This window comes from Synchiropus splendidus, chromosome 18 (genome assembly GCF_027744825.2).
Source record: "Synchiropus splendidus isolate RoL2022-P1 chromosome 18, RoL_Sspl_1.0, whole genome shotgun sequence".
NCBI lineage: Eukaryota > Metazoa > Chordata > Actinopteri > Syngnathiformes > Callionymidae > Synchiropus > Synchiropus splendidus.
This window is the reverse complement of record NC_071351.1, coordinates 145236-210954: the sequence shown is the minus strand read 5'-3', so window position 1 is coordinate 210954 and position 65719 is coordinate 145236. Positions and strand designations below refer to the sequence as shown.

The following is a 65719-nucleotide window of genomic DNA, read 5'->3' as shown; positions in this document are numbered from 1 at the left end:
CTCACACTCATCTTCATCCTCTCTCTCTCACCCTCACACTCATCTTCATCCTCTCTCTCACACTCATCTTCATCCTCTCTCTCACACTCATCTTCATCCTCTCTCTCTCACCCTCACCTTCATCCTCTCTCTCACCCTCACACTCATCTTCATCCTCTCCCTCACACTCATCTTCATCCTCTCTCTCTCGCCCTCATCTTCATCCTCTCTCTCTCTCACACTCATCTTCATCCTCTCTCTCACCCTCACACTCATCTTCATCCTCTCTCTCTCTCTCTCGCACACTCATCTTCATCCTCTCTCTCTCACACTCATCTTCATCCTCTCTCTCTCCCTCACACTCATCTTGATCCTCTCTCTCACACTCATCTTCATCCTCTCTCTCTCACCCTCACCTTCATCCTCTCTCTCACCCTCACACTCATCTTCATCCTCTCTCTCACCCTCACACTCATCTTCATCCTCTCTCTCACACTCATCATCATCCTCTCTCTCACACTCATCTTCATCCTCTCTCTCACACTCATCTTCATCCTCTCTCTCACACTCATCTTCATCCTCTCTCTCTCACCCTCACCTTCATCCTCTCTCTCACACTCATCTTCATCCTCTCTCTCTCACCCTCACACTCATCTTCATCCTCTCTCTCACCCTCACACTCATCTTCATCCTCTCTCTCTCTCTCGCACACTCATCTTCATCCTCTCTCTCTCCCTCACACTCATCTTCATCCTCTCTCTCACACTCATCTTCATCCTCTCTCTCTCACCCTCACCTTCATCCTCTCTCTCACCCTCACACTCATCTTCATCCTCTCTCTCACCCTCACACTCATCTTCATCCTCTCTCTCACCCTCACACTCATCTTCATCCTCTCTCTCACCCTCACACTCATCTTCATCCTCTCTCTCACCCTCACACTCATCTTCATCCTCTCTCTCTCTCGCCCTCACACTCTTCATCCTCTCTCTCTCACCCTCACACTCATCTTCATCCTCTCTCTCACCCTCACACTCATCTTCATCCTCTCTCTCTCACTCTCACACTCATCTTCATCCTCTCTCTCACCCTCACACTCATCTTCATCCTCTCTCTCTCGCCCTCACACTCATCTTCATCCTCTCTCTCTCACCCTCACACTCATCTTCATCCTCTCTCTCTCTCACACTCATCTTCATCCTCTCTCTCTCGCCCTCACACTCATCTTCATCCTCTCTCTCTCACTCTCACCCTCACCTTCATCCTCTCTCTCACCCTCACACTCATCTTCATCCTCTCTCTCTCACTCTCACACTCATCTTCATCCTCTCTCTCACCCTCACACTCATCTTCATCCTCTCTCTCTCACCCTCACACTCATCTTCATCCTCTCTCTCTCACCCTCACACTCATCTTCATCCTCTCTCTCACCCTCACACTCATCTTCATCCTCTCTCTCTCGCCCTCACACTCTTCATCCTCTCTCTCTCGCCCTCACACTCATCTTCATCCTCTCTCTCACCCTCACACTCATCTTCATCCTCTCTCTCTCACCCTCACACTCATCTTCATCCTCTCTCTCTCGCCCTCACACTCATCTTCATCCTCTCTCTCTCACTCTCACACTCATCTTCATCCTCTCTCTCTCACCCTCACACTCATCTTCATCCTCTCTCTCTCACCCTCACCTTCATCCTCTCTCTCACACTCATCTTCATCCTCTCTCTCTCACCCTCACACTCATCTTCATCCTCTCTCTCACCCTCACACTCATCTTCATCCTCTCTCTCTCACTCTCACACTCATCTTCATCCTCTCTCTCTCACTCTCACACTCATCTTCATCCTCTCTCTCTCACTCTCACACTCATCTTCATCCTCTCTCTCTCACCCTCACACTCATCTTCATCCTCTCTCTCACCCTCACACTCATCTTCATCCTCTCTCTCACACTCATCTTCATCCTCTCTGTCTCGTCCTGTCACTGTCTCTCTTCCAGTCACCCCCTCCCACATCGCCTCTTACCAGGTCACTCTGACATTGTGATGTTCAGAACCCAGTGAGACCCTCAAGGCCCACGTGGCTAGACAGGAGGCTGAGGCGACCCCTCCTCCATCAGCCCTGGGCGTTGGAGCGGTTACACCTGCCGTGTCTTCTGCTTCTCTGAGCAGCGACACGTCCGTCCTGGGCTCACCACACTCTGAGTACTAGAACCGCACGTCAACGTCAACCCTGGATCCCACTCAAACCTAGCTGCTCTTGTCCTTCCTTGGAAAATGTCCCTGTTTTGTCAAAGCTCTGCATGACAGGCTTTAACGTTTGGTGTTTCAGGCCCTGCTGTGAAGCTGACAAGGTGCTGGCTCAAAGACAGGTTGCCAGCTGGGCTTCTGGAGCGAGACACCAGCAGCACTCTGCACTGCGACATTGAAGGAACTCTCCTGATGACATCAGCGCCTTTCTTGTTGCACATGCTAGCACACACCCACCGCCGCACCTCGGCATGAGTCGGGTCAGAACACAAGTGGACCCAGCGTCTTCGATCACCTGATCTTCACTGCAATCTTTCTGTCATCAATGCATCCACGCGCACGCGTGTGTGTTTGTTTGCGCAGGGTTGTGTTTCCTCATTAGTTGTGTTCCATCAATAATTCAGAGCGAGTCCTTGTTGCTGCTCAATGGTCCGAGTGCTAATGTGCTGTCGGAGCCACAGGGGCCCAGAGTCACTGATGAGGGAGGAAACCGGAGCGGAGGGATCCAGTGACACCGACAAGGTTGCCAGGGTCGGATGCAGCTTCGCCACCAGAAAGATGTCCTCCTCAACAGTCAGTGAGTCTATTCTGTGTCCACGCGTGGTCACAGCGAGGGAGCTGCTCCACCGGTGACGGACCAAACAGAACCTGAGCTATGAAAGCCCAAACGGTCATCTGAAACAGGGCCATCGTGGACGACAGACCGCGGCACAGCGCGCCCGCTTTGCCTGTGTTTTTGTGGCCCTCATGAGGTCAGACTAAACAACTGTACAACTGGTAACTTTTCTGTCCATTTTTTCATCCTATTTCCGTTTCAGCCAGAACCAGTTCAACAGTCCGTACAACACAATCATGACTTGATTTTGGGGTCTTCTTTGCCTTCATCATTTTCGGATTTTCCTCAAAATTTAAATGATATTTTGAAATCAATTGCCTTTTCATCTTCGATGTTCGATGTCATTTCTATAGTTCATGTCGACACTTCTTGATGTCCCTCCATCCAACCTTTGATGGTTCATTTTGTCCCCGTGACCTTTTTCAGTCATGGCCGCCTCTCTCTTGGCACGGAGGCCCCTCACAGCAGTCACGCTTTGTGACGCGGCCCTGAAGCGCGCGTCATCAGTTATGGACGCTGGCGCCTGAGTGCCAGGCTGCAGCTCTGCCGCCCTCTGCTGGCCTCACGCTCACGTCACGGGTAGCTGCTGCCCTTCAGCGGGACAGACCGGACCGGGCCAGGCCAGGCCAGCCAGATGAGGAGACAGAGAGGCGTCGGCAGCGAGCTACATGAGGGAGCCACGGCTCAGACGCAGAATCAACAGCTAAAGGCCACGGCTGGCGCCAAGATGATGAGTCAGCGCCGCGTGAAAGAGCAGCTCCGAGTGCCGGCGATGAGGAGACGGCGTCCTCCGTGCAAAAATTTGACCCGGGTCGGACCTCTCCTGTGGTCACACTCCAAGGTCCTGACACACGGAGAGATTTCTGACACACCTGAGCTCAATGTAGAGAGTTGCTGTGAAGGTCAAAGGTCAGAGGGCAGTGGTGCAGACATTCAGACACACCTCCCTGTGAAGACGTGAAGAGGACGTTTGGCTGGAACCCACAAGGCTCAGCCTCAAGTTGAGGGTTAAAAGTGGGTCATGATACTGGGTTTGGTCCAGAGTCCTGGTTCAGGTTCGTCACATGTTTTGGGTGGTTCGCTTCAGGGGGTTGTGTGTGTGTGTGTGTGTGTGTGCGTTTGCTGAGAACACACACCTGCTGACGGAGAATGTGGATGTTGACCGTCACAGTCTCACGTCGGTGGCACTTTCACACGCGCACGTGAGAGAGCTGCACGTCTGTGTGCCTGACCTTCAGAACCCTCAGTTCCGATGGTTCTGAAGAAGATCGGCGACTGGCGCTGAAATCTGTGATGCCCTCTCAGAACTGACCGGAGTCCTGGTCCGGACCCGAGCGACCGGGCCAGACTTGAACTCCAGCGCCCATGAGGTGTCGGGTGTGGGATTCTCAGCAGAACCTTCAGACACCCGTGACGCAAGTGCTGACACGCTCGATAGGACCAGCGCGCGCCGTCTAAGTCTGAGAGTGTGTGAGTGATAGAGAGGGAGACAGCTGGACCTGTCAGGACCTGGAGCGCATCACATCATGCACCACAGCAGAATGCAGGAGAAGGCTCTGACCTGAATTCCACATCATTCCAGGTTCCGCCGCGTCTCCAGCTGGACGGCTTCTTCTTCTTCTGTTCTTCTTCGTGGCCTTCTGTGGATCCTAGAAGCAACTCATGGAAGCAGCCGGAGATTGTGAGGGAGCACAGACCTGCGGCCCGGATCATCCTCGAGCCCCACTCCCGCCTCAGCCAGAGCTCACTCCTCCTCCTCCTCCCTCCCTCCCTCCCTCACAGGCCTGTGTGAAGGTGCTCCTTACTCCTCTCTGAAGTGTCAGGATGGTCTCACTGGTGCCATGGCCGGACCCCAGCCTCGTGCCGTCGTGCTTCTTCATGGGAATTGTGCATTTATTCTACCGTATGGTTCATCGTTTGTGCTACTACTAGAGCAGTTATTTCCAGATGCAGGAATCCACGCACAGACACTTTGGCGTCCAGAGGGTCAGGAGCTCAGAGAGTCAGGCGAGGTTGCTGAGCCAGAGCTCTGCCCGTGTCTTCCACTCCTCTGTCAGGGAAGACGTTTCTTGGATGTAACGTGTTGGATTCTTGGTGGTCATTCTCAGGAGGGAGCTGTGCAGTGAAGCCAACAGCAGCAAACATGGCGCCGCAGGATGTGCTCCTGTTGTGTGTCCAGGCTCCTGGTGCAGGGTTCAAGTCCGCCTTCTTCACCGAAGCCAAAGTCAAAGACCTCAGCACTTCTGCCGCTGCCACCTTTGACCTCCGGCGCAGCAGAAAAACAGCTCACACTGTGATGGAAACTGGTGGATGTATGGAGGAATGTGGAGAGACGACAGTCACACCCACCTGCGGCACTTGGGACCTGGATGTGATCGAGTCGGTCTCCCTCGTGGCCCCCTCGGAAGTGCACCTGTATTTCTCAGGGTTTTGTTGGGTGGCTTTGCCATCATGCTGGGCGAGGCTTTGAAGACCAGGCACAGGGTGAGGGTCAAACTGCCAGCTCTCTCCCAAAGGTTCTGAGGGAGACAGACGAGTCTGAACAACCCATGAAGGTGCTGCGTGACCACGAGATGGCGCCCTGCTCTCATCGCCCCTCAAAAACCCTGCACGTCTTCCCGAGCGCACCCGAACGCACCATCGTCGCAGCGTCTTAAAACACGCCCCGTCGGGAAGATGGCGCGAGCCCACCTGCGCAGGTCTGGACACCATGAACAGAGAAGTGCTGAACGCGCGGTTCCTGTCCTACCAGCGGATGTACAGCCAGGACGCGCGCCTGCTCACCTTCGAGGACTGGCCCTTCCGGGAGGGGTGCCGCTGCACACCTGAGCAGGTGAGCAGATTTTCACCGCGTCTCCCCTTCACACGCAGGGCCCGAGGCTGAGGCTGTGCTTGTGTCGCAGATGTCCCGCGTGGGCTTCATCCACTGCCCCAGCGAGAACGAGCCGGACATCACCCGCTGCTTCTTCTGCCTGCTGGAGCTGGAGGGCTGGGAGCCCGACGACGACCCCTGGTGGGCAATCTCCTCCGTCTCGCTTCGGAGCTGGTGCAAAACCATGCGCGGGTTCACCTTTAACCGTCTGCTCCGTGGCTCAGTGGCGTCGCTCGTGACCTCTGAAGCGGGAGCAGATGGAGGCCTGGAGGTGACGTGCATGACTTTATGTCTGGAGATAGATTGATCCGCTGACATTCAGGCTGGCAGTCGTAAATGGCTTTCTCTTTGAGCTAAATCCACCTGGAACTGCGAGGTCTCCCGTGGGTTCGTTGTCAGCTGCCAGTCAGAATACGTTCATCTTGAGCTCACAATAGTGGGGTCACAAGACGAATCGCTTCTGAGTGATGATGAAGTCCTGCATGGCAGCGTGTCACTTGGCGTGCGCCGTACCGCAGTGATACAAGTGTTTGACGTTCCGCATCAACACGACTGTGAGACAAACGCCATCATGACTGAGCAGTGAGGGAGCGCCGGCTCGGCAGTGGCCAGTGGCTGCTTCGCTGCTGCTGCCTGAGCAAGTGTGACATGTGGATCCCCTCCACCCACTCAGGCAGGAGCACAACAAGCGCTCGCCCGACTGCGGCTTCCTGAGGAACCCCAAGAACCTGGACCAGCTGAGCGTGCGCGAGTTGTTCCTGATGGAGAAGGAGCGACTGAAGAACTACATCGTGAGTGGCCGCCGTCGAAGCGCACTTGGACAGTGGTGGCGCTGCCCTCACCCATGCGTCTTGTCTGCAGAGGAAGGTGTCGCGGGCTCACCTGGCCCGGCTGCGTGACCGAGTGGACCAGACCAGGGAGACGCTGCAGTGCATGCTGGACAACTGACCCGGCCCGGAGGCGTCCTGGCAGCTCGTGTAGGATTCAACTCGCCAATAAAGTTCTCAGCCTTTTCGTCACGTTGTCTGACTCGCGGGTTGCAGCTGCATGGAAAGCCTGGTTTAGTCACTTAAGTCAGTGGCGTGTTGCAAGAGAAATGTTGCTCTTCCAAAAAGCGCCTTGCAGTTCTTGTTGCCAGGCCGCACTTCATCTGAGAGGACAGCAAACCCTTGTCATTCACACGTTCTGACACAGGCCTACGACTGAACTGGCTGCACAACACAGTCCGTCGACTGAGGTGACCACGTTTGCATAAATACGCTTCAATGTCCTCGAAGCCTCTTGGAATATTCGGAAGATGTTGGTGCCAAAGACGTCCGTGGAATGAAGTGATCACCACCACTGGAGGGCAGCTCTCACCCTCTCATTGAGACGTCTCTCCTGCCCCCTCCCTGCCTCCTCCTCCTCCGCTGACGGGCCTCCGTCCAGCACCCTCTTTCAGAGACGTTGACCCGGACAGATGGTGCACCCCCCCACCCCCCATCCCCTCCCGCCCAACTGTTGCTGCAGTCACATCTGCTTCTGTGTGTGTGTGTGTGTGTGTGAGAGACGAGATGAAGACTCATCATCTGATTGTAATCAAATTCACAACAAAGTTCCTCAGGCGTCCGTGAGCTTCTGATCTGAAGGCCAGGTCCCGCTCGTGTTGGAGTCACTTCCGATGCTTCCAATGGCAGAAAGTGAGTCTTCAGAAGCTGCGACAGCTGAGTGGTGGAGCCTCTACACGCGATGATGATGTTCGTCTCAGCGAGGTCAAAGGTCAGGCGCCCGTGATGGCCGTGGGGATCACACTCTCCGTCACTGATCCCACATCAGCCCTTTATCTGCCTGTTGCCGGGCGACAGAGGACGACTTCCTTTCCATCAGCTCCACGTGTGTGGCCGGCGGGATGAGGGCAGGTCTGACCTGCTCTCGCCCCAAATATCCATCTCCAGCTGACTCCTCACCAGTCAGTCCACTCGTAAGTCACAGCTCAGGTTTATCAACCAAATGACTCAGTTTCTCCATGACTCACTGTGTACTTGACTCTACGCAGATGGATTATTTTTGAGTCATTTCAGATGTGACTCAATGTGGTGGTGAATGGAGTCACAGATTTCCTTCATTGGTTTGCTCAGGAGTCTGTTTTCTCATGAGTCTGTTTGCTCTGCAGAATGGTTGGTTGTGAATTGCTTGGCTTCATATCAATTCAGTCATGACTCATGCTCATGACTCGGTGTGCTCATGACTTGGTTATGCTTGTGTGCTTGTGACTCGTCCTTGTGACTGGCTTTGCTCGCGACTCTCTGCGCTTGTGACTCGTCCTTGTGACTGGCTTTGCTCGCGACTCTCTGCGCTTGTGACTCGTCCTCGTGACTGGCTTTGCTCGCGACTCTCTGCGCTTGTTACTCGTCCTCGTGACTGGCTTTGCTCGCGACTCTCTGCGCTTGTGACTCGTCCTCGTGACTGGCTTTGCTCGCGACTCTCTGCGCTTGTGACTCGTCCTTGTGACTGGCTTTGCTCGCGACTCTCTGCGCTTGTGACTCGTCCTCGTGACTGGCTTTGCTCGCGACTCTCTGCGCTTGTGACTCGTCCTCGTGACTGGCTTTGCTCGCGACTCTCTGCGCTTGTGACTCGTCCTCGTGACTGGCTTTGCTCGCGACTCTCTGCGCTTGTGACTCGCCCTCGTGACTGGCTTTGCTCGCGACTCTCTGCGCTTGTGACTCGTCCTCGTGACTGGCTTTGCTCGCGACTCTCTGCGCTTGTGACTCGTCCTCGTGACTGGCTTTGCTCGCGACTCTCTGCGCTTGTGACTCGCCCTCGTGACTGGCTTTGCTCGCGACTCTCTGCGCTTGTGACTCGTCCTCGTGACTGGCTTTGCTCGCGACTCTCTGCGCTTGTGACTCGCCCTCGTGACTGGCTTTGCTCGCGACTCTCTGCGCTTGTGACTCGTCCTCGTGACTGGCTTTGCTCGCGACTCTCTGCGCTTGTGACTCGTCCTCGTGACTGGCTTTGCTCGCGACTCTCTGCGCTTGTGACTCGTCCTCGTGACTGGCTTTGCTCGCGACTCTCTGCGCTTGTGACTCGTCCTTGTGACTGGCTTTGCTCGCGACTCTCTGCGCTTGTTGTGCTTTGCTCATGACTCTGTGTCTCAGAGTCATTTGGCTCCCTAAGACTCACTCTCTTCCTGGGAGTCGTGAAGGTTCCTGGGTGCAGCAGACGGATGAACACTCAGATGTGAGTTTACAACCTGAACCTCCATCTGTTGCCGCTCCCCTGGCCTCCCCCCCCCCCTCTCTGGTGAATGAACAACATCACCGTTTGACCTCCAGTGCGACCTTTACACAAAGACTCAATTCCACGTGTGTTAGCGGCTAGCGTTAACTCTGACGTGCTCCAGTCTGCCTCAGCTCACTGTGGAAGCAGCGTTTTGGGCGAGTGAACCCTGTGCTCTCTGGTGTCGGAACGTGTCTTCCTGTTCTGGCTGTTGGTTCTGCCCTCCACACCTGGGTCAGGTCGCTCCTTGTCATCTTCTTTCTCTGTGTCTTCAGACGGCAGAGTGGGAGGTGTGCGGCTCGTCTGTCGGGTTCTCACGTGCCGAGTCAGCCGACTCTTGGGGAGGACTTTTCTGGGCTGAATGAACGGACAGATTGCTTGCTCGCTCGCTCGCTCGCACACGTTCCTGTCCCGGCAGTCACTCACACTCTCACTCCTTCACAGACCCCCCCTGGGTAAGAGACCTCCATCTGTCGCTGTGCTCGGCCCATTGTGGACCCTGGAAGCCCACAAAGTTTCACAAAGCAGTAGGCGTGCAGGGGGGCGGGGGGCCGGGTAAACAGCGCAGCACCTCCATCCCATTAGAAGCTCTTTAACTCTGACACTCGGGAGGACTCGGGCAGGACGGGTCCGGCCCCCCGTCCTCAGGCACAATGTGGCCTCACATGCTGGCGTGGAGGTAATGAGTCTGGGATGGCGGCGCGGCCCTGCCCTCACTTGTCCGTCCAAGGAAGAGCAAGCTGCTGGGTGTCGGGTCGCCACGTGAATCTTGTGGACCTCAGCTGAAGAAAGTCACATTTCAGCTCTGATCTTCCTCACAACTCGCCTCCACCACGACCCTTCCTGTTTCGGCCTCCTGCCCTCTTCGATCGAGTCGGTGGGTCGGTGGGTCGAGTGTGTGAGTGTGAGACCTTCACTCCGTGAACACTCCCTCAACCACAAGCTTTCGTCCTCCACCTGTTGTTGTTGTTGTTGTTGTAGATGCTCCAGGAGCTCCACTCCTGCCCTGACCTGTGGTGATCACAGCCACACATTAGGAGGACCCCACTGAAGAACCCCTCCATGAGTGTTCGTGCTTCCGCCTCCTCTAACGTGAGGTCAGTGGGGGGGCACCTCACCACTCCAGGAGACAGACCAGGAGGAGGTCCTCCTCTGGAGAGGTTCTCCTCTGAGTTTGTCCTGGACGACTCAGCCTCTCACTCCTGGAGACTGGTGACCGCAGGTGAGAGGAGAGCCCCACCGGCCAGTGGAGAGCCTTGTCTTCTGTCTCTCCAGCACTGAAGATCTCCCTCCTGTCCACCTCACGCAGGAGACGGGTCACTGGAGGGTTCTGCTGGTGTTCAGGGTCTGGAGGTGGGACGTGACCGAGGTGAACCCCTGCAGCGACAGGTGTTGACGCTCTCAGGTGAACACGGGTGCTTCGTTCCTCGCCACTGAGCCGCTTCCTGGTTTTGACTGACAGCACTTGCGGTCGTGGTCCGGAGGGTTCGAGGTTCACCGACACCCTGGGTGTGTGTGTAGGGCAGGTCGTTTCCGATCACTGCCTCGGAGTCCCTGGTGCTCCAGTGCCAGTGGTCAAAACTCAAACGCTCTGACCGCAGCTGAATGCACCTTCACTGAACTGCCAGAGTCTTGGGTCCTGCCGAGGTCACAAGAGGTCACCACCTCTTGCTCTGCCTCTTCTCTCTTTCCCTCCTCACAGGGATCTCCTTCCTTCCGTCCGCCCGCATGCTCTCACTCTTTCTCCCTTCCCTAATGTGGCCCAGCTGTCCGTCAGCCCGCCCCCCCTCGCCCCCCGCGGCTCCCCAGCTGTCCCCCCTCCCGTCGCAGCCGCGGCAACAATGGGGGGTCACAGGTCAAGAGAAAGAACAGGCTGCGCTCACAAAGGAGTTGTGGCGCCCGCTGCAACAATCGCTGGCTGTTTCCCCTGCAGGACTGGAAAAGACAAACCTTTGGAGAAGTGGTGGCCCCACCTTCCACCCAGACACTCCAGCTCGCCACTCTCCCACTCCCTTCTCTTTGTTGCTCTCAAGAGCCATCAAGTTCCTGGGCGCGGCGTGGAAAGTCAAAAGCAAAGCTCTTGTGGTGGTGGAGTGATATGGGGCCGGGGAGCGGGGCGAAGGAGCCATGTCCGGCCTGTGGGGCGTCCCTGTAGGGGCAGGGGCCCTGCAGTGTGTTGGCATCAGCTCGCTGGGAAAGTGTGTCACGATGGCGCGCGGAGGAGCAGAGCGCCGACAAAAGCTGCTGCCACATTCACCTGCTGCGTCCGGGATTTTCCCACGTCCGCAGATGTTGGCCTCGGAACTCGCGCAGTCAGTGAGGAGAGTCTCAGAGTGTGGTGCAGGTTTTCTCTCAGCCTCCTGGGTGATCCAGGCACCGAGACTTTCCGCACGTTCACCTCTTGCTTGCTGTGACCCGGAGAGGTCCCCGCCAGGATAGAGGGAGTGAGCGTGAACACTGACTCCACAAAGGCGCCTCGTCCAGCCAGCGGTTCAGCGCGCCCCGGCTTTGCCTGCTTGTGATCATGTGACCTGGTTCGGCATGAGAACATGGGCGACACAGTTTCCCACCGTTCTTAATGCCACAACAGATGCTGCTGATGGTGAGGATGGATATTTAGATCGTACTGTCGGCACCATGTTGGCGTCACGTTTCTCCTGGCCTTGGTTCCCCTCCAGATGTTGGCCATTGCTGTTCCAACTGTGGAATGACTGAGCTGATCCTGAGATGTCTCCCACTGCATGAAGGTGAAGGCCTAACACCCTCAATGATGTGTGCTCCTATGAAGATGGAAATGGGTCCTGCTGAGAGGTGAGCGACAGAAGAAGACTGAGCCTCACGGTTATGGAAATATCATATATATAAGAATATTTATTCACATTTAAGTGCAGCAGGACAGCCAAATATTTACAGGCGGACGTGAAGAAGTGAAGTAACCTGGACAAACAAAGAAATAAATAAAATAAATAGCTGTCATGGACGACAACAAACCGGGAGAAAAAGAACTACAAAATAAATATTAAATACAGAAATAAATAAGGTATTGCTTCTGGGTGGCGTCGCGAGCGCTGGGATGGCTTGGTGAAGGTCATGTGACGGCGGCCCGGGGCTGCGGACACGCCAGAGGACACGCCCAGTTCTGAGGGAGCGGTGGAGTTCTGCGCCCTCTTGAGTCCGGAGCTGCTTATGGGACGTAAATATGGCAGAGGTAGAGGCTGCTTTCTTGAGTCAGTGTTCACCCGGACTCCACCCGGCACAAGTGTCTCGGGCAGCTCCTGGCAACTCCGATGGGGCGCCGCATTCACTCGTCTGAATGTCTCATGCATCAGACGCTAAGAACAAAATGGCGGTCTGGTGCCTGGTGGTGGTCACCAAGTCGCTCAGATGCCGCTCATCTGAGCGCTGATGAGGTGCGAGGCGCCGAAGGAGTCGAAGGCCACGTCCAGGGGCAGCTCGTAGCGGGATGCCTGGAACAGGGGGTGGCCCCCCGATAGACCTGCAGCCGCCGATGAGGTGTAGTGGTGGGCCGAGAGGTAGTGGCCCTGGTGGGACGGGTAGCTCCTCTCTGAGTCGTGGGGGGACGGTTCTTGCTTCAGGGCAAAGTTGCTGCTGATGCTGAGGGGGGGCGTGAGCGGCCCCTCATATGGCGGAGTCCCGCCGCCGCAGTTGTGCGGGGAGGGGTCGTCGTAGGCCGGACCCTTGAAAGCCTTCACGTGCAGGAGGTGGGGTGCCTCCATGGAGCCGTAAGGCGGGCTCGGCAGGCCCGGGGACGGGTAGCTGAGCGAGTGAGCGACCTGACTCCCCGCCAGGACCGGGCCCCCGCACTTGTCCTCCAGCTTGTTGAGCAGCACGGGTGAGGGTCCGAGCTGCAGGCAGCCGGCCACCAGGTTACTGGTTGGCTGCGAAAGCCCCTTACACAGCATCTCCATGAAGCCGTGGCTCTCAGGCGACTGGCCGCTCTCCAGGACCTCGGACAGGGCCCAGATGTAGTTCCGAGCCAGCCGCAGGGTCTCGATCTTGGACAGCTTCTGGGTCTTGGAGTAGCAAGGCATCACGCGGCGCAGGTTGTCCAGGGCGTCGTTCAGGCCGTGCATGCGTGAGCGCTCGCGGGCGTTGGCCTTCATGCGCCGGGCGCGGAAGCGCTCCTGTCTGGCTTTGGTCATCTTCTTCTTCTTGGGCCCTCGCCGTTTGGGAGCCGCAGCGCCGTCCGGGCCCGTCTCCTCCTCCTCCTCCTCCTCATCCTCCTCCACGTCCTCGCTGCCCATCTCGGTGCAGGAGTGGATCCGGGCCGCCGCCAGCCCGGCGTGCCGCCTGGCCTCGGGGCTCTCCTCGCCGTCCTGCGAGCTGGCGTCCTCTTCCTCCTCCAGCCAGCCCAGCGAGTTCACCAGCTCGCTGACATCGGCGCTCTTCCCAAACGATTTGGTCATCATGTCTGTGTGGAGGGAGCCAGAAGTCAGAGGTCAGTGAAGCTTTCGGAACACAAGTGGGAGTCTGCGGCGTAAGTCACTTCTGCTGTTTCATCGTCATATTTTCCCCTATTCACCTTCGTATTTCATTTTTTAAAATATTTTGTCCACTGCTGGGTTAGAAGCGCTGTGGTTTTGGTTGGAAAGTTAGTTCATAGCTTGAAGTTTGGTTGAGTTGCCTGATCATTTGTGTCTGTGTTTTCCTCGTCGTTTATGAAGTGCACATGAGGCTTTAATCCCTATTGTCCCTTGAGTTCCATCCTGGTCTGCTGCCCCTCCTGCATCCACGGGTTCGAAGCGCCCCGAGCTCTTCGCTTCAGCACCGCAGACAGCGCTCCGTCAACATTTTAATTCCTGCGGCGGAGACGCGTCAATCTAGGACACGGGCGGATTTGCTGCGCACAAACTCCCAGATTAAATCTACAAACACCAAACCAAGCGTCCGTTTTCCGCTCCTGCCGTCGCAGGGACTGACTTCATTCCACCGGACCGCCTTGAGTTGGCAGTCATCGGCGCGGCTTCTGTTCTGAGCGCGGATGAAGGCGGTCGTGGCGCGCGAGAGCGGCGGAACTCACCTGTGCGGAGTGGGGAGCGAGAGAAGTGACGGTGCTGTCCTCGGGGTGCCTCTGCGCATGTGCCGAGCTCGCGCGCTCCTCAGGCTTCCATGGATGAAAGTTCCCAAATGAACCGGACCGCACCGATCTGCAGCTTTTTGGCCTGAAGAGGCCCCGCCCACGGCCCCCACGAGCCCCCCGCGCGCCGCTCGTGTCAGTCTCGTGGACACAAGTTCCAGCAAACAAATGAAGGAACCCCCTCACGCCGCCCCCCAACCCCCCCGGAACACTGATTTATTCCTAAATCCGGACCCGAAGCGGCGGCGGGGGATGGGGTTGATGAGACGCTTCCACCGCCCGTGACGTCACTCTGAATGAAAACAGCAAATCTGCAGCATGAAGCGTCTGTTTCGAGTTCATGCTGACCTCAGCCGAAATCCGGCTACTGTCCGGTTCGGCCAGTAATATGAGGTCAGGACGGAACTTGGCACCCGGTCACTTGGTGTGAGAACAACTCTGTCCTCCATCTTTCGTCCTGTTTATTGACCACTTCGAATGTTGACATGTCTTCTGTGTGTGGCTTCTTCTTCCTCGGCTGCTGGCGGCCCCTGGCCGCAGGTTATAATGTGGCCCCTGGCTGCAGGTTATAATGTGGCCCCTCGCTGCAGGTTATAATGTGGCCCCTGGCTGCAGGTTATAATGTGGCCCCTGGCTGCAGGTTATAATGTGGCCCCTGGCTGCAGGTTATAATGTGGCCCCTGGCTGCAGGTTATAATGTGGCCCCTCGCTGCAGGTTATAATGTGGCCCCTGGCCGCAGGTTATCATGTGGCCCCTCGCTGCAGGTTATAATGTGGCCCCTGGCTGCAGGTTATAATGTGGCCCCTGGCCCCAGGTTATCATGTGGCCCCTCGCTGCAGGTTATAATGTGGCCCCTGGCTGCAGGTTATAATGTGACCCCTGGCTGCAGGTTATAATGTGGCCCCTGGCCGCAGGTTATAATGTGGCCCCTCGCTGCATGTTATAATGTGGCCCCTCGCTGCAGGTTATAATGTGGCCCCTGGCCGCAGGTTATAATGTGGCCCCTCGCTGCATGTTATAATGTGGCCCCTGGCCGCAGGTTATAATGTGGCCCCTGGCAAACGCTTCTGGCCTGCCCTGGTCTATGAGAGGTTCCGCGGGCCGGAGTTCAGGTGCCGCTCAGGACGGGGTTGCTTTCTGCAGTGTAGCCATGCGCTCCGTGTTGAGTGGGGCTTGACTCATTCATCTGGGGAGTGAGAGGGAGGCCGGGGACAGTGTTGGGCGCCCGTGTCATCGATCGATGTCTTCATTAGACGGTTGGATGAGAGATTTTCTGCTTCATTACACTCCGATTTGGGCCCAGAGCAGGGACGCGGCTCAGCTAGCGCCGCCTAAGCGACTGTGACAGCTCGTGTGCGGACAGCAGGTGCGTGCCCGCCACTTGTTGCTGTGCGCCTTAGTTCTCCGAGTGTGGCCGGTGGGACCTTCCCGCGCGCCACTCTGCCTCGGTCAACACAGCAACAAACGTCTGGCCTCATCACGTGACGCTGGCGCGAGCAGGTTGAAGCCGCGCTCCACGGGGGTCAGTGGTGGTCAGAGGGGGTCGCGCGACTCGCACGTGCCCCCGCACTGATCCCATTGAGCGCGCGAGCGCGCCAACGGCGAGCAAAGGAGCTCGCGCGCGGTCGGGGCGGACGCCGCGTCACGTGAACAGATGTAGGATCTTGTCCAACGATTTATGGAGGGGTGACAGATGGCGGGGGGAGGGACGCGTGGGAAGGGGGAGGAGGGGGCGTGTCATCTGTTGCTTGGACGCTCCAGCGTCACTCGAGGTGAAGTCTCGTGCAGAAACAGCCTTGATCTGGGACTAACGGACCCAGGGTCCACTGCGTGCGTGTGTCCTGAACGAGCGCGTCTTAAAGCGTCACGCATCTGATCTAATGTACTGATCAAGAGAAGAAAGCGTCGATGCTGAAGGGCCATTCAAAAATCGATGAAAAATATGTTTTTATGACTCAGAATCGCAACACTATCATCATTGATTCATATCACATTTCCTCTGTATTTTTAATCGGTGCTCGGCGTTCATCAACATCCTGAACATTCTAATAATGAGCAGGCGTCATTCAATACACACGTTTGTTCTTCATTATTTTGGGATTCTTTTCGGAACTTTGCAGTGGCTTTATGTTGGTGGGCAACATTTCCGTGTGTGTGTGTGTGTGTGTGTGTGTGTGTGTGTGTGTGTGTGTGCGTGTCAGACCTTGGGAGTGTGCATTATGACCCATGCGGCGCCCGTCCCTCCCTCCCCCCAACATAGGCGCCAGACGTCCCAGGAGTGACCTGGGCTTCCTCCACACCTGCAGCCTACACTGGGAATTGAACCTCTCGCTCGACTCCCCTCGCTGTCCCCAAAGAAGAGGGAGTCCTGTTATGTGTGACGCCAGCCTCGTCTGGTTTTGTTCAAGACTGCTCCTCAACCCTGACTAGCTGGGATGTTGGAAACCTCCTCTCCCTGTGTATGCTTTGATTGTTGTGGTCAGTCTAAGCGCCGGTTGTTATTGCGGCAGTCCTCTCAGAGGACCGCTGTGGCTGTCGGGGTCCAAGAATGTCTGGTTGGGGTTGAGCCTGTGAGAGTGGATCGAGTGTCCAGTCCGTCCGGGCCCCATGGACGGGCCGCTCACAGTGATTTGTTTGACCCCTCTGGGCCGTGAGACGCTCAGTTTGAACCCATGAGCCACGTGTGGTGGCAGTAGTGAGTCAGTGAACTGACTTGACAGCTGCACATCTGTGATAGTCACCAACTATGGAGAAGTTCTTGGAAAGAAACAATGAAGAAGAAAGTTCTGGTGCTCCCCCAACAGTAAAAACTGTTTGTGACAGCACCTGTTGAAGCAGTTTTGAAAATGAATTTGAACATTTTATGGCGGTATTTCCATTTACACTTTACTTATATCTTATTTGGAGTTGAAATCAAATATATTATTTTTATTTCATGATATTTAGTCACGGTTTTTATTTTATTCAGAAATGTATCCACTTTTTCCACTTTTCTCAACAGTTTGCATCAGGTGTACTTTTTTCTTCCGTTCATTTGATGAACATGACTGGCACCTGCTGCTGCTGCTGCTGCTGCTTGGACTTTTCCATGACAAACATCTTGGCGATGACCACATGGTTTCGTGTCATTTCAGGGTTTTTCAAGGTGTTGCTTTGTTAACCTCTCAGTAGACTAAACACGGTGGTTGTTGAACACAACTGAAATCAAGAGTCATGAATCCGTTCTACTGAATGGGTCCCGGGGCCATGTGTTCCAGGAGAGGTGGCCCCGAGATCAAAAAGGTGAAGAACCCCCCTCACACCTGCGTGTCCTTAGTGGTGGGACTGGTGCAGAGGGTGGAGAGTGATGGCGTCGTCCTCAGTTGAAACCAGAGCGAGTTGGAAAGACGAGGGATGGTTTTTGGACGGTGGCGTGTTGATGCTTCACAGCAGCTGATATCATGTGGCTCTGCTGTGTCCGAGTCCTCTCCAGCACGTGGGTGTTGCGGCTCCAGATGTGAGCTCCGGTTTCACCTGCGAGGTGGTCATTCTCCGGACCACCGCGGCCCACATGGACTGGGCTCAGCTCCCCGCCTCCCCCGTCCCATCCTGCCACAAGTGAGTTGTCTCCTGGTGAGCTCCCTGGGGACGCGGCGGAACTGGGGAGGGATGGCTGCTCGGAGCTGACAGATGGGTCCTTGTTCCCGTCTTTCTTCTTCCTCGCCGTCTTGTGCCGGGGCAGAGACACACCAAGACTGCACCAACACAATGGGAATTAGAGCCCGGGCACACATGCTCCCTGAAAGCTGAGACCCCTTTGGTGATCATGAAAGCTGCGGCGTGGATTTGTGGGCGTGCTGGGGGGGCGAGGTGGCCTCCACCAGGGTATTGTGTTGTTCACCAGCTTAATCACAAGTTTGCTCGTGTGAGGACCGACTGAAGACAGAAGACATCGGCCCACAAACCAAGGCTGCCTGACGAGACACGTGTGTGCATTTGTACTTCTATCTTGGTGAGAAGAGTTTTTAACCAACAGAGTGAGGACATTTTGGCTTTCACTTCCTTAAGCCTCATTTTGAGGGTTAAAGTGTCAGACTCACTGGGGTTCAGTTTGGTTCCGAGTCCTGGCGAGGGTTGGCCACGTGTTTTGGATGGTTAGGTTTGGGGAGAGAGGCTGGGGAAAGGGCTATGGCCATGTGCGGTCCTCTGTGGGAATCATGATATTTTACTTATGATCATATTTATCAAGTATCTGCTATTGAATAAATGCTTTGTCTAATGAAAAACTGAATCCAACAGACGCAGTGATAATGGGTAAGGTAACCTCAGTTTGATACAGTATGAGAGGTGTGTATGATAAGGATAGTGGGGAGAGATGCGTGTATGGAAGAGTGAGTTATGAAAGGCAGGAACCATTTGGTACCAGGACCATTGAGGAACCCAGGAGACATCTAACCCAGAACCGGTCCAAACAGCTTGAGCTGAGTCTGAGTTTGTGGGGACAAACATCTACCTTCCCCCAAGTGAAGGAATGTGGAAGATAAGGAACCTCTGGCACAGCGATGGGTCAGGAGGATGAATTATGGACCCAGGCAGAGCCAGGCAGAGATGGGACCAGCCAGTCCACCAGCAGAAGCAAGCCAATCAGAGGAGGGGACTGGATTATCTGTTTACAGCTTTCCACCCAAAAAAGGCCAGGAAATGGGCAACAACAAGAGGATTCATCAACGTCGCTCCAAACCAAGGGGTGTCGAAACCAGATCAGGAATGTGGCGCCATGGCAACGGGGACCCCAAGAGCCCAGGACCAATCAGTGGAGACTACACCCCAAGATGAACTGAAATGTGTCATAAAAGGGTCAGGGCCAGAGATAGTCTTTGTCACTCTACACCACTGGAGCTAAGGCTAAGTCAGGCGTAGTTGTGGACCCAGAGCTCTGTTAGGGTCATTAGACTCCTCTGTCAGGGAATAAATTCTTTTGGATTTTAAGTTGTGGGTTTTTGGTAGTCATTCTCACGAGTAAACGAACACGCGGAAGATACATTAAAGGTGTAGATTCCTACACCTCACAAAAATAGCCAAACACGACTCTGTGTGAGTGGCAGAGAGTGTCAATACTCCCTTGGCTCGGCTCTCTCAATTTGCTGCTCAGTGAAGCTGACTCTGGTCAGCAGAACGTCCTGTGTGACAACTGAGGGCTGGAGTGACTCTGCTGCACGCAGGGGAACCAGAGTGTGTGTCGCGCTCAGACACACACCGATATCTCACACGTCGTCCAGACCAGTGGTCCCCGACCTTTCTATCGCCGCGGACCGGTCTACGCTTGACCATATGAAGGTGGCCACGACGTCGCCCGGTGCTCGGCACGTGGGAATCACCGACCGTGATCAATCCACATTTCAAGTCCAACTTTCTTCTTCATGGAAGTCGCTTTTCTTCACTGGGTCTTCTCCTCTTGGCAGAGCTACTCTACAGAGCCTGCAGTTTCTGGCTCATTTTGGAAACTTGTGGCTCACATTTTGGCTCTCAAGTGACTTAACCAAGAGAATCTGGTCCTTTTTCAAAATCAAAGGTTTTTCAAAATGAAAGATCATTGAAACTCAGATAATGCATCAAAGGGAAATCATTCATCATTTCTTGTGCTCCACGGACCGGTACCAGTGACGACACACCTCTCTTTCTTCCTGCAGAAGAAATGGTTCTTGTGCTTTCAAACCGAATGAAGAACTGGCGGGATTTCACTGGAATCAGCAGGGAGTTTGTTCTGTATTCAGTTTGGTCGACTGCTCGACCCACTCAACGACAGCATCAGCTTAAACAGCCCTGAAAGTCCTATTATTTTGGACACGTCAGTGCTGTGTTTCTGGTCCAGCTTAGCTCCGGACCTGAAGATCCAGATGATGGCTCCGAAGCCATCAGCATGTTCGGGAACAAGATGGCGGACGTGTCTGACTGATCCACACTTTCACTGGAGCAACAAGGTTTGTGACTCAGCAGCAGACAGCTGTGTGGAAGACTTCAGAGAGACAGAACTTGACTCCACTGCTGCCGCGACTCATTGAGGCTGTCAGTCCTTCCTCACCAGAGCCCGTCACACATCTGGGCCTGACCTGACTCCAGTCTGTGGAGAATGAACCTGTCATTCTCCACCAAGTGGATGATGTTGACTCTTCTGGAGCTGGTTCCAGATCTGCTCCGGAGGTCGGAGCGAGTTCCGCTCCGTCTCTCGGGGCAACCTGAGCAGATTGTTTGAAGCTTCTCCTCGGGGGCTAATGGACCTGGAACACATTCCAGTCGGGCAGGAGTGGAGCCCCAGAATGGGAATCTGGCCCGGGGCGATTCTCACTAAGTGGGGAGAGAGCTGTCAGACAAAGGTGCCTGTGGTTTCACATTCAGGATACTTTACAGTCTCGTCCCAGGACAGCAACACTGTTTTTAGCTCGGCTGATCAGGAGGGAGGCCGGGGTGAGGAGGGGCGGGGGGGATCCATCTGCCACGCTGGCGGTCCTCAGGGAGACGGTGCCGGGGACGGAGGGTGGGTGGGTGGGGGGCTGATGCTGAAAGGATTTCACCCGACCACTAATCAACGATGATAATCTGCAGCCCCCGACAAAACCTCGGCGTCAGCCACACAGCGGCTCTGTGGGCCGGGCCGGGGCTGCAGGTGAACGCTTCACTGGAGGAGGAAAAGGTGCGACTGGCCGAGCGCCAGGCGGTGCTCAGGTGTGAGCGCCGCCGCGCAAGTGTCCCTGAGCGAGCATTATGCAAATCCAGCCGGCGACAGAGAGCACCACTCACACTGGCAGCTTTCAAATGAAGGAACATGGCGACTCAGTCGTGAGCATCAGCCTCACGCCCGCCTCCGCCAGGGAGACTCTCTCACGACGGAAGAAGAAGTCGGGCTATGTCGTCGGAGAAGCGTCTGACTGTCCTCCAGGTTGTCGTGTCACATCTATTCTCTGTCGCACAAGAAAACCCGGCCCCTCGGCCTCAGCTGGGATCTGTGACGGTGTGTTGTGTGAGCGCGGCCTCGGCCGATCGATAAGCCTAACTGGGGATCAGTTTCACCAGCGTTGGGTCCTGTTGCGCCTGAGCCTCTGCTGAACTATAGAAATCCTGCCTAATGATGTCCCAGTCCTCCAGGGCGTCGGGCACCGCAGCACCCCGGCCCGCAGCCTCCTGGCCTGCACCCTTGCGAAGGCAGCCCATTGGCCGACCCGCCGCTAAGCCCCCCGAATCCCGCCGCTCCATTGTTGGAGGCCCTGGCAGCTAAGCCGAGCTAATGTGATCTGGAGGCAGCTGGAGCCGCCCTGGTTATTACCATGACACAGCCGAGCCAGCCACTAATATCATTAAAAATAAATCAGCTGGCTTGGAGGTTTGAGGGCGGGGCCGGGGCCGTCATTTCACGAGCAGACGTGCTAGCTGATGCGGAGAGGTCAAACTGCCCGCTACATCAGGATTTGACCTCATGCGCTCAGATATGTGGCCGTTGGACCGTGAACGGAGATGACGTCCTCATGACTGGGGCTGCAGAGGGGACGCCCGGTGAGAGCGGCCGGGACGCTCCTCGTGTGCTGGACTACAGTTCTGCCATGAGAGGAACACGAGGCCTGCCGTGAGAGCAGCAGCTCCACATTCAGGCTCTTGTGAGACGCCACGCAGTGACGTCATCAATGAACCTGCAACTTCAGGGGCTCCACCGTCGCTGTCAGTCACGTGCTGGCGTCCAGGTCGGATCCGCCGCCCGCGGAGGGCGGTTGCTCTCGCAGCGAGGGTCTTTGTTCCAGAGCACGGTCGCAGACGAGCCGATTTCAAGGGCCATTGCTTCCGAGACGGATGGTGTTGGTGCCTGTTGAGCCTCCTCACTGGACCGGCACCTGATGTTTGAGCAACACTCGGGCGCGCGGACGATGACCCTTGACCTTTGCCATGTTTGTTGACATGCGCGCTGACAACAGCAGAGAAAATGCACGTCGATCGACTTCTGTTGAACGAAACATGTGGAAGAACCGATACTGTGCTGACATCTAGCGGACGTGTGCGGAACAGCATCCGCCAAGTTGAAACGTTGAAAAGAAATGAACTGATGTTTGTGAGTGGTGTGTTAGGCCTCATGCAACACCTCTTCCAAGCGTCATGTTCATGACTACACATGGAAATATGTCACACACATGAATGATGGATGAGTTCCCAGTGCGTTGTCTCTGCCAAACCATGGACGGCAGACACGTCCGTGCTCGACATGACGTCATGGAGCGGCGTCGGAGTGGATGGCGCTCACGAGCAGCTCCGAACTGTGTGGTCCAATTGATGAGTGAGGCGACAGCGCCCTCTGCCGACATGCAGGGGAATTGAAGTTACCTGGTGTGGCGTGGACGCTGTCAATCGATTGCAGAACACAGGTTTCTGAATTGAATCACAACGGGTTCGATAGTACTCAACCGTGTTTATTCCTCTCTTCAGACCATCACATACCCCTCGGTTTCCCGCTTACATCCGGGTTCCTTTCTTTTCTTTCCATCAGGTGACATACACATTCAATACACGACATTAAGCACAAGATGAGTTCGCCAAACATTCTTTCAAAAGTCCGACTCTCTGACTGTGATGTGACCAGGACACCTCCTCTTTCTCTCAACCTACAATGACTCCACTTCATCCACCACTCTTCCTCCGGTGCAGCAGCAGCAGCAGCAGCAGCAGCAGCAGCGACCCACTTGCAGCTCTGCAGCTCCTGCTTCGTTTGTTAGTTCGTCTCCACCTCCTCCACCGTCATCTGGCTAGTTAGGGTGTTCAAACGGCGACTGTTTATTCTGGTTGGCCTCATCATCCTCACCCTGCTGCTGCTTCTGGAACTCATGTGATCAGGAGGGAATGTGCTGGGGATGCTGCTGGCACGGGCCGCAGGGTGCAGCACGGTGGGGCGCGCTGGCCACCCTCAGAGCTGTTGTTCTTGAACAACAACATGAAGGCCTTCCCTTCTTCACAGGAAACCTACTGAGTGACTATCTCTGCCACTGTTCTATCTCTGTGACTGTTCTATCTCTGCGACTGTTCTATCTCTGTGACTGTTCTATCTCTGTGACTGTTCTATCTCTGTGACTGTTCTATTCAAGTGACTGTTCTATTGAAGAAAAATGCTGCTTCCTTCACTTCAGAACATTGTTTTCCAAAGGCCCAGCTTTGTTTTCCGGTGTAAAAGCTTAGCGACTGGCTTCTGTAGAGCTGCAGCAGAAGAAGGCGGTTCAGTGGAACGAGCGTATCAAGAGTGTTCATCTCGCGTCCCACTGTTGTTCGGACGCACTGTCCGGGGCCCAACAGTCCCCGGGCTCCAGCTGGACCCGGGTCAGACGGTGGCGCCTCGGGTCGGGAGCCTGTCCATATATGGAGCGTTGGCGGCCTGAAGCCACGCCCCGCAGCGCGTGGCCCTCCGTGACGTCATGACGCACGCGCCTCTCCCTCGTCCTGTCGCGAGTGCGCCGTCACACATTCTTGGGCTCGAGACACCGGGACACACCTCGTACACCTCCGCCATGGTGGGTTGTTTTTCCTTCTCTCCCGAGCTCAGTGTTTAACTTTGGACGCGTGAGAATGCGACTCTGCGTGACACGGCCTCGTTCGTCGGCGGAAGCAGCAACACAGTTGGCCGCGGAATGCTAGCGGAAGTGCAGCACAGCCCGAGCTAACGTTAGCTCAGCCCTTTGACTTTTCAAGCCGCCTCTCGCGGTGGTTGTCGGACTGAGGCGCCCGGTGGAACTGCGCTTGTCAGATGTGTGTGCGGACTCGCGCTGTGAAGTTACCGTCGAGCTAAATGTGCTGGAGCGAGTGTCGGAGAACGTTGTCCTGAGCTAGCTTGGCACCGTCTTCACCCAGCTTCCTGTCTCTCTCTCTCTCTCCACAGTCTGACTTCTCGGAAGACCAGATCTTAGGTGAGTGGCCTTCTCCAGCCCTGCATGCTGTCACCCCGTCCTCGTCTTGTGGTGACTGGAGGCCAGGTTTGCCTCGCTCTCCTCCTCTCTTTCACTTCTTTTCCCTGCCAATGTTTCCAGATTGAATGTAGCCTGCCACTGTTTCAAGGTAAGTCTTGGACCCTTCACCACCTCTCTGGTGCTCTGAACCCATGGTTGGGTGGCTGTGCTGGGGGGGAGGGGGGCGCGTGAGCTGCATGGACTAACGCAGGTTGAGGACTAACGAGAGACGGAGGGCTTTGGCTCCCTCCGGGGTCGCTGCTGCTGTGTTGCCCTGCCGTTTCGTTCTTGTTGCCTGCACAGCAGTTCATCCCTGACACTTGTCCTTTTTTGGTCTTGGAAGCTGCCGTCTGGCAAGTGTCTCCGGGCCGTTTGTTTAATTTGTGTTGACTTTATAGGCCGTGGCCAATCTCTCCCTTTCCTCCTCCTCCCGCTCCTCCTCCTCCTCTCTGACCAAATATGGTGATGAGGAAAAGTTCTCTCTTGCCAGAAGGGAAGAGGCGCATTCCTCAGAACAGGAAAAACTCCACAACATCGCCTGGGCTTTTAGGGAAATGACCCACCCCGACACACCAGCGCCCCTCACAACGGCATAAATTTAAATTTGGTGATAAGATTTCTCTGCTGGAGCGTCAGATATGAAGCATCAGCAGCTTGGTTTTATGAGATGGGACAGACTGCCAATATAGCTCGGCTCCAAACACTGACACTTCATGGAGGCCTGGATGCCTTGTTGGGTCTTTGTTTCTCTTATAGACATTCACTTGAGACTGTTTTTGAGGGTATTGGTGGCAGCTCATTCGTCCTGATGACTTTCTTGATTGTCCCGTCTAAACATGTGCAGAAACCTACGTTTGAAAGGAGACATTGTTAAATGCATTTTCCCTGCAACCTCAGCCGGTGCTCCACCCACAGACATGAGAGAGGACTGAAATGTGCGTAGAATGGAGCAGCCTCTGGCGACTGACTGTTGCCTGCAGGTTTTGGAGGCTCAAGTCCCGCCTTCGTTCCTCCGCAGCTCCGCTGCATGTTCAGACGTGGGACACCGCCTTCCGTCTCTTTGTCTCCCTGTTGAAGTCAAGAGCTTGATGTTTGAGACGAACAGAGCTGCAGATTTGGGAAGCCCAAGTTCTGAAACAGAGTTGACACTGACACATGGGTGTGTGTTTGTGCTGTCACTCGAAAGGTCAGACAAGCAAGAGTTGCTGTGTTGTGTTTGAGAGGACTTGAGGTGGGGGGGGGGCGTGCGCAGGCGAGTCACTGCTGCTCGTGTTTTGGTGAGTGGTTGTGCAGTTTCTGTGTGTGTCATCGCCTGTGTCCCGACTCCATCTCGATGTCATGAGTGGATGTCAGAACATGTCCTCAGAATCCTTGCGAGGAGATTCTTATGTTGACAGCTCTTCATCTTCGTCCTTCATGTTGACGTTGGCTGTGCGTGTGTGCTTTAGAGTTCAAGGAGGCCTTCCTGCTGTTCGACAGAACAGGCGATGGAAAGATCAGCTACAGCCAGTGTGGCGACGTCATGCGGGCTTTGAGCCAGAACCCCATCAACGCGGACGTGCTCAAAGTGCTGGGAAACCCGAAAGCGGAAGGTTTGTTTGTTTGTTTGTTTGTTTTTGATCTTCGGACTGTGCTCACATTTACGATCCTGTTCACAGAGATGAACCACAAGATGCTGGACTTTGAGCAGTTCTTGCCCATGTTCCAAGCCATCGCCAAGAACAAGGACCAGGGCTCTATGGAGGACTTTGTGGAGGGTCTGCGCGTTTTCGACAAGGAGGGCAACGGCACGGTCATGGGAGCAGAGCTGCGTCACGTCCTCACCACGCTCGGCAAGTCGACCCTTCAGCTGGAGATGGATGCTGCAGTCAGATCGGAGGGTCGTCACGAATGAGTTTGACATGACAACTGTGCAGGTGAGAAGATGACGGAGGAGGAGGTGGAGACACTGCTGGCCGGACACGAAGACGCCAATGGCTGCATCAACTACGAAGGTGAGGAGCGGCGGTCCGTCTGAAGCCTGTTCTGTCGTTGTGGCGTGAAGTCGCTGCGGTTGTTGGGCCCAACCGACGGGAACCCGACCAGTGTTCCGTCAGCTGCTCCGTTATTCAGGGAGGATTGTCTCAAAGTCTTCTCCTTCCTCCACAGCGTTTGTCCGCCACATCATGTCTGCCTGAGGTTGGGTACGGGCGTTGGATTTGTCTGACCTCCCTCTTGTAGCTGCTCAGTCACGTGGCCGCACTAATCACCAGCACGGTGTTTAGAGGGGACCCTTCTGCTCTTAGTCCGGAGGTTCTGACCCGAGAGTAGCCTCCTGCTCTTCTGCCGCTCCTCCTGCAGCATGTGTCTGAGGCCTCCCTCCTCCAGCGGCCTCTGCAGGGCTCGGCCTGGTCCAGACCGGCGATGCCTGTGCCCTGACTCTCTGCATGTAGACGTTTCAAGTATCTGCGTTGTTGCTTCTGCTGGTCAGAGGCGAGAGCGTGGGACAGTGGGCCCCTGATACTAACCCAGACCTGCAAGGCAGCGCTAACCTTTCTCATCCGCTCTGACGGAGCCGCCACTGATGAGCCTCTTCTTCTCTCTGGCTTCTAGAGGACAGCAAACCCCGGCGGCTTCGCTAACATCCTCTTGGATCGTAGACCTGGCTCAGCAGCTGGCTAGAAGACTGACGCGACCATGTCACCCCTTCTGCTCAGACTACGTCCACACCACTGCCTTGTTTTGACAAGCTTTATTGTCCACGGGAAGGTGGTTCACTTGTCAGTCGAGAAATTGGCCTTTTATTTTCGTGTTGTTGAACTTCACTATTTGATGTGAAGCGATTGTAATTCATCTCCTCCTCATGGCCACCGCCTGTCACTGCGCCTCTGCCAGACCTTCATGTGGGCAAATGCTGCGGCAGTTGGAACACCAGTGGTGTGGATGTAGCCTTCTCCCAGAGCAAGATCAGCCCTGCTGTTCTCAGGCGGTATCTGACCCTGCCTTCTTTCTTCTCTTGTTGCAGAGCTGGTGAGGATGGTGATGAACGGGTGAAGATGAAGAGTGACGCTCCGACACACGCAGCTCCTCCAGACTTGCATTTGTTTTCTCTCACGGTTAATTTAAGAAGTGCCTTTTCCTCTCTTTCCCGGTACAGACCACACACGCACACGCACACACACACACGCATCTCTTGAGTCCTCAGCTCCTGTAGATGTACATTCCATGATCGAGTATGAGGGATCCTGAAGTCTCTTGACTGTCGGCTCCTGCATCGTTTGCTGAGGTGTTGCAGGGAAGCAGGCGGATGTAAAAAAAAAAAAAAAGCCATAAATCATGGGAGAGCGTTTTCAAAAGGATGTCCTGTTTTCAGAGCTCCCTCTTCCACCCGGCTCTTGTTGATGCTTCAATAAAGTCTTTCCTGAGAACCTGGTTTGCACATCTGCCTGGTGGTGAACCACAAGAACCAACCATCATGTTGAATTACTGCGCAAGAGTCTGCTGTGTCACCTGCAGGTTTCGGGTTCTGTCCAGTCGTGCTTTGGTTTTACTTCTGCAGTCGGAGTTTTGATGGTCTGCTTTGTCTACTGTTTCACCACAAGGTGGCGGTGTCGCTGCGTCATGGGAGATGCAGGCCGACAAAATGACTACTGCACCTGTACTCTTTTTTTCATGGTTTTCAGAACACGTCTTCAGTCTCATGCGACTCTAAAATGGACAGAACTATCGAATTGGGGTTCAGAATCGTATCCACTTCCGGTTCCAGCTGCTGACTTCCGGTGAGTCCTTGTGGCAGCAGGTTGTTGGGTAGATCTCTTCTTGTGCCGACCCGTGATGTTGCTGCACAGAGCTGGCATTTAAAGCGCCCAACACCCCTGCGAACACCTGGCCTTCGGGAGCAGCCCTGTTTGCAGACTGCACCTGTGTGAGGGCCGCGTGGCTCCTCAGAGGAAACCTCATGACCTTCTCATGGCTTTGACCTCCGACATGCTCCTCATGAGGAGACGCTCAGCTGCTGGGTTCTGGGGAGAGTCGCGGTCCTGCCAGGAAAAAGGCCTCCGCTAACTGATGTGTGCGCGCGTGTGGTCGATGTCAGGCTTATTGACCGTTATAATCCTGCTATTTGTGAGTCTGTGATCCTGGTGTCAGTGCACTCGACAGGGGAATCACTCATGGGACTTCCAAGTCACTTTCTCCAGGAGCCTGCAGGAGAGGCGACGCTGGGGGCCCACCCCTCTTCTCCTCGGGCCCTTCATGCACAAGCCACAGGTCCAAAAGAACACACCCAGATGGGACACTTGTGGAAGCACCAGATTCACTCTGTGTGTGTGTGTCAACACCCCACAATTCCATACACACTCGGACTCAGGTGTCTGTCTGTCTGTCTGGTGAGGCAAAGCTTGAAAATGAGAGAGTCAAGGTCAGCCGCAGTTACAAACGTCTAAAAAGCAGGTTCTGGTGGGTTTTTTTTTCTGTGGCTTATTCAAAGCCGATCGCCACGATCAGACTTCCAGGGTCTTGTTTCCCACAGTTGCAACAAAGAGTGAAAGGTTCATGAAGCGGAGCCAATACTGACCAAGCTCTCGTCATTGCTCACGCTCGTATGACGAAACAATCAAAGAAAGCTCTGAAGGAAGGTGTCTTCTATTCGCTGGCTCACACATGAACCGGGCCACTTTCAGGCTTTGTACTTAATTCACTTCAACGTTTCTCTTTCAGGAGTGGATACCTGCTGGTCTTGGTGGCGAGTCCGCCTGTTTCGTGCAGCTTGAAGGCAGGTTGTTGTCTGATCTCCTTGAATCCCGCATCAGTCCCTCGGTCAACACTAGGTTGTCGTTCGTGAGAGACTCTGGGTAGAGCTGCTCCATGGTCCGTGAGGGGCGAGCCAAGCCTTCCTCGAACACGTGGAGATTCATTGGCTTCTCAGCTCAAGACATGAGGGCAGGCCAACCCAGCCCCTCATCGTCCAGAAGGAGCTCCTCAGAGAGAGCATGAGAGTCAGAGCAAGAGGAACTTGACCACCTGACTCTCAGCCTGGTCGACCCCACGTTCCTGGACCTGTCCTAGAAGCAGAGCTGCCAATCCTCAGACGGGACAACTCATCCGGTCACATGGTGAGTGAGCATTTGGTTTGTGACCGATGACGCGGCTGGTCCAGGTCACGGGTGCACCGGTGTTGAGTCGAGTCGAGTCGAGTCACAGAACTGCACCGTCCTCTTAGTGTTTGTGTGTACCCTGGAAGTGATACGGTTCCTCCTTGAGCGCATACTTGGCCATGGAGAAATTCAAATCCACCCCTGCTGTTGGCTCCCGCCCACGACACTCCCACCCTCACTTCAAAGGTTCCCGGTGCCAGAGCGCAAGCATCGCAGCAGGACAAGCGTGTACTCGCTCACTTTTATTGAGTGTGCCATAGTGAACAGTGGGAGATGAGTTACCTCGCATCCATGAGTAACTGCGCAAATGTGTTGGTCCTGTGTGATGGCCCTTTGTGGGGCCCCTGGGCAGAAGAACATTGTCTTCTCCAGGTGAGCCTCAGAGCGGGGCGTTCACATGATGAGGTGAGACTTGGGGTAGGCGGTTTCTCATGCGATGCCTCTTGGACGGCACCTTCAGTTCTTCACCGGAGGGTTCTCGCCTGCATGCTGCTGGGTAGCTACCGGACCCGCTGGTTGGTTCACTTCTGCGTCGTCTCTTGAGTTGATGCTGCTTTGTTGTGGTGTGGTTCCTCTGCGATGCGGTGGCTCCGGGGTCAGTCCGGGTAGATGAGGAACCCGGAAAAGGTGCTGTACTTGTTGGTGTTCCCGCCGTGGACTTTCCCTCCGTCCAGCTGCACGCACACCTCGTCGCCGACGTCCAGGTGAAGGATCACGCTGTTGGAGGCGTAGTCGTAGTTCTGGTCGGCGTCCTGAGCGATGGCGCTGGCTCGGACCTGCAAGAGGAGAGGACCGTGAGGAAAACAGCGGGGAAATCGTGGACCCCCCCCCAACCCCCTTCCTGTCTGAAAGACGTCAGATATGTGATCGTAGCTGCTCCTGATCTCACTTCTCCCAGCTGGATAAACAGATGTCACCTCTGACCCCCGGAGGAGTCCAACACACTCACTCTTCCTCGTATTGATGGGGGGTGGGAGGGTGCGTCAGGGAATGAGGATCTGATTGGGTCGTGGAGATTAGTGCTCGCCGGGGAGACGTCTGCAGCCGGAGTCGGCGTTGCCGGCCGTGGCAGCTATTGACCTGTTGCGTATGATCCGGGCCCGGCTCGATGTGAAGAATATTGAGTGGCGGCACAGAACACGGACGGCAGTGCATTTGCATGCCGCGTGTGACGGCTGCTATCGACCGGCACAACTGGATCTTTACTTGTTTGTTGACACGTTTAATTGCATTTACTCTCTGTTGGCTTGTAAACACACATCCAGCTGAGCGGGAGCAGCCTTCGCCACCATCGTCACACTTGCCGTCTCGCTGGCGGCACCAAAGTACTGGCTAATGTTGAGCAGCGGAGAGTCTGGCTCCAGTCGGCCTTCAGCCTCCCAGCTCGCTGGTGTCCGGACAAGAGGCGCAACGGTATGTGGCTCCTCTCAAGTCCGAACATTGGTGAAACGTGGAGCCGGAGCTGTGCGGTCTTAACTGGAACATCCCTCCGAAACCAAGCATGGACGCAGTTCCGTGCTTCTTTGAGCGACGCAGCCTGTGTTATTGTCACAACCTGACGTCTGTGTTTGCAGTCCGTGTGTTTTCACACACTCCTAGGTTTGGTTGCTGTTGTTCCCCCCGTGTGGTCTGAGCACAGGATGGTCTGGGTTCAGGTCCACGTCCCGCCGCAACCTGGGACCCTCAGCTTTGGTGACATGGCCTGAGCACAGGATGCCAAGCTCTGGGTTCAGGTCCATGTAGAGCTTTGCTGCGGTTAGGAAGGAAAACATGGCATCAGTAGATTTCCTTCCGCCGTCGCCTGCAAAGGTTAAACTGTTGTTCTGCTTGTCGTGCTCGGTGACGGCCGATATCACATTTGCATCCGTGGCTGCTTCTGACAGTTGAGTCGTTCCAATCGACACCCGCTCCTTTGCGCCGGCTCATTATTTTGACCAAACAGTGTCGCGGGGCTCGCCCTCCCCCTCCCCCTGGTGACTTCAGCCAGACCGAGCCCCGACCCGGATCCTCCAGAGACTGATCCTCTGAGCCCGGTGGCTGTCTCCCCCCTTCATTATCCAGCCTCCAGTAAACAGGCCTGAGAGTGAGGGGGGAGGGGGCTGCAACTGTCTTGTCGTTTGTGCAAACCCACATGGACGGTCACCTCGTAGCCAGAGGTTTCTCAGACCACTGGCATCTCTCCTCCCGATGTCATGTGTGGAAAATCGTTAGAACAAGCCCATGTTGCTCAGGGGCTGTGGGAGTTGTGGAGTGGAATATTTATTGCAGGTTTTCCGTCTCTCCCGGGACTTACACTGAGACAAGGGTCCGCGGCGCTGAGCCGTGTCGGAGCAGCGATTAGATGCCACTCAGCATTAGCGCGACAGTGTCTGTCTTCCCACTCTGTTGAAGGGGTTGGGGTTCTGGCTGGTGCTCCGGCTGGTTGGTCTAACAAGTGACTGGAGGAGTCCTGTAGGGCCAGGAGGAGCTCAGGAGAAGGTCCAGCTCTGTCGTTATGAGAGAGACAAGGCTCCTCTTGACCTCTATTCAGCAGCTCCACTGACGGCCACCTGTGGAGAGGCTCCCATCAAAGAAATATTAAGACCCAACTTTGCTCTGACCAATGTCCTGCCTTTATTTCGTCTAGCGTTGTGGAATGATTGGAATATCACTGGCACACTGCAGGTTTCCACCGCGCTGTCGTCTGTCTGAGTGGTTTCAGTGAAACTGTTGGTGAACACTGTGTTAACAGACTCCTGCTGCTGCCCAGCCGATCCTGGTGCTTTCTCAGCTCTGGCTCGGCTGGATGCCCTCGACCCGCTGGGACCTGACGTCGAGGCATTTGGCTGAGTATTAGCAGTCGGATCATCAGGGAGAGCCAGGAGTCAAGGAGAGCAGACGAGGGGCAGCCGCGTGGTCCCAGGCTCTGCAGTTATCTGCCGTCCTGGTATCCTGCAGCACCTCCCTCTTCAAACCTGCTGGGCATCACTTCATTTGCCACGCATGCTCGGTCCTCTCAGAGGACAGGGCTCGGCCTGGAACAGGTGACGGGGCAGACGGCGTGCATGGCGCTCGCGCTGAGGCCACACCAAGGCTTTCCCCGACACCTTAGTTCAGTCGGCTGTTTCTCTGCCGGCCTTGAGACTTAGTGAAACAGAGAGGAGTGGACGCGGCGTCCATCGGTCATCTGGCCCGATCTGCCCTCTGCCTTCGCCGACACGCTCCCGGGGGCCTCGTGGAGCCACCCACGGTCTGTATGCGTGCCTGAAGTCATCCATCTTCTCTGACCGCCCTCCTCTCACTTGTCTCACTTTCCTCTTCACAAGTCAGGCCCATGATCTTGTCCACAGCTGCTGATCCGGCTCCTGGCTCCTTTGAGTGCCCTCCACTATGAAGTGCCCTCCGACGACTAAGTGAACATTTCATGATGTCACGCGTAAAGACGGTGTGTCATTGGCTGACGTGCTGTGTTTTGGTTCCTCCATATCCAGTGTTGGAGACAAGGTTTTGGAAATGACAGCTCCAACGTTTCTGCAACCTCTTGCATCGGCGCTGATCATCTCACTTGGTTTGGTGAACCAGCAGAGAAGAAATGGGCGGAGCCTATGTTGCGGTGACAGATGTGTCAGAGGTGTGAGGATGCTAACGTTAGCCTGGATGCTAGCCCACTGTTGAACACCCATGTTGTATTGTTCATGTTGTGGGACACGGTGGAGCATTTGGCTGGCTGACGTGTGACACCAGAGAAAGTCAACAAACATGTCCCTGTTGTCCTGTCCAACACTGTTGTGAAATCAAGTCCTTTGGTCTCCTGGACATCTCTCTACACTTCCTCTTCCCACTTGGTTTCAAGTCAGCTCCGGAGCTCCCTGGGTTTGAAGGGGTCATGTGATCAAGTGGTGAACGGCCAGTGAGGAGACACGCCACACTGAGCCCAGTGTCGGGGGAGAGATGGGACACAGCCTTAGTATCACCCTCTGGCCTTTGATCTTGCAGCTTTCTGGTGACTCCAAGACTCACCAGCACCTGACGTCTGTCAGGAACCAAAGCGCTCGCATCTGGATACACAAGTCGCTCTCATGACGACGGCTCACTGATGCGGTCAGACAGCTCTTCCTCAGCAGCTTCTGCTGCGATCTGGACGGCACCTGCGGCCATGATAAACCAGACTGCTTGGTTCAACAATCAGGAACTGAACTGAACACCAGCCGCTTAGTGAGCCAGCGCCGCAGGCGGAGAGCCGGCCGCCTCGGGCCATCCGTCACTCCTCTCACGCTCAGGAGAGTCGACAGCTAACACAGACGTTACGTCCCGTCAGCGCGGAGGTGTGGCTGAGTAATTGAGTCGAGGAATCAATGAAGGCGAAGTGGGCGCCTCATGCAGCTGGTGGCCTCTTCCAAGACAGTTAAATAATGGATCAGGCTCTGATGAGCTGAACGACAGGACATTAGCAGGCAGATTTAAAGTCTCATTCACCTCCACGCGCTCGACCCCCAGTCAGACGCTTCTCCTCTGAAGCACAGTCCATTTTCAAGTGTTGCACTGGGCTCACATGAAGGACGGACCGGGACTCTGCGCTCAGAGCGTCCGTCTGCCTTGCTCGCCTGATGGAGGAGGTCTTTCTAATGAGCGCGGCCGCCGCGCACACAACCAGCCCCAATGCAAAGCCTCGGAGCATTTCTTTGCCCACTGTGAGAACTCCCTCCTAATGAGCGGAAGGATTCCCATTCCATTTGTTGCCTGACGTGACTGTGCTCTGAATCCCAAACACCGCATGTTGCCGAGGTGAGCGTGCAGGCGAGACGCTGCTGGACCGCCGTCGTGCTGCTGCATAAGTGTTAGGCACAACCAGAGCTGGGTCTTCAGGGAACCTGGGCGACAGGTAGAGGGAAGAACCGCGCAAACTCACTGGTACCTGTTGAGCAGCAGAACCAAGGGAGCCACCGAGAACTTGTCCAGACCCCCCCAAAAAACCGTTGTCACCAGGTGGTTTCTCACCAACCCAGTTACTCCAGCCAGATGTTGGGCACAGACTCTGACACCCACCGAGCACCTTTTGAAATTCTGCTGTCTCCATCGAGTGGCGGGATGAGCATCACCACCTGAGAACCACCCTAACTCGTGGCACACTGCCGCCTCCACACGCACTTCAGGACATTCACTTGTACTCACCAGTCCGTTCTTCTTCAGGTCGGCCCACATGCTGGTCCCATCGCCGCCCCTCATGAGGACATGGTAGGTGAAGAAGTAGATTCCCGGCAGTGGGCAGGTGAACTTGCCCGTGCTGGGCTCGTAGTAGTTCCCCACGTTGGTGACTACGTCGTCAAACTTCAAGACCTCATTTCCTTCGTGCTGCTTCCGTAGACCTGCATAGAATGCTATTTTGGGAGTGTAGATGGACGGGGAGTAGCCGCCTGGTCCGGGTCCAGGGGGGCCTTGTGGCCCAGGTTTGCCTGGCTCTCCAGGAGGTCCCCGTGCACCTGGAGGGCCTGGCATCCCTGGAGGTCCGCGAACTCCAGACTTCATCTTCCTCCCAGAGTAATCTTGAGGCGGAGGGGAAACTGCGCTCACCGCCTGGCCTGGCTGAGAGGTCATGTAGGGGTCACACACCATCCTGCAACTCCCCAGCATCTCGTAGTGGCCCGTGCTTCCACCAGCGCCGCCCTTGGTGGTGTGGACCAGCAGCGGGATGGCCACCAGCAGAATCAGAACCATGGCTACCCCCACAGCCGCGCCGATCACGCGTTTCCTGCGACTGAAACGCGCGGCGGCCAGCGTGAGGAAGTCCTCCTCCACCTTGGCTGGAATGGTGCCGGCCAGAATGAGACCTGGGGGTTGAGTCTCAAGGGGTTAACGGCTCGGCCTGAGGGGGCTGCGAAACACAGGCGGGAGCTGAAGCTGGACCCACACTACCGAGGTTCTCCTCAGACGGTGAAGGTGTGGAGCTCAAACGTGTGGTTCTGGACCCACAGAACCATTCCTGATCATCCTCCCACTGCACCTGCTTCAAGAGTCTTCACTGAGCCACTGCAAGCCACACCATCCTCAGCATCGAATTCATCAGTCCAGAGAGAGAGGGTGACCGAGTGGATCTGCACACACACAAACAGCAGTCACACCGTTGATAACAAAACAAAAAACAGCAAGCACCAGTCACTTTCATTTCACTTCAGCCTAACTGATTTGAAATCGCCTCTCCATCGTGCACGAAAAGCACAACAAACTCGAGCGTCCCCGCGTGAAAGTGCTCCACATCCACATTCTACACGCACGAGCACGGTGCTTTAGTCATCGAGCGCGCGCTCCACCATCAGTCGTCCGCGATTCCGCTTCACTTGGAGTGTTACTTTTGGAGACCGAAGTGGAACCCGGACGACGTCACGACCAAAGAGTGAAAATCAGAAATCATTTACCGTTGTGACGGAGAAGTGGCTGTGCGCCAGGTCCCGGTGTCCGTGCAGCCTTCACGCTCTGGCTGCGCTGACGCGCGCACCTGTTGGAGCCCGGCTCCCCTCCTCCCTCCCTCTCTCTCTCCCTCCCTCTCTCTATCCCTCTCTCTCTCTATCCCTCTCTCTCTCCCCTCTCTCTCTCCCTCCCTCTCTCTATCCCTCTCTCTCTCCCTCCCTCTCTCTCTCCCTCCCTCCCTCTCTCCCTCCTCTCTCTCTCCCTCCCTCTCTCTCTCCCTCCCTCTCTCTATCCCTCTCTCTCTCCCCTCTCTCTCTCCCTCCCTCCCTCTCTCCCTCCTCTCTCTCTCTCCCTCCCTCCCTCTCTCCCTCCTCTCTCTCTCCCTCTCTCTCTCCCTCCCTCTCTCTCTCCCTCCCTCTCTCTATCCCTCTCTCTCTCCCCTCTCTCTCTCCCTCCCTCTCTCTATCCCTCTCTCTCTCCCTCCCTCTCTCTCTCTCCTCTCTCTCTCTATCCCTCTCTCTCTCCCTCCCTCTCTCTCTCTCTCTCTCCTCTCTCTCTCTATCCCTCTCTCTCTCTCCTCTCTCTATCCCTCTCTCTCTCCCTCCCTCTCTCTCCCTCTCTCTCCCTCCCTCTGTCTATCCCTCCCTCTCTCCTCCTCTCTCTTTCCCTCTCTCTCCCTCTCTCCTCCCTCTCTCCTCTCTCTCCCTCCCTCTCTCCTCCCTCTTTTCATGCGCTCACACTCTCACTTATCAGGATGACTTTACGGTGATTTCTGTCCAGAGTTGAACTAGATCAGTAGTTCTCGAGGCACCGAACCCTTATTAGGTGAAGAATTATATATATATATATATATATATATATATATATATATATATATATATTTTAATCAAATTCCAGACATATGTTTGTGTTTTTACTCGTGCACAAAATGAACCATGCATGAACATCACCTTGTTCAAAGAGCAAAACCAACGCAGTGTAACTTCTGCTTTGAGAGACTAGATTTGCAGATTTGCTTCACCTTGGCATTTTCACAGCAACGTCTGCTCCTTTTCTTCATTTCGTGATGTCCAGCATCCGACCACGACAGTCACACGTTACTGCTACTGAGCCACTAAATGATCATGTGTAGCCAGTGATGGTCAAGTGGGCGTGTCATCGACACGATGAGTTAGTTGGGTGCGTTTCAACCTCCGCCGAACCCCTGGGGTTAAGAGGCACTGATCTCAATGCTGAGAAACAAGGAGGATTGGACGGCTTTTCTTTCGGACTCTTCCGAAACATTTCTGACAGCCTCCTGTTTCGATCTGTTGTGGTGAACTCGCCGGGTTAGCAACAGCAGGAATGTACAGTGCAGATGAGGCTTGAGAGAGATGCAGAGAGTTTGGTGTTGGACCGAAGTGAAGGTGCTCAGACGGGAGAGTCACAGGGCATCACACGATGAAACCTGCGTCGCTCTCTGACGTCAACACCGAAGCGGCCGCGGCAGATGTTTGAGCAGACCGTCCACTGAAGTTAGGTGTCACTGATCCCTCCCAGCCTGTCCTGTCCAGATCGATGAGTTTGAACGTAACTCCACGGCCTTGTTGACCGCAGGCTGTGCTGACTTATTAGCCTGTGAATATTTGATTTCCTAAACTCTCGTAAATCTCTCGGGCTGATTCTCCCGTCTGTTCACCTCCTCTTCCCCCTGAGCCATGGCAGATGACCAGGCGGCGGGGCTCCCCGCTCTTCCTTGTCCCTCCTCCACCGCTGGTCATTAGCCGGCAGGGATGGTGACGGATGGTCCTCCAGGGACGGCTGCAGGGTCCCTCCCTCCCTGGAGGACCAGCGGCTGCTGACAGGTCCCTCTATGAAGAGCTCCTCCGTCACCATGCAGATCACCGCCTTCAGTTCAGGGGTCGTTAGAGACCAGCTCATAAATTAGGAAATGAAGAGAAGACGTTTCAACGATGCTAATGGATGAAGACAGAAGAACCACAGCCCATGTATCGTTCGGAGATTTGTCTCTGGAAGTGAGCTGTATCGTCGGCGGGGGAGGAAAGCAGCCTGAGAGAGAGAGAGAGACGGGAAGTACGGAAGGGTCCAGTGTTGGGGTTCCTGTGTGGGATTCAGATGATGGCTGACGTCCCCCCTGTGAGCTCACGTGACGGTGGAGCGCAGCTCCAGACTGAGCCATACACTCGCTCTGAGTCTCCCTGTTAATAACACCAGGCCTGGACCACATTTATTAATCACCGTTTGTCATCATCCCACCCAGCGCCAGACGTGCTCCCGCATACAGACCGAATCCTGTCTCGCCTCGGACGGAGCGATTCACCCAAGCCAAGCCACACACCAGCAAGTGAGGTGATGAACAATCCCTGTTCTGTTCTGAGATCTGCCCCGCCTGCAGTCTCCTACGGCGTGAGTTGCTTTGACAAACGGAGGAACGTAAATCTGCAGCTTTTGAAGGAGGAAGTTGCTTCATGTCCCTTGTGTTTGACACTCTCTCCTTATTCTCTGTGAAATGCAGTGGCTCCCAGCAGCAGTTCACTTCTGTCTCAGCTGAGGCCGATCAGAGCGGTGCTCTGTCTTTGTTTCGTTGTCTGGTGCTGTGTCGGCCTGCACCACGAATCGTGAAAAAAAGAAATCGCGATTTCGATTCACCCTTGTGTCAGAGAGTTTTCCAGGCTCATGAAAGTGAGACCGCTGGTTCCTCCGCCGCAGGCTGTTAGCACAGCCAACGCAAATCATCATTCATTTCAGCGAGCGAGGTGAGCAGCCTTTCTCAGGTGTCGTTTACGCCGAGACGGAAACAGAAACAAATCACCTGAATCTGAAAAACAACCGGAGTCTCTGAGTCCCGCTACAGTATGTAAATATTTCACGGACATAGCACAGTCTCTAGAGACTCACCAAATTGCAACGACTCACATCGAATGAAATGCTTTTCCGTTTGTTTTGACACATTAGTTGCTGCATTCTGCAAGTTATTTTTTCGAGGTTGTTTTTTGCCTCCTTGAAGAGGGACATTAAAAGGTGTCTGAATGAATTTCATTGTTAATCCGTGTGGTCAGTATCAGTGATCGGCAGCAAAAACCCTGATCGGAGCCTCCCGACCACAAATCTTGATGAGCACCGAGCTGCAACTTTGTTTGTGGTGGTTTATGTGTGCAATAAACTTCAGATTTCGTGAGGAAAGAAAATTGTGGCAGAGAATCCTGATACCAATTGTTAGCTGAAAAATGGTGATTCATATTTTCCCCCGAATCGTGCAGGCCTAGTGCTGAGTCTTGACTCTGACTCGGGATCAATGACTCGTGTGAATCTGAGCGAGTCATCCTCCCAGACCACATGATGGACAGAGGAATCTGGATTGGTCGTTCACCACATCCCTCCGTCACGGTCTGAAGCAGAAATAACCAGTTCAAGTCACGACTCTGCTGAAAGATCCGAGTCAGTAAGACGGCGCACCTCAGGAAGGATCTTCTGACCCACCCTGATGGTCCAGCCCAAGTTTGTCACATCTGCTCCCGGGCCACATCTGAGGCCAACAAGTCTCCAGACCCGAGTCCTTGGACTGTTTCCTTCAGGGAGGACGAGTGTTTGGGGGAGACGGATGATTTTCATGTGCAAATGTCAGTCAGTTGTCTCCCTGCCATCATGTCCAGAGATCGCGGCTCCAGACAGACGCTGAATAATTGAACAGCTCTGGGCCGCCGCGCTTTCGGAGTCGCAACCTTCCAGAGCGTCGGCAGCTCAGCCACGGATCCCGTCGTCCGGCCGAGCGTCATTACCACTTATTTACCGTCCTGCCCTGCAGACGCAGAGAAAAGGCCTCGGGGAGAGTGGCCGTGTGTGGACGCACATCTGCGGCATTGTGGGAGGACCAGTCATCCTTGGGAGTGCACGCACGTGTCTGCTGGCAGACACACATGCTTGGGAAAGGTCACCAAAGACACGCACCCAGCCTGAGGTGGGAGCCAGATCACAGAGGGCCCAATTTACCTGAATCACATCTGCCAGCGCTGTCAGACAGGGAAGCTCTGACTTGTTCCTCTTAACTTTGTGATGAGTGGAGGACCCAGATGGAGAAGTCCTGACGCCATCGCGGCCCGATCCACGCTCGGAAGATGGCGGGACCGCCACACAGGTGATGGTCCAGGACCTTTCCATCAACAGAGTCCTGCGATTGAAGCCTGTTTGTATATTTTGGACTCCGGCCTGGAGTCGAGGAGGGAAGACGGCAAAGCTCTTCTGAGTGATCGTCCAGTGACTGATGGTCCATGGCTGCCAGGACCTGGGTGACAAACTGCTCAGAAAGAATGACACCTTCTCACTAGTCTGTGCCTGTCTATCCGTCACTCCGCCCTCGTCCCTCCTCCGTCCTTCCGGGAGGTCATCTGAGCCACCAAAACCCTGCTGGTATCTGGACAGTGGGCAGGTTTTTTGTCCTTCGTGGTGTGAAGGTTGTCAGAACATGATCGCTCTCCGTCAGTGGCTGTTGCTTCATGATGAACCAGCAAGTCACACAAGTGGATATGAGTCTGACCACTGCCCGTCTTGTCAGAATGGCAAGTCAGAAGAGATCTACACCGGTCAACGCTCTGAACTGGAGGTCCATTCGTCGCCCTGGCCGCAGTCGAGCGATGAGCTGCTTGTCAGCTGCGGGATGTTGGAGATGTGAGATGGAGCAGAGGCCCATCCTTTTTGTCCCTGCTGCTGCTGCTGGGTTTGTCTTGGCAAGGAAACTGGGGTTATGTCACAGATATGATATATGATGGCAGAAACCTCCTGGTTGCTCATCATCTGAGTGGTCAGCTGGTGGCGCGGATCCCTTTTTCCTGCAGAGAAGAAATTCTCAGATGCTTTGAGGTTCCTGCGAGTTTCTGCGCACGCGAGTTCTTTGTGTAAATGCAGCATGAATTATTCATAAGCGTCTGTCAGAGAGAGGGGCGAGTGGAGACGAGCTCGCCGGCCCCTGACCATGAATAATTGATCTGAGCTGATTCAAGTTAGCAGTGATTACCTCTCACCTCGTGCAGATAAATAGCCACGCCTCTGTTTGCCGTCGCGTTGAGACTCCTGGGGTCACGTGGGCTGGAGCAGGCAGCGAAGTCTGGAGGCCCGAGCCAGCTGACTGAAGGAGAGCTTCATCCATCAGAGGAAGCTGAACTCTCTGCCCACGCTGCCCCCTCGACCTGCGCCTCCGTGTGGACAGTGAGACGTCCCAGGGACGTATGTATTCACGCCCCCCCACCCCCCCCACCCCCCCACTCCTTGCACTTTCATTGTTAGCGCTCTCATTGGTAAGTTGACACTTTTTGTTGTTGTCTGTCTTTTGCTGCTCATGTTGTTGCTGTTATTTATGTTGGAATTTGTACATCGTTCAGTGTTATAAGTCACTGCATGGGCCGCCGAGTAATGGCATTTCTATCCTCGATGTGCACAGTGCATATGGCAGAATTGACCATAAATCTACCTTACCTTACCTTAGCGTCCTGTAGGTACTTGACCTTACCTTAGCTTAGCTTAGCTTAGCTTACCTTAGCTTAGCTTAGCTTAGCTTAGCACAGCAGCTCAGTCCTGGATCGTGATTTCAACCTTCAAAGCCCAAGTGAAGGCTGAAGGCAGGTGTCGCTTGACCTCAGCGTGGCATACGGCCATGAAGGCGTGGTGGGCCAGGTTGTTGGCGACGAGGCCAATCTTGGTCAAGAATGTGACGATGTGGATCTGGAAGCTTCAGTACAACAACAACAAGACTAAACTTTGTCAACCAAGCTCCTCGTCCCTAATACGGTGGCTCAGCTGACTGTCCTCCAGGTGTAGGACGTTGTGATTGGCCTGGCGTCCCTATTGGCTGATCCCACTCCTGGCTGAGCCGGGCCAGGATGGGGCCTGTGGGCAGCTCGTTCACGGGAGACTGGAGGAATACTCCAGTGAGGGCAGGCATGGATTCTCTGCTTGAGGGGGAGACCACATCAAATCCCCTCCACTCTTCTGGCCCGCTCGCTGTGGAGGGACCCGGTGTTGGTCAGCCAGGCACTGGCACGTCGCACTCCAACCTCAGCGCTTTTCCTCTTCTGGGCTGCTGTCAGAAGCGCCAATGGATCAGTCCAGTACGGTCTGTGACGACAGGCTGGTGGGAGTTGTACTGTTGTGTAATCAGTTACACCCTGTCTCCCAGGCTCATTTTCACTTTCCCCTGATGCTTTCCGGTCCACAGGCTGGCCATCCTATGACTCCTGCTTTGACCTGTCACCAGGAGCTGATGGGGCCCTGGATCAACGTTGTCCGGTGGACTCAGGAGGCAGCGTCGTCATGACCTGACTTCACCTGTCGACAAATCTTCTCTCCACCACTGCGAGGATGAGATGAAGAATGTTGAGCTTTGATCGATTTCTGAAGCGGAGAGATGAGAGGTCTGGACCGGCAGTGTTTACATGTGATTCTGTGGAGAGGTGCTGAGTGACTGTCGGCCTCCTGGCTGATCTGCAATTCTGAATTTAAACTCCCTATTATGGCGTTGTTGAGCACACAGGTTACTCGTGTTCGTGAAGCAGCCGGGGGCAGTCAGCGGCGGCTGGATCCGCCAGGTCGGATCAGCAGGAATACTGACGAGATGGCAGCTGAGGAGAGCGGAGAGGCGCCTGCGGATGAAGCCGCTCTGTAGATCCCACCGGTGGCTTCAGCACAATAGGAAGAGACAAGGAGGTGACATCACCTCACGACGATGTCATTGATCTGGAGTCCTCAAACTTCCTGCTGCTTCTTGTTGTCTGTAGACTGGAGTTCCAGAAGACAACGCAAGTTTGTGTTCTCGCCGGATTCTCCTCACTTGTCTCTTCACTGGATACAATTTACATCGCATCCCATATTTTCCATCTGCGCTGCTGCATGTTGAAGCATCACGTCTCACAGCTGCCTGGCGCTGAGAGCGTAGAGCAGCTGACTGATTTCTCTGGCATAAAAGTCGTTTTTGTTGAAACGATACAAATATCCTTGAGTTACTCCAGTAGGTTGCTGGAGAAGCTCTCCTGAACCAGCTGCTCTTTGGTCTCATTTCCACAGAGAGTGAATTGGAGCAGGTAGCGCGACAGAACTGGCGTCATGAGCGAGCAAACCACGTGCTCCGTTACTGTACCATTCGATTTTGTGCTCATCGAACAAGATCCACTGGTCTCGTCTCACCGCCATCCCATCATGGGCCTCTGAAGCTTTCAGTGAAACTCTTCTGTATGTCCCTCCGAACATCTTGAGAACAATAGGCCGGTGAGTTTCAGTTCAGTGGGAGAACTCAGGGTAGGCAGAGGCAGCTTGTCCGTCATGTGTCATGCTGGCTCTCCACTTCATGTTCTGTTTGGCTGACTCGCCTGCTTCAGCGCTTCCTCTCGTACCTCAGAGGCAGGAGACGTCTCCTCTGTATTCCGCTCAGCTCAGCGGATCACCTCCCTGACACGGCTCCTCGCCGGGCGCCTCGCCCCTGCCTGGGCTCAGCTGCCGGACGGACAGCTGTCGGCGCAGATAAAGCTAGACAGGATACAGGTTGTTCCACCCATCGCTTCCCTCACGCCTTGCCTTCGCTTCTGTTTAGATTCTCCCGATGCAGTGTCTCAGGATGACTCGGTCAGGGACTTGTCATGCAGTTGACCAAACCAGAGGCATCCTTCCCCTGGCTTGTCCCACAAACATGTTGAGCTTCTCAGCTTCACATTGCCAAAGAGAGACGAACCGGCGGAGGCCCGAAACTCCAGCTGATGAAGACAAATGTATGGACACATGTCAGCAGAATTGCTTCTCAGTTCAGCCTGATCGTCTCTGTCAGGGGGCCGGAACCGGCGCCGGTGATTTATCGCCGCTCGTGGTCCCGGGACCGGCGCCGTCAGCCCATAATTAAGCTTGTGTGCCTGCGAGAGTGCACCAGCATGAGGAGTGGGTTTTTGTTATTCCTGCCCACTGATGCTGTGTGTCTGAGTGTGGAGGAGGAAGCGAGGCGCCAGGTGGAGTGATAAAGGTCAAACTCCACCACGGCTGAGAAGATGGAGCAGGCCAGCAGTCTCACGGCCTGCGTTTACCTTGGACACAGCGCAGTCCCTGGAGAGCATGATCTGTGCTGCGCTGTTCACACCCGACCTCCATCAGAAGATGGACCCGTGAGTCCAAACAGGCTTCTCACTCTGCCATGACAGCTGTGTGATGACCTCATGATGCCACTCCCCGCCTCTGATATTCCAGCCGCCCGCCCGCGTCCCCTGCTGAGGATTCTCCGTTCTCAGCTGCGGGCCCTCTCCACGCGCCGGCTGGGCCGACGCTGGCCGTTTTTTGAAAATGAACGCTGCGAACAAATAGATTCCTGTCTGGATCTTCAGGCGCTCGCCAGAGGTGCTCCTGTTGGAGTGCATTCTTATTCATGTGCTCCAGCAGCATCAGCTCGGACTACTGTCTCCGGTGTGTTCTGCCTCAGTAGAATGAGTGGCTCCAAACCTGTGGCTGCCCTGCAACTCTCAACACTGCTTACGTTAGGTTTCCGACGCATCAGGCTGTGTGTGTGTCAGGGCGCACAGGTATTCCTACTCTTGTGTGGATCAATCTTTGACAAGACACTGATCTTATCAGTTTATGCCTTGCGTGTGCACATTTCGGCCCGGTGCACATGGAGTTTTGAGGGTGGAAATAGGGTCAAAATAACTGATTGTAAGTGGGTTTCAGTTGGGTTCAGAGTCCTGGTGAAGGTGAGCCATGTGTTTTGGATGGATAAGTTTAGGGTGAGAGGCTGGGGAAAGGGTGATGGCAATGAGAGGTCCTCACAAAAATAGCAAAGCAGACATTGGTGCGTGTGTGTCTACAGTGACTGTGATGGCGCTGGTAAGCTGACGACGGAGTTTGCAAAACAAGAAGAAAAGGTGTCTGAGACGTGAAAGGGCGGTTGCTGTGTCTCAGTTTTGCCATAAACCTGGCTCACCTGACGGGTCTGGACCAAAGAGGTCCGCTCTCTCAGCTCATTAAGGGAGGAACCTTCTCCATTGATCCTCCGACCGGCGGCGCCAGCGCATCAGAATTTCTCATCCATTGATTCCGAGGGCTTGTTATCGCCGCCGCCATCTGACTATACAGTGAGATGGGAAACAGGATTAGCAGGAAATGGAGGTATTGATCGGGTCACGGAGAGCGAGATTCCAGCGGAGAGACGGGGTCTGACTGCTGAGGAGACTGTGTGGATGTGGTGATGAGTCACAGCGCACTCCAGCACTTTGTCTTTCATCAGACAACGTCATCAAGAGGAGTGTGGGTTTGTGCTCACGTATCCGAGTGAGGCCCAAAACACCTCCTTGTGGGGCCCCAAGACTGGAAGGTTCACCCTCAAGAGTGTGTGCAGCTTCAGTGGAACGTCCACAATGACGTGAGAGACGTGTCACCATCAGCGTCCCGTCTCAGTGCCGCCTGTTTGCGGATGGTGTGTGATGGAGACTGTCCCTGTCACGAGGACGCAGGGCCACAGGAGGTCGTCGCCTGCACTTCGGTCATCTGACCGGAAGAGGGCGGCGTCGCACCATATTCACCGGAAGTCAACTCGGAAACCACCTTTGGTCGACAGCAACAGTCGCTTCCGACCTTCTTTAACACGGTCAATCCGCGCCAATAGTCGTGTTTTGACTCGGGTGTTTGTCTGAGCGTGTCTGTGGCGGCTCGGCGTGTGCTTCCAGGTGCTGCGTCATCTTCCGGGAGAGAACCGGAGCGGCATGGCGCGGCTCACCGCGGCTCCGCGCAGCCTCGTCCTGGCGTCTGCCGCCGCGCTCCTGCTTCTGGACTGGCTGGTTGTTGCTCAGGCGAAGGTGAGACATTGGAACTGTCTTCGTCAGGTCATGGTCCGTCCAGCGCGTGCTGCTGTCGTGACGCGCGGCTCGGCTGTGTTTGGGTTGGAGGCTGGAGACTTGTGCTTCTCCACGGTGAACCTCCATCCGAATACACGCGCCTGTCGCCGGGTGAGGGTTACCGGAGTGAGCTTGTTTGATGACGTGGAAGGGACAGGGGGGAGAGGGAGGAGAGCGATGGGGTTCGTGGATGTGATGAAGGATGGTGAAGGTGCAGCAGACTGATGAATACCTTGTCATTCCTCGGCCCAGAACTTCGAGGATGTTCGCTGCAAGTGCATCTGCCCGCCCTACCGGAACATCAGCGGCCACATCTACAACCAGAATGTGACCCAGAAGGACTGGTGAGGCCCAGCTGCCGCTCTGCTGCTGGCAGAAGTGAACCGCCTGTCATTGCTCTCCAGTAACTGCCTCCACGTGGTGGAGCCCATGCCCGTGCCAGGGATCGACGTGGAGGCCTACTGTCTGCTGTGTGAGTGCAAGTACGAGGAGAGGAGCACCAACACCATCAAGGTAGCGTGGGCCATCAGTGAGCTGAGCCGCTGCTCTGCTGAGGTCGTGAAGGTCGCGAGGCTGTCTGAGAGCTGCAAGAGTGCAGCACGGCGCTGCACAGTCAAACAGAACCTGTGCACGTGTGTGCGCTTGTTGACACGGCATCGTGGGGAGCCATCCTCCTGAGGACCTTATGTCTTCCTCTTGCCAGACCCCACGGGTCCAAACCTCGACTAGAGGATGACGACTTCAAAATAACTGGGTCATAATAGTTTGGTTTCACTTTGGTTCAGGTGAGCCATGTGTTTTGGATTGGAGTTTTGCTTTAGGGGGAGAGGCTGGGGAAAGGGAGAAACCTCACAATGTCAAGTCAGATACGTGCGTGTGCGTGCGTGCGTGCGTGCGTGCGTGCGTGCGTGCGTGCGTACGTGCGTGCGTCTGTGGGCTTGTTTATACTGCCCAGTGGGTTCCAATTCCTGACAACACACTGTCCTCAAAGGGACCTCATGTCCTTGTGGGGACCAAGGGACCAAGATTTTGGTGGTCCCCACAGGTCCAAACCTCAATTTGAGCATGAGAACTTCAAAGTAACTGGCTCATTATAATTAGACTGAAGTTTGCTTGAGAGTGTGCGTCACAATGACCTCATTCATTGTGACTTGGGCTTGAGTCGACTGCAGTGGCTCTTTTGATGACTTGCGACGTCACTTGACCAACAGAATGATGGACGAGAGTGGAAGAGTCTTGGACTTGGAAGGGAAATGCTTGTGTTTTCAGCTGGAGCGCTGGCTGAGAGCGGCGTCACCACTGGATTCATCCGGAGTGGCCAGGTCAACAAGTTAGGACCGTCGTGGATGACTCCCTGTATTTTGCTTGGTGTCGGTGCTGAGAAGAAATTAGGTGCCCTTTATTCTTCCCACCTTCACAGTCCATCATTTCACTTGACTGAGTTGGAATTTGCCAGGAAAATCCGGTGACTTGCCCATGAAAGAAACTTGACTTGAGACTTGCAGGTGAGTGACTTTGTCCCGTGTGTGGTGTGCGCAGGTGACCATCATCATCTACCTGTCCATGGTCGGGGCGCTGCTGCTCTACATGCTCTTCCTGTTGCTGGTGGACCCCCTGATCCGGAAACGGGACCCCTACATCCAGCAGCTCCACAACGAGGAAGAGGTGAGTGTCCCGCAAGCGTCTGGCTAACTGCAGTGTTTGGTCATATTTCGATCACAATTCATCGATAATAGTGAGTTGTAAACACAGTCTGAGACACATAAAGCAGATATTGGGGGAAACGCCCCTGAACATGGCTGTGGGGTCTTGTGTGTGTCCAGGAGATGCGTCCGCAGCCCGGGGGCAGCCAGGCACGAGGCAACACGGTGCTGGAGCGCGTGGAGGGGGCGCAGCAGCGCTGGAAGAAGCAGGTCCAGGAGCAGCGCAAGACTGTGTTTGACCGGCACAAGCTGCTGAGTTAGAGAGCAGCCTGCCGAGGTCACATGCTGCGCCTCCTCCTTCCCCTGCACGCACTCCCAAACCTTGCACTGAATAATCCACCTCCTGGACATGGCTTGGAACTTGAGAAGACTCAAGCTGCGCTTGCTCCTCTTGCTTGATTGTGATTACGGTTGTGACTGACTTCTGAGTCAAGGCGTCTGCCCGAGTCTCATACCTCTGACCTGTGTGCTGCTGGTGTCGCATTTGTGTCTGAAGCGTTGACAAATAAAGGCTTTGAACTGAGCTCTCGTCGTTGAGGGTCACTACCACCAGAGGGCGCCAGAGCTGCTCGCTCCTCGAATGTAAAGCTCTCTCTGTGTGACCGACGTGTCTCTCAGTTTCTGATCTGTGCTGTAGCTTCTGGAGTGTAGGTGAAGGACACGTGTTGAGGAAGTTCAAGTCATGAGACCTGAGCAAGACACTGGCAGGTACGTGAACCTTCCTGCTCCTGTGTTTCCTGGACCCTCCTCTGGACAGGCTTCTGGTTCCTCATCTGCACTGGCCGGACAACAAAGCTTCACCAAGGCCCATGTCTCCGTATCTGCTCTGCACCTTTAACTCGCATAGATTTTTACATTGCTTCCAACTTTGCCTGTTTGTGGTGGTGGTGGTGGTACGCAGTTTTGTTGTCACCAACAGTCTCAGGTTTGTATCCACTTGTCCCTCTGTGGAGCTGTTGATCAGTGCAGGCAGGTTGATGGTTTGCCAGGACGGGTGTGTTGGTGTCTGGTGAGCAAACACCTCTCTCCTGGTTCTGGCCTGATTTGTCATGACCTACAAGCACCCAGAACCGAATCTTCCTGCTAGTTATCCAAGTCCCTTTCTCGCTCCTGACTAACCATTTGAAGGTCAGGTCAGACCATGTGGAAGATGGTCTGACCTGGAGCTGCTGCACATTTGAAACTGAGATGAGGTGCTCAATGAGACTTGTCTGCAGGAAGATTCATCAACATTTATTTGCTCTTCAAACTCTCCATTTTTAAATTGTTTTTCATCTGGGACCATCAATAATTCTTCATTTCCAGTTCTCTGCGAGCCTTTAGATCATTTTCACTCTTCAGAATGTTTAACATTCATCGTTGTATTTTGTTGTACCCATTTGTGTGACGATGTATTCAATGTGCCTCTGTTTTAGCTGTTGTCTCAGCTGTGTCTTCTGGTGACGGATTGGTTTTAGCGTTTGGACCAACTTTGCTGGAAAACGGACTGTGTTTGAGAAGCATGCTGGTGGGCAGTGAGGGGGATCTGCCTCACTCACATGCACCGGATACAGACAATGAGCAGTGGGCCACACACAGAATCGCACCGGCTCTGAAAGGACGGGTAGGTAGCGCGCACGGTATGCTCTTTCCACATCACTCACAGTAGGACAAGAAATAGGACTGCGTGGACTCATGGGAAATGTGCTTCCTCTGGTTGAGGCAGGCAAAAACAAAGACCTCTTTGAGTGTCTCTCCACTATTTCCTGAATTCACCTCAGAATCATGTTGTGTGTTCTTTATGTGGGTTTAAGCTCTCTCACTCGATCTCTCCCCCTCCCATCCCTCATCCCATCCCTCATCCCATCCTCCATATCCCGTCCCTCATCCCATCCCTCATCCCATCTGCCATATCCCGTCCCTCATCCCGTCCCTCATCCCATCCCTCATCCCATCCCTCTTCCCATCCTCCATATCCCGTCCCTCATCCCATCCCTCTTCCCATCCTCCATATCCCGTCCCTCATCCCATCCCTCATCCCATCCGCCATATCCCGTCCCTCATCCCATCCCTCATCCCATCTGCCATATCACGTCCCTCATCCCATCCCTCATCCCGTCCCTCATCCCATCCCTCATCCCATCCCTCTTCCCATCCTCCATATCCCGTCCCTCATCCCATCCTCCATATCCCGTCCCTCATCCCGTCCCTCATCCCATCTGCCATATCCCGTCCCTCATCCCGTCCCTCATCCCATCCCTCATCCCATCCCTCTTCCCATCCTCCATATCCCGTCCCTCATCCCATCCCTCTTCCCATCCTCCATATCCCGTCCCTCATCCCGTCCCTCATCCCATCTGCCATATCCCGTCCCTCATCCCATCCCTCATCCCATCTGCCATATCACGTCCCTCATCCCATCCCTCATCCCGTCCCTCATCCCATCCCTCATCCCATCCCTCTTCCCATCCTCCATATCCCGTCCCTCATCCCATCCTCCATATCCCGTCCCTCATCCCGTCCCTCATCCCATCTGCCATATCCCGTCCCTCATCCCATCCCTCATCCCATCCTGTATCCCGTCCCTCATCCCATCCCTCATCCCATCTGCCATATCCCGTCCCTCATCCCGTCCCTCATCCCATCTGCCATATCCCGTCCCTCATCCCATCCCTCATCCCATCTGCCATATCCCGTCCCTCATCCCGTCCCTCATCCCATCCCTCATCCCATCCCTCTTCCCATCCTCCATATCCCGTCCCTCATCCCATCCCTCTTCCCATCCTCCATATCCCGTCCCTCATCCCATCCCTCTTCCCATCCTCCATATCCCGTCCCTCATCCCGTCCCTCATCCCATCCTCCATATCCCGTCCCTCATCCCGTCCCTCATCCCATCTGCCATATCCCGTCCCTCATCCCGTCCCTCATCCCATCCTCCATATCCCGTCCCTCATCCCATCCCTCTTCCCATCCTCCATATCCCGTCCCTCATCCCGTCCCTCATCCCATCCTCCATATCCCGTCCCTCATCCCATCCCTCTTCCCATCCTCCATATCCCGTCCCTCATCCCATCCCTCTTCCCATCCTCCATATCCCGTCCCTCATCCCGTCCCTCATCCCATCCTCCATATCCCGTCCCTCATCCCGTCCCTCATCCCATCTGCCATATCCCGTCCCTCATCCCATCTGCCATATCCCATCCCTCATCCCATCCCGTCCCTCATCCCGTCCCTCATCCCATCCCTCATCCCATCTGCCATCTCCATGAATCATCCGCTGAGGTACCAGAACCAACGGCACAGTGGAAGAGAAGGTAAGTTCTGCTTTCTTACTTTGACCACATTCATCTGTGCACATGCCTCATGACAGCGCCTGCCTTACGTGAAACATCTATTTACTACGTGTACGTTTTAACTATGAAAACTATGAAATGGCACTATGAGACCAAATTGACTCATTCATGGCACTGGTTTGTTTTATTTGCAGATGAAGTCAGGTGACCTTTCTGAAGAACCTTTTGGCTACTACTGCAGGTAAGGCAAGATTTGACGCTGCTACATTTTTGTTCTCAGAGTTATTTCTAAGTTTTACCCACATGATGAGATTTCAGACCACTTGCAAATCCTGCTTCATTCTGTATAGTGGTCAATATCCTCATCATTTTATCAAGCACTGACCGAAGGTTGGACTGAGAGTAGATCTGCTGATGACCTGGCGCTCTCATTCCCAGACTGTACTGATGGTCTTCAAACTGCAGTTAGCATTGACCTCTGTGGCCCAATGTACTGTTGCTTCGAATAATCCTAATATGGTTCATGAATAGCTTCACACAGCAGAATTGACTCCGTACATGCCGCGAGACACGAACGTCTTTCTGACATAGAAATGTGTCGAGGTTTGTCCAATATGAAGTGCGTCTGTGACATGTTGATGTGAGTGATGAGGGCACGCAGAATGATGCACTGCGCTGGACAAACTGGAAAGTGCTGAACATAAAAATCACAACGCATTGTGATGGCAAGACCTTCAGATGAGGTGCCTTTGCCATTGCTGGACATGAGGTCGGAGATGTGAGAAATGACAGAGTGAAATGAGGACAGCAGGAGCGACACGGACTTGATCTCCCTCGAACAAAAGAAGGGAAAATCTTCAGGATGGGAGAATAAGACAGACACACTACTACAAACACACACACTAAAAATCTCATGAGGACTTCAGTCACCTAATGTTGCCGGCGTGGCCCTGACCCTCGGAGCAGGAGCAGAACACCAAGATGGAAGAGCCGCTGAGGAAGTTTCCTTGGAATGTGTGAGTTGATTCTTCTTCCTGGGTTTGTTGTCCATTTGAAAAGATGTTCTTGTATGTGCTAGTTGTTACATTGCTCTGCAGTTATGTGTCATGATGGCAAGGAAAGGCAGTGTAGGTCACAGTTCATGTGGAATACTCTCGGTGTAACCTTGGTTTAGGGAGTAACGAGAGTGAGCAGACGTCGTGCCGTTACAGAAACCTTGGAACTGGATGGAGATTACAATGAGGAAATGCAACGTCGACCTGTCATTTTTCGAGTCGCCAGCAGATGGCAGCATCTCTCTAAAAGAGCGTTTCCCACAATGTTCTGAATCATAAACAATTCAATAATCCCCTCGAAGACGTGCTCTCGCGAGAACACAGGCGCTCTCCCATCAGCAGCGTCTGCCAATGAGCTGGAGTCCTGGTGGGCAGTGGTGCAGATGCCTGACTCTGCTGCAGCCTCAGTGGAGTCACGCTGGGACGCTGCACACCGCATCCAGCCCCAGGACATCCTGCGTGTCACCCTGGCTCTTCAGGTTCTGCAAAGTCCTGAACATGACTTTCTGCGAGACCTTTTCTTGGCGTGATACGGGCAAATGTCCGGCAGCTTGAAAGAAGTTAAAAAGCACAATGGATGAGTGGAGCACTGCTGCTCAGTGGCACGGTGTTTGTTAGAAAACCAAGCTGTCCATCTGGTGGACGCTTCGCTTCCGAAGAGCTGCGGCAGCTTGTTCACTCGAGCTGCTCGGAAAGCACGGGGTTAAAGAAGACCGATCCGGGCCATGTCCCAGCGTGTGCGGGAAGACTGAGTTAACAGAAGCACTCAGCATCTCTGACACCAAAGGAAGTGCAACATAAGCAGTGATGGAAACATCTCTCAGATCTGGAGTGCAAAGAGCAGCTCTGTGAAGACGCCATCAGTGCCGTCAGTGATGTGTGCTCAATCCACTAAATCCACTTGCTCCACATCCGGCTGCCTCTCTCAAGGATTTCCAGGAGAAACAGAGCCAGTTACTTGTTTCTATAAATCCAAGCTGATGTGGGGAGTCAGAGGGTTGCTCTGATCCCTCGGCTATTTGAAGAAACTGTGCCGCTGTTACAAAGGTAGAGGGAGCCTCTCAACTAGCCTGATGTGGTTTTGAAACCTCATGCATTCGGTGTGTTGCCGTTGCTGTCCACCAATATCTCCACCGGGCGGAGTAGCTCAGAGTCAAACGTTTATGACAACAACAAACTCCAGAACTAACCTCATGACTGTTACGACCTGCCCGACTTACGTCCACTCGCACTTTTTTTTTTTTTTTTTCAACATCTGGCACCGCAGTATGTAGCAGCCCGGCATCACGGGCGACAGTTATGGTAGCGCAGTGTCCCAGCATCTCACTGTCACACAGCCATCTGCCACTGCAGTCGTACCTGTAACCCTCATGTCGGCTATTTTAAATGGCATTCCACTTGCGTCCAATTGGACTTTCGACCAGTTGGTCGGAGCCGATCCCGGTCGTAAGTTGTTCCCGCCAGAACAGAGCGCTCTAACCTGCCATCCTACCCTTGACGCCAGATATTTTCAGGCCGTGCAAATGAATGAACTCCTCAGTGGTGATCCATCAGTTCTCCAGTCAGTTATTTCACTGTATAAGGTCATGTAGACAATCAGAAATGCAAGGTAACCTTTAGCAGTCAGACCTTCCGCAGTTATTTTGTTGGTTATTTACTGTCAAAATGGAGGGAAGTGCATGATGGGAAATACGTTGCCATCAAAGTTTCATGGCGAATGGCCAGAGGAAGTGAGGATCAATCAAGTGGAACCGGGTGTGTCAGTGTGCTGATGGACTCGCAGCGCTCATGGATCACACAGTCGCCCGCGTGCTCGCGCCATCCATCATCACGCTGGAGGAACACATGCGCTGCTCGCTGACTCACACAGGAACCAAGCATATATCAGCCACAGGTCACGCTTGATCTGTTGACCAGCCAGCTGGAAGGAAGGATTTGTTTGGAACGGATGAAAATTGGGATTTGATTTCAAGTTGCTTCTCTTTAAACAACGTCTACTTTCTTTACGCACGGACATCAGCTGTGTGATGCAATATCAGACCCAGGTGAGGTGGTGTTGGCTTATCATGCTGTACACACAACTGCAGAGTAGTGATGAGGAGGTGACCGGCGCACCGACATCAAGAATACGAGCCCTAAACACACACCCACACCTTTGTGTTGATGTCCTGGTGGGGACATTGTGAGGTCTCTCATTGCCTCATACCCTTTCCCCAGCCTCTCACCCGAAATCTAACCCTCCAAAAGACATGGCCCACCTTATCCAGGACCCCGAACAGAACTAAAACACTAACTCTCAAATTGAGGCTGAGACTCAAGAAACTAGTTATTCTGAGGTGAAGCTTGCGACTCGTCCTTCTAAATGATTCATCTGATCGGAGGCCAGTTTGTGGCCCTTTCAGCCCGGGTCTGCCCCTGGGACTCCCCCGGTCCTGACTGATGTCTGGCTCGTATGGATGTGGGAGAGCAGTGGCTGTACTTCAAACCTCACCAACGTTTTTCTCACGAATCGATCACCATCTAATCCACCTCTTCAGTCTTCATCTGGACTCATCTAGATTGGGTGTCCAATAGAATGGGGGTCTATTTCACCGATGTAAAGGCCTTCTTCTTCTGCTGCTTGTGGGGTGTTTTCTGCTCAGTAGAGCCAGTCTGATATACATTTGACATCTTGAGCGCCAACAATTGCTACTGTGCCACCAAACAATGTGAAAGGGTCAGCGCTAACTAGCGCTGCATTTCAAAGCACATGATCTATCAAGATAAAGAAGGCCAGGCGCACGACAGGAAGAGGTAAATGCTCATTATAGCTTGGTGAGGGTCGATGTTGGCCATACAGAGAGCTCATTAACTACACTATAATGATCCTATCATCGACTGAAATGGAGTCTCTGCGGAGAAAAGCGAGTCAGGTGAAAATGGAAGTAGAGTAAACAGATATTACTTGTTGGTAAACAGCCATGAATCCCAGAGGTTTTGTTGTGGAGGAAAACAACCTGTGACCGAGAATCTGACCAGGTTCCTCCAGGATTCAGTGGGAAACATGGTGCAGTCCGTCCACTCTCCTTCATCACGCCACAACTGTCACTGCAGCCACAGGTCCCCGCAAGGAACATACGGTGAGATGATGACTAATTACACTGCCTCCTGCATAGCACAGCTCTCCATTACTCCAACAAATACGCGACGCAGTCTCTGACACACGACATGTGGCGCTTCCGTAGCCCGGCGGAGACTTGATCAAGTGAGATATCGGTGTGTGTTTTGGTGCAACAAACCTGGTCTACACAGGCTGTCCACAGTAAAAGTCAAGAATGACTTGTGATCTTGTTGAACCAGCATGCGTGACTTGTCTCTGACCCTGTGTCATGTTTCTGACAAGAAAGGAAAAAGAGGGCGAGTGATGAATGCATTTCCTCAAGTCAAAAGACACGCCGTGAAAGCTGAAATTTGAGCCGACTTCCTCCATCACGTTCCATTTTGATCAGCAGAATCTGTTTGCCTCGACACTCTCCACTGTATTCCAACTGCGTGAAAGCCACGACGAGACAGAGAAGATTGTAGATTTCAGTGTATGGATTGCTGCTCTTTGTCACTCTCATCTCTCCGTGACTGAAATCTATTTCCTCAACGGAACCTGAAAAAGCTTTTAGCCGTTGCCGCAGAATGTACAGCACAAAAGACACAGTCACGCTGTGATCGAAGGTCATGCCATAAAGTGTCGTGCGGAGAACCAAGCCTTTGTGCGCTGCTCTCAACCCCACTGCTCTGCCACTGAGACCTTTCCGCACTCAAGCGCCACTTTTTTCCCCCCGCTGCCGCGGGGTTTCCACCGCGTCACCAATTTTGTCCTGAAGTCTGCTCCCGGACATTTTAACGAAACAGCAAATCATGAAGTTTCAAACTGAGCAGTGTGTGGCCCCGGGAGAAAATCGCGCCACATGAGAGGATGGTGACGATGATTTTAAAAGCAGGTGATAAGCTCATAGATGTGTTCAACTGACCACGTTACCTGGGTAAACGAAAGCAGAACTTATGGGGACTGATGAGGAGCAACTGAAAGGTCTCCCTCTACTAACAGCAAGGAACGGATTTCACGCATCTTTTATCATCTCTTTATTATTCTGTTGCTGCTCCAAAAAGCCAGAGTTGAAGAAACCCAGCTGGTGCTCTGGTCCCAGTCAATCCTGCCTCTTCCATGCAGACTGCTTTTGAATCTCTGACGCTCCATCCTTGTGGCATGTGGCAAAGACTGTGTTTATGTTTACAGTAGTGGAAAACTAAAAATGCAAGGGTAAATCCGGGACACATTCGGTGGCCAGTTTTTTTAAACTAGGGTTGAAGGTGTACCTCAAAAATGTAAATGCAGATTAGAATGTCGTGGTGGTTTTCTTGTTTAATTGTCCTGCAGCCAGTGGTACATTACAATGCAACGTTTTTATTGCTTACATGCAGTTTTCATTTCGACTTCAACCCGTTCTTTGCAGTTTTTCTCTTGCTAGTAGCCAAGCGTCGTGGCACTGAACGAAAGATGAATAACTACTGATGGGCTTAACTCGGCGTGGGCACTTGACACGTTCCTTTCAACTTACCCAATGAGCTTGATGCCCACAGGAATACTTGAACCTCTGTGTGCAGCTGCCAAGAGACGGCGAACCGTGCCTTTGGTTGGGAAACAGTGTTGCGTCAAGGGCACCTGAGTGAGTCATGCTCAAGGGTCTGCTTCCTGGAGTAACTCTGGAACGAGCGGCGTCAAAGTGTGAGGTTGGGCGGCGTATTTTCACCCCGGGGCGTCAGAAGTGGGATTGCCAGGTCAAGTCACAGCTGAGTATTTATATTTCAGTTACGTAGACACCAGTCGTGAAGTGGAAAGTAAGAACATATTTACTGAATGTATGATCATTTTCATCCCATGCTGCAGTCCTTCTGTCGTGACACAAACCATGTCAAAGGGTGGCGGCGTGTGCGCACTGACAGCAGGAGAGCTGATTCCATGGCAACGCACATCAAAGTGACAAGTTACGGTTTGGCACATTCCAGACAGCAATGAAAGAATCCAGCATTTCTTCTTGATTGGCCTCAGTCTCCTGGAACCAGCCAAGGAGGAAAGGATATTTCACGAATGACGTCTCTCATGAAACAAAGAGCACAACTCATAAACAGCGTTGAGCTCAGTAGACTTCCAGCTCCACGACACTCCAGTGTCCTTCAGCTTGGATCCAGACTGAAATATCTCGGTGCTGACATTTCCCTCGCCGAGATATTTCAGCTGGAGATGGAAATGGCCTCCTGACTTGTTCTCTGGAGGCACATCAGGTTGATATTTATGTCTTCGTGCTGAGAGGAAATTCTATAGAGAGCCAAAGAACGGTTTGGGCTTTGGACAATGCATATATGCCTGGATCGTCTGTGCATTTATCACATATGCCTTTTATCTTAAGGCGGGACCGTATCTCAAGCCCCCTTTGGGTAGGTGACCAGTCCAGTGCGGGACAGGCGAAGGAGGAGCAAGACGTCAGAGGGAGCCCTGATTTTCATTCTCAGTTTTTTGGCCATATTTTGATGCATCCCGCTTGGACGGCTGCAGCAGAATACCACATGGTGATAGAGCAGGGTACGCTGCCCGCTCAGATCCTCCCCAGGTCCTCACCCAGTTTAGCCTGTGGATCCCACAAGCTAAAGGAGAGACACACCCAGGAAAGGATCAGGACGCTTCATGCACACTTAACCTGAGAGTGTCGAACTAATGAGTCAAACAAGGTTACTCACTGGTCAACCTCTTTATCTACTGTCACTCAGAGCCCTTTTCAGACTGCGCAGGTCCCTCTGAAGACCACCAAGTCCCCCGTGGCTTCAGGGCGCTTTGAAAGCTGACGAAGGCTATCACAGCTGGAGTCAGCTGGGAGTCTTTGCTCTGTTTAAATGCAGACATCACTGGCCGCCATCTTTTCACATTTCCCAAAAAGCTGATCTAGTGATGTGGAGTCATAGCTCTGTTCTCCCAGCGGCTTCAAGCATTCGTCAATGGGCCTGATAAAGTCACGTTGTTTGGAAAAGTGCTTTAGAACACGCAGTGAAAAACAACTGTGTTCCAGAGTTCAGAGGGCCAAAGGTTCACAGAGAATTAGGAGGTTGTTGCGTTCTTCTGAGCCGACTGAGGCCGAGGCCACTGAAGGAATGAAACGTTCGAACCACTTCAGAGTTGGTCCATAAAAGCCCCTCCGCCATGTTCTCGTCTCATTCTACAGTCCAGAGTGGTGACGCTGGTGGGTGGGCAGCTGTATTTCCTGAAGGGCCACATGACGGACTGTGACTGTTGTGAGGGGCCCTCATGACAGGCGGCCATGACTGCGGGATGTGACGGAAACAAACTCAAGTAATGAGGACCAAAGGAACCAGAAAAGGTTCACTGGATATCAAGAAGCGTAAACACGGCATCAGCCTAGTCAAATAATTTTACATGCATTTATTTGAGCCCAAATCATAATGAAACGATGGACCAAACATCGCAGATGAAAAGGCAATCCATTTCAAAATATATTTTGAATTTGGGGACGAAAAGAAGAAACAAAAAATTGAGTCATGACTGTGTTGTATTCACTGTTGAACTAGTCCTGGCTCAGTCTGACCTCAGGAGGGCCGCACTTTGCCCAGGTCTGGTTTATCTATTGTGATGCAATAACTGGGTTAGACGTCTCTGTATGTTAAAAATCCCCTTCTCGTCTTGGTGAGATGGTTGGTATGTGCGTGAACGATAAGAAAAACCGTCAAAGAGACAAAGTAGTTGGTGCAAAGGTGTGTTTGCGGCGTGATTGGCAGGCGCAGTAACGCAGCTTGGTGAGTCCGATCTGTGCTCTGCCTCCTATCTACATGGTTAATGCCCTGATGGATGTGAGGAGAGCGGGACGGTGAAAGCTACTACATCTTCATAAGACAGCAGATCTGGTCACAGGAACGCACGCTGACGTCAGGAGACAGGAGGTTTTCTTTCAGATCTCTTCTTGCTTTTTATCCTGCATCATAACTTCATGTGTTTCGATGTTGGGGCTGACATCAACAGAAAGACAAGGAAGCTCACACACCTAACTCAGACTTGCATGACGCCAAAACCTTTCCTTTGGAAAGTCTTTCAGTCCTGCTGAAATATTGGGGTTTGATGTATCTTTCAAGGCCCTTCCCTGGTGTCACAAAGGAAGCGGCGCGTTTGCTTCAGCAGGGGCTGACAGCTGAAGACCCGGGTGCCAGAAAGACTCCCTCTTGGTCTGCCGACGTCTGTCAATCCTGGGAGGGGGATAAATCAAAGGCCTCTCTAAATTTAGCCCTGACATAGAATTAGTGGGACCTTAGTAGAAAGCGGCCGTTGCCTAGCAACAGCTGCTAGGCAACCTTGTTGGTAAGCATCGTCTGTGCTCGAGGGGAAGTTGGGGGATGCTGAAGGGTGCGGTGTTTTGGGAAGCCAAAAAAAAAAACTCTTTCAATGACTTGAGTCAGGCGTGAAGTTCTGACCGCTGAGTCTGACCCAGTGGTTCAAATAAAAGCTCCTCATAAACAGCTTGATTTGTTTCCTGTGGCTATACATTGTTTACCAACATGAGCGTCCAGCTTTGATGTCGAGATGAGAGTCTGCCCCGTGGCCTGACTCTCGGCGTCTGCCGCTGTGTCGAAAGGCTTCAGTGCAGCAACAGTCTTTATTGTTTTCTGAAGAGGCCCAGCGCCAAAGAAAACATTTGGCTATTGATATGCATTTGATCTCACCTAACATTTCTCTACATTTATGTTTTTGCTTCATGTATGAATTTTAATTTCCTCACACCCCACGGACTCAGGGGCAGAAGTTCTCTCTTGACTGAGGAAAAAAAAAACCATTTCGCTTGCACAAAAGCCTGTCGCTGGAAATAAGAAAACATTTTTGCTACATTCATGAATAAAACACAGCATTAGTGGGAAGTCATGACAGGCCAATTTTATTGCTATTAAAAATTCACATTTCTGTGAGAAGGTCATATACTGTATGTGCAGACGTAACACAGCCAGCAGGCGCGGTGGAGGACTGAAGTGTCACTGGGATTTCTTTCCAGCCGGCGAGTGCTGTATTAGATTTTCAGAGACGGGGAAATTCACACCCTCACTTGTGCGCTGTGTGTACTGAAATCTATATACATATGTATGCATGTATGTCATTTATGCTCAAGCGTGGTGTTGTCTCTGAACCGAAGTTGTTTGGCAGAATATATTCACGTAAAAACAGTGTTTATGTTAGCTGCACTGCAAGAACACTTTCTCGAAGAGGCAGCGCTGTGATGCTGCTATATGATGTATTTGTGCTGTCGGCTATGATCACAGTCTTTTATTTATTCTCCTTATTCAGACCAAAATAAAACCGAGATTGTTTTTTTTTTTTTGTTCTTGGCTAGAAAATAAATGTGTTTTCTGAAGAAAATGGAAGTGTTTTTGGAGAGCAGAGCTTTCTGGATGAATGCACACACAAACACAACGTGAACAGGACAAGGGTTTGATGCTGCTGGAGAGCGGAGTCATGACGGCAGGATTACCCTCTCACCCCTTTGAAATAGGCGATTTCCAGCTCAGACGTCGACGCTCACGTTTTGGATTCAGGACCTCTGAAGTTCTGGCTTCACCATACTATCAGCTTGTCCTGAGAGAAAGGAAGATTTCTCGTGCCTCTCTTGTGCAGAGGGAAATGATCAACATGGCCATCTGTGTCACCAGTTCTGCATATGAATTATATATATATATATATATATATATATATATATATATAAAACCTCAAAATTTGGTAGACGTTCAGCTGAAATCTTTGATCATCTATAGAAAGGAGGAGGGATAAGGGGCGCCAGCATTGTGCTTAAAACGCCAAGGAACACGTGACAAAGATAATGATGCTGTTCTGAATTAGCATCAGCGTCAAAATGGAGCGCATTTCATGAGCAAGCCAGCTGGCGAGGCGGGAGGGAACACACATGACTGGCAGGAACTGATGAGAGTCGAGCAACTCTCTTTCAGTGAACACCGACACATCTGTGTCACCAAAGGCTCCTTTTGTTGGAACTCGATGTCTGGTCCTGGGCTGGTCATGTACTTGTCAGACGTGCTTTGACTGTCTTGTGTGAGCCCCTTTCTGAAGACCGTTGACCGCCGGCTGACTGAACTGGCAAAGTGCTACCCTGAGTATGTGAGCACATGAGTGGTCTCTCTTCTGCGGGACTAATCTGATCTCGTCTTATCCGACCCGACCCCATCTTGAGGATTGCCATTCCTTAAAACATCTTATAAAGAGAGCTTTGTTGGTCAGATTTCCTGGGAATAATCTCGGGGTAACCATGTGGAACGATGGACAATGCAATTGACCATCCATGAGCGCGACTCAAAACTCAACCCAAGTAAAGCCCGGAGAAATGCTGTCGTCTACCTGCCTGTCTTTGCTCCTCTTCATGTCTGTGACGTCCATCCATGAACCTCACTGGCTGTCCTTCTCTTTCACTTGGCCTCTCCATCAAACTGGAAGGGGCTGCTCAGCATCTTCTGAGCAGTAAGACATTCTACACTCAGCCAGTCAATAAGCTACAACCATGAAAAAAACCCCCACAATTCTGAAGTTGTGGCCTGATTGGATACTGGAGTGTAAAGCTAATGTGGCCATGTCTCCTTCTCCTGCCGATAAACCAATGACTGTTTATCTCTCATGACATCTAACTCTCGCTCTCCAAACAGGCTTTTCCCATCAACATTATCCATAATTCATTCTTCCACTTCCCTCTGGAGGTGTGTGTCGGCTGCTCTCGGCGACATCAAAATCATTAACTTTGAAGAGAAATTTGACAAGAGAGCTTTCCTTTCCGTTTCCTTTGAAAGTGGGAGAATGCATCTATTTCCCATTACTCAATGAAGCGTGTCGCATATTTCATCTGCTTTCCGTTCGGCGCTGTGCAGCTGATATATGACGCCGCCGTTGGTGCTTGTGAAAAAGGGCTTTTGGAGAACTTGACATCACGCGATCCATCCTCATAAGATTGAGAGGACAATGACTTGTTTGCTGTGTGAGAAGTCAAAGAAAATTGTCTTGAGTCAAGTTTTGTATTTTTTATTGAGTTATTTATCAAAAATCTTTCCAGTGTTGTGTGAGTTTATGTGTTCAAAACATTGTTTGTATTTCCACTTTAAGACTTTTTACCCTGAAATGCCTGAATTTGAGGTAGAACTTGGCCAAATGTCATCGCATACTTTCCTTTCATAATTTCCCGAATTCACTTCTGCTCTCCAAGTTTGTCATGTCACAGTGTTTGAGCTCGAGTTTGTGTTTTTTGGCAGCTTTTCGACTTCGCCTGTCGTGTTGAATTGTCTACATTATGTCTTTACAAAAATGAATCTTGACCTTTTAAGTCGCATCTTACATTTTGACTCCTGGGTCTGTTACAGCCTCAGAAACGTGAATGGATTTTTGTGGGTTGCACACTGGATGAGGACGCCATTTTGTTAAAACACAATATTATTGCCCTACACAGATTTTGTTCTTATTATTCATGTCGGAAGGCAATGGGCTGAATTGGACAGTAGGTGGCAGTAGCGTCATGAGGCGTCTGTAACACAGCCTCACAGCAGACACGAGGAAGAAGCTGGGATCAAGATAAGAACGTGAAAACCGTCAAAACCTTTTTGAAAGTCGATTTATTGTCCAGTCTCTGCCCGAGCTAGTCACGTGACCGGCTGTGACTTTACTACCCATAAAAATGTATCGCTATTATGTCAGAACAGACCTGTTTCAGAGTGATTCTCTAGTGGCGTCACAACATCAAAGAACAGGTTTTCAAAGACTTGGGTCTGAAAGGGAGACAGTTGGGTGAGTATTGTGATGATTGTGTTCATGTTTGTGTACACAGGCCCATGTACATGAGCGTCGAGAGCCCTCGCAAAGTCCAACATGGAGGAACCCGAGGAAGGACCTAACAAAAAGGAGGACAGGCCGGAGCAAGATGAGGAAATGTAATCTGTCACGCAGCGAGCAGGAAGGAGCCGGCCTTGGAGCCGCACAAATTGCTTCTAATGCACAGCAAGTGAGACGCTTCATTTCTCCCTCCTCATTTTTCATTCCATGAAAAAAAAAAGACGTACTTTATGTAGCGTCTCATTTTGCAAGAATGAGTGTGATGACATCGTGGGAATGGAGTCAATTGTAATGCAGCAGCCAAAAAGGTTTTTGCCTCACACAGGGAACCGTCACCACTCCGGTGACGTTCGAGACACGAAGAGCTCTGCGGCAACCTGCCGCACAAACTTGCCACATAAAGGTACGTGATGTAACAATCTGAAATGAGACGGCAAGTTTTGCTCTCAAAGAAACAGCTGTAGGTTTGAGATACCGCTCAGTCATGAGCTGACTGGCAGGACGGAGGTATAAAATATCTAGGCGCGGAGCAAATGTACAGTGCATCGCTTACACGTTCGGTTGATGTTTTCCTCATGAAAGTTCTATTTGTCATGCATGATGCTATCCATGGTAATACCTTTCACGAGACAGTGCAAGAAGAGAGTAGGAAGGAACGCAGAGAGATACATGAGAAGGCGATCAAAAACACACGAACAAGTGAAAACAGTTATTGTCATTATTCTACCAGAAATCTGTTTTATTGATGACTATTTTACATTCCTTTTCCAGGGATGCAGCTCAATATTTAGTGAATCCTTTCGTGCGGTTTGGGGGACTTCAGGCTGACAGCAGATGCCAGGAGTTGCCTGGATGTGTGAGGGTCGCGGGATCTGTCCGTGGTGCTGAAGTCTGTTTCTTCTGCAGCCCCGACACGCGCCGCATTTTGTTGTCTAAACCGGAGAGAAGTCTGCCGTGCTCTGCTGCTCCTTGTGATATCTAAATGTGAATAAATAATGCCGCAGACAGGAACATCAGACAAAAGCAGGCCCACGATCACTATCTGCCCCACTCTTCAATTCATTCCATTGTTGTGGTGTAATCTTCGCTCCGCCGAGCCAGCGACTGCAGAAGATACAGTTTCACTCTTGAGCCAAGGCTGGCTCCAGTCAAAGCAGTCACTTTGTTTTGTATAAATAAACGTCTCATTATTGCCACTCAGGGAATCAGTTGTGTCTGTAACTGGAGGTGGAGGCCAGTGTCGAATATCTCTGAATAGATGGTGCCAATTCCATAGTAGATTTACTGGCTAATAACTTATGATGGCCAAGGAAAACAAAAGAATGTATCTCGGTTTGTTTGGTGAGGTCAACATAAATACCCCTCATCATCCCCAAGACGACGACTAATACCAAGCCCCAGGTGGATTCTGATGACCAGCCTCCAGAGTGATTTGGTGTGAACCCAATGCTTCGGTGAGTCATTCTTTGACGACGGAGATTTAGATCTCGTGTCATTCAGCCTGTAACGCTACACGCCACAGAGCGGTGGTGTGAACAAAGATTGTGTGGCCGGCTCGTCTTCAGTGTCAAACGCTGGGCGTCACTGGGCCGAGAATGGTCTTGGTGCCAGGACAGGAGGGACACTAGCTGCCAGTTCCATATGTGCAGGCCTCACTTCTCAGCAACACGTTCCCTCACATCAATAAAAGGCCAGAGGCGGAATCATCACTGTCGACGAGTTGCTGTATCTGCAACGCTCCTCGCTCTCCTCCTTAAGCGGAATTACATTAAACACAGCATTACACAGCACATCGATTCTTCCTCCGCTGGAGGGGAGAAGTAACACTAGCAGCCTGGAGGGCAGATTTTAAATGGTGATGTTGTTTACCTGCCCATCAGTCATCTGGCCACGGAAGCAAGGCCAGTCTGAGCGGCTTGATCTTCTCCAGCTCCTGCTCCCTCTGAGGCCTGTTGACCAACATAACTCAGTGCTGGGGATGAACTGTGTGAATTAAGCTCCAGTGGAAGACTGCGTTTCCTCTCGCTGCATCTGACTGTTTGCTTGGAGCACACAGCAGATGTCTTGAGCAGGCTGGGGGTTGTACACATACCTCTGATTCCTCTGAAGTGAGGGGAAATATAGACAATCCATCTGGTATTGAAATACTACAGACAAGTTACCTTCCTTTGAGGAGACCAGCAGTGGAGCAACACTCAGCCAGCCAGCTCACTGGATAGCGTTTCAAAAGGACTCTTGAGGAATCTTGTGGCAGGGATAGAGCCGTTTACAGTTTGGATGCACATGTATTTTGACAACTCTGCTGAGACCAGAGGTGGACTGTTAGACTTCCTAAAGGGCCACTGTTGTGAGGGGCCTTCGTGCCAAAAGAGAGGCGGCGATGACTGCCGAATGTGACGGAAAAAAATGGTAAAAAAGGGACGAATGAACCATGACATTTTCATTTGCATGCATTTATTTGAATACAAATCAAAATTAAATCTATGGACCAAAGATCGAAGATGAAAAGGCATTTTATTTCAAAATATGGTTTGAAGGAAAATACTGAAACGATGAAGGAAAAGAAGACACAAAAATGTAACTGTTGAACTTGCACTGGCAAAAACGGAAACAGGAAATGACAAGTTATCAGTTGTATAATTTTAGTCTGACCTCATGAGGGTCGTAAAAACACAGGCAAAGGGCCGCATGGGGCCCGCGGGCCGCACTTTGCCCAGCTCTGACTTATACAGGAATGACAAGGTCTTCAGCTCTAAATGTATCTGGTTGTTGTTGTCGGAAGCGGAACCTGGGACTGAAGTTGAGTTGCGATTCGGGAGAGCACTCACTGATGTTCCACTGGTCTTTTTGTTGCACATAACACAGTCCCAGTCTTTTGAAGAAAGTGTGCTTCTACATACGTATGGTGCTCTGTCTGCGACACGTACAGTCATTCGGCGCGTCCCTGTGCTCCGTCTGCTGTGTTCGGAGCGTCCTTGCATGCATCAATGTCAGCCGCTCTGCCTCCTGGCTTTGATTGATGAAATCTATCCTGCACTGTCATTACCGCCTCCAGAAAGTGCACATTGATGAACCAATATGTCGAGACTGTCATCAGAAGGATTGTCTGCTGCCTGCCAATGCCATGAATATTGCTTGACACCATGCGGTCAGACCAAGGGAAATCTGAAAGAGATGTGGAGGGACAGAAGTGGGTGTTCCTCGCCGGGGTCTTTGTGCCAAGCCAGCAAGCGCACATGGGGTGTCACTCTTCAGACGCCTGATGCTCATTGGCTGGAACAAACTCCACTGCTGCTCTTTTGTGGATCCCTTTGAGGCCAGTCATTTACCGTCTGTTCTTCCAATAGGCCACATGTTAATCGATGTTGGTAAATGTGTGTCAGGGTATTTGC

At 53.1% G+C, this 65719-nt stretch overlaps 6 protein-coding genes across 7 annotated transcripts; 3 read left to right on the top strand and 3 right to left on the bottom strand.

The window, feature by feature from the left end:
• Positions 1-5359: 5359 nt before the first annotated feature.
• birc5b (baculoviral IAP repeat containing 5b) lies at positions 5360-6723 on the top strand. The gene is made up of 4 exons (XM_053850019.1): positions 5360-5676; positions 5747-5856; positions 6389-6506; positions 6577-6723. The coding sequence occupies exons 1-4, from the start codon at positions 5554-5556 to the stop codon at positions 6661-6663; spliced, it is 438 nt and encodes a 145-aa protein (XP_053705994.1). The 5' UTR covers positions 5360-5553; the 3' UTR covers positions 6664-6723.
• Positions 6724-8099: 1376 nt separating this feature from the next.
• On the bottom strand, positions 8100-8855 carry LOC128749743 (involucrin-like). Its single transcript, XM_053849633.1, has one exon. It carries the CDS (start codon positions 8853-8855, stop codon positions 8100-8102), a length of 756 nt encoding a protein of 251 aa, XP_053705608.1.
• A 2978-nt stretch (positions 8856-11833) lies between these two features.
• On the bottom strand, positions 11834-14136 carry neurod4 (neuronal differentiation 4). The gene is made up of 2 exons (XM_053849846.1): positions 14012-14136; positions 11834-13402 (listed from the first exon to the last, which is right to left on the bottom strand). Exon 2 carries the CDS (start codon positions 13398-13400, stop codon positions 12351-12353), a length of 1050 nt encoding a protein of 349 aa, XP_053705821.1. The 5' UTR covers positions 13401-13402; positions 14012-14136; the 3' UTR covers positions 11834-12350.
• Positions 14137-23484: 9348 nt separating this feature from the next.
• Positions 23485-27430, top strand: zgc:153867 (uncharacterized protein LOC337226 homolog). Of its 2 annotated transcripts, XM_053849246.1 has the most exons (7): positions 23485-23587; positions 23953-23980; positions 25468-25611; positions 25678-25851; positions 25936-26013; positions 26168-26202; positions 27024-27430. In XM_053849246.1, the coding sequence occupies exons 1-6, from the start codon at positions 23492-23494 to the stop codon at positions 26194-26196; spliced, it is 549 nt and encodes a 182-aa protein (XP_053705221.1). In that variant the 5' UTR covers positions 23485-23491; the 3' UTR covers positions 26197-26202; positions 27024-27430. The 2 variants fall into 2 exon arrangements, with proteins under 2 accessions (XP_053705221.1, XP_053705220.1); XM_053849245.1 differs by lacking the exon at positions 26168-26202.
• Positions 27431-29413: 1983 nt separating this feature from the next.
• Positions 29414-35605, bottom strand: c1ql4a (complement component 1, q subcomponent-like 4). Its single transcript, XM_053849244.1, has 3 exons — positions 35547-35605; positions 34306-35225; positions 29414-29930 (listed from the first exon to the last, which is right to left on the bottom strand). The coding sequence occupies exons 2-3, from the start codon at positions 34846-34848 to the stop codon at positions 29751-29753; spliced, it is 723 nt and encodes a 240-aa protein (XP_053705219.1). The 5' UTR covers positions 34849-35225; positions 35547-35605; the 3' UTR covers positions 29414-29750.
• A 9455-nt stretch (positions 35606-45060) lies between these two features.
• On the top strand, positions 45061-47909 carry tmem9 (transmembrane protein 9). The gene is made up of 5 exons (XM_053849607.1): positions 45061-45353; positions 45645-45736; positions 45797-45905; positions 46932-47057; positions 47216-47909. The coding sequence occupies exons 1-5, from the start codon at positions 45261-45263 to the stop codon at positions 47354-47356; spliced, it is 561 nt and encodes a 186-aa protein (XP_053705582.1). The 5' UTR covers positions 45061-45260; the 3' UTR covers positions 47357-47909.
• Positions 47910-65719: the final 17810 nt, after the last annotated feature.

Bases quoted from the DNA above. Each gene is read 5' to 3' on its own strand.
- LOC128749743 (XM_053849633.1), bottom strand. From the start codon at position 8,855: ATGACTCTGAGACACAGAGTCATGAGCAAAGCACAACAAGCGCAGAGA.
- neurod4 (XM_053849846.1), bottom strand. From the start codon at position 13,400: ATGATGACCAAATCGTTTGGGAAGAGCGCCGATGTCAGCGAGCTGGTG.
- birc5b (XM_053850019.1), top strand. From the start codon at position 5,554: ATGAACAGAGAAGTGCTGAACGCGCGGTTCCTGTCCTACCAGCGGATG. The intron at 5,677-5,746 runs GTGAGCAGATTT...CTTGTGTCGCAG, and splicing joins GCCGCTGCACACCTGAGCAG to ATGTCCCGCGTGGGCTTCAT. The intron at 6,507-6,576 runs GTGAGTGGCCGC...TCTTGTCTGCAG, and splicing joins AGCGACTGAAGAACTACATC to AGGAAGGTGTCGCGGGCTCA.
- c1ql4a (XM_053849244.1), bottom strand. From the start codon at position 34,848: ATGGTTCTGATTCTGCTGGTGGCCATCCCGCTGCTGGTCCACACCACC. The intron at 29,931-34,305 runs GTGAGTACAAGT...CTCCTCTTGCAG, and splicing joins ACCTGAAGAAGAACGGACTG to GTCCGAGCCAGCGCCATCGC.
- zgc:153867 (XM_053849245.1), top strand. From the start codon at position 23,492: ATGACGCACGCGCCTCTCCCTCGTCCTGTCGCGAGTGCGCCGTCACAC. The intron at 23,981-25,467 runs GTGAGTGGCCTT...TGTGTGCTTTAG, and splicing joins CTCGGAAGACCAGATCTTAG to AGTTCAAGGAGGCCTTCCTG. The intron at 25,612-25,677 runs GTTTGTTTGTTT...TCCTGTTCACAG, and splicing joins GGGAAACCCGAAAGCGGAAG to AGATGAACCACAAGATGCTG.
- tmem9 (XM_053849607.1), top strand. From the start codon at position 45,261: ATGGCGCGGCTCACCGCGGCTCCGCGCAGCCTCGTCCTGGCGTCTGCC. The intron at 45,737-45,796 runs GTGAGGCCCAGC...ATTGCTCTCCAG, and splicing joins AATGTGACCCAGAAGGACTG to TAACTGCCTCCACGTGGTGG. The intron at 47,058-47,215 runs GTGAGTGTCCCG...GTGTGTGTCCAG, and splicing joins AGCTCCACAACGAGGAAGAG to GAGATGCGTCCGCAGCCCGG.